The following is a 72,089-nucleotide window of genomic DNA, read 5'->3' on the forward strand; positions in this document are numbered from 1 at the left end:
GAGCCATCAGCCACGGTGCCCCGGCAGCTTGTGCCCGCCTCTTTAGCAGAACTCATTTCACTTTCAAACCGCACCCAGTTCTTTCATCAATGCAGCCTTTTCATTTATTAGGCGTTCAATTTCCCTTCCGTTCATCATTTATTTGCTCCTGCTTTTCATTTTTTAAAAGGAAAAGGAAATGCAAATTAGCAAATAAATGTCAGGCAGGGTGCAGCCGGCCCTGCTACAAACGGCTTGTGTTGGAATAGCTCTTTTCTAGGACAAACGGGTCCACAAGGACCCGATACACCTCTCCGAGGTGTGTCGACAGACTCAGCCTAGAGACCGCTTCTCCTGCTGATGGCCGGTGGGGGCAGGACCATGGCAAAGGCGTGCTTGTGTTTGGTCTGCCTTTCCCAGGGCTAATGGGCTGGGGAAGGCCTTCAGGGACCTCTGGAAGGTGGGTTTGGTGAACCCTCAGGACCACACGGATGCTCCAGCACTGCTCATACAGCTCAGCTCCATGCAGCCCCCTCATTCTTTTGAGGGGGGGAGGAGGATACTGGGGATTGAACCCAGGGGCACTTGACCACTGAGCCACCTCCCCAGCCCTATTTTGGATTTTATTTAGAGACAGGGTCTCACTGAGTTGCTTAGCATCACACCATTGCTGAGGCTGGTTTTGAACTCGCGATCCTCCTGCCTCAGCCTCCCGAGCTGCTGGGATTACAGGCATGGGCCACCGTGCCCAGCATTCCTCTCCTTCTTGGCCTTAGCTCAGGAACTCCCTGACTTGCTGAATTCCCGCACTTGGCTCTTTCTTGGTTCTTCCAACTGGAATTTTACCCTTCTCACACCTTTGCTCAGCATTTTGGGTTTGTTACACGGTTCTTTCCTTCACCTAATCACCTTTCGCTGGGCTACACCGACTCCTGTCCATTTCAACAACGCGCTCCTAGACCACGATGGCCCCTCGGATTTACGGAGGCCTGCCCTACTTTCCACCCTCTGCCTCCCCCAGATTGGATTCCTTCTCCTGGGTGGGATCCAGACACACCTGGGTCCCCAGGAGCAAAATGGAAACACACGTTCATATGTTAAACTCCGACAGAAGTGACAGTTACTCTTTATTACAAGCTGAATGATGGTTAAGCGTGTTATCTCGCAAGACAGTTAGGATATGTTCTCACCTTGCAGTTGAAGGAACCGAGCCTTAGAGAAAGTATATCATTTCCCAAGATGGCACATCTCACAGAGACAGGGCTGGAGTTCAAGTGCAGATTTATAGGCTCACAGCTACATGCAGTCCAGCCTCCCAACCAATCTGACCAGCTTGAGAACTCAGGTCATCCTGGAGGTGGCCCTGGGTTGCCAGATGCATTATGTAGATGGTGGCTTCCATCTGGATCTTTGCCCTGAGGGCACACAGACATATGCAAGCAAGCACACACACACACACACACACACACACACACACACACACCACCCCTCATTTGTACCACTAGAAATTGTCTGAAGCAGACCAGAGTTGAAGATCAGAAATTACTACTCGGTCAGCATTATTAATGCCTCATGGAAAACACTCCACTTCCGAACAATGAGGTTGACGGATTTTCTTTTCTTTTGCCCACTTATGACTACAGATGTTTATAAAAAAGAAACAAGGGTTTCTGCCTCTGCAGCACTGACTGGCACTTGTTGACAGATATGTTCTACCCTGGCTGGCTCAGGCAGCGGGGCCTCAAGGACAAGGTGGAGTGCAGGTTGCGGGGGGGGGGGGGGGGAGGTGAGCAGACCACCTGACCCCAGAGACTCTGGTTTTCATTAAAAGAAGAAGAAAAATGAAGATGGGATTAAAAAACAGGATTTTTAAAGTAAGTGAGACATCTAGTCTGATCTTTCCAGTGTCTTGGATTCCCTAACTGTAACACGTGGGAGGAAGATGGCCCTGTCTCTGGGGATGTCCCAGCTCCAAGATGCTGAAACCATTGGATTGGGGATAATAAGATGAGGAAGCACCCTCCGCCTACCCACAGTCTGTGCAATTAAACCAGCTGCTATATAGATATATATTTACATATTCTATTATATATATATATATATATATATACACACACACACACACACACACACACATATGTGCAAAATATATATTTTTTGTGGTGCTGGGGATTGAACCCAGGGCCTTGTGCATGCGAGGCAAGTGCTCTACCAATGGAGCTATATCCTCAGCCCTGCTGATTCTATTATGATGTGGGTTCCCAGGATCTGGTTTCCCCTGATTTTTTTTTTTTTTTTTTTTTGGATCTCAGGCCACAGAGGGAGGGCAGCTGTAGAACACGTTTCCTAATGCAGGAAACCATTTCTGCCAAACTGTTAGCAGTTCCATGAGCAGGAGCTCTGGGATCTGAGGTGACGTCCCCCCGCTGGGAACACCATTGCTGAGAAGACTCAGGCAACTGTCCTGGAGGTGGCCCTGGGTTGCCAGAGTTAGAGAGCTGGGTGGATTTTCAGAATGTCAGCCTAGAAAGGTCAGGGAATACTGATGCAAGAAACCCTGCCAAAGCCCAGACTCTTTTTCTGCCTTGTCCACCCCTGCTCCACACTGCCACCAGAGTGGTCACCTTAACATGCAGATCTCAATCTTGTGTATACTATCTCCCTTTCCTATCCTGCACGAAATCCTTGAATGGGTCTCCTTGGCCTTCCGGACTACCTCCAAGCCCCTGAATCCAGGTAAAAACCTTCTGTGACCCATCTACCTCCCCTCCCCAAGCCTGGTTGCTGGCAGCCTCCCAGCTCCCACAGGCTTTGATGCCAGGCTTCCTCTGCTCTGGGCCTTTGCCTGTGCTGTCCTTCTATCTGCTTGTATCCTTCTTTCTCCTTCTTTGCTCAGGCACCACCTCCTTCAGGAAGCCTCCCCTGATTGCCTCTCCCACTTTACAGACATGACAAAGCTCACTTAACTTAAACTTCGTTTGAATGATAGTCAAGCTTCATGTTTTATAAGAGCATTTAATATGTATAAATATGTAATAACGAATCCCACTACTATGTACTGCATCAATAAAAAAAAATTAATAAAAAAGGATGTTTAATGCACAGGAATAATGGTCACATTGTAACAATAAAAGTGGAACTCAGCAAAGCATGCACAAATGGCATCATTTCTGTCAACCAAGCCTCACACAGCTCCTGCATGGGTGCCCAGCACAGAGAGCTAAAGAAAACACACTAGAGTGCCAACCGTGGTCACCACGGTGGAGGAGCTGGGAGGGACTTTCATTTCCTTTTGTGTTTATGAATTATCTACATTTTATATGATGGACAGGGTTATCTGGATCAATGAGATAAAGTGTTATTGCTGAATATGTTGTGCAAGTGTAAAGAAATCAGAAAAAATAATAACAGTGTTGGATCTAAATTGCTGATGCGTGATGTCTACGACATGTAAAAAGGGCACACTTCAGACTGATGTGTGGTTTTCTGGTTAAAACCACACAAATGGGTGACTATATGCTTACACACGTAGGCATCAACAGGAGCAAGCTATGGAAATTTTCACAGCAGGCAGAAAATATTGGTTATCCTGGGGGTACAGATGGACAGGGAAAAATGGGCAGTGCAGGCAAATAATTCATTTCCCCCAGATCTTTCCATTGTTTTTCATTTTTATTTTTTGTGGGGGGGGGGGTGGTCCTGGGGATTGAACTCGGGGCACTGACCACTGAGCCACATCCCCAGCCCTATTTTGTATTTTATTTAGAGACAGGGTCTCACTGAGTTGCTCAGTGCCTTGCTGTTGCTGAGGCTGGCTTTGAACTTGTGATCCTCCTGTCTCAGCCTCCCGAATCTCTGGGATTACAGGCATGCGCCACTGCACCTGGTGATCTTTCTACTCTTTAATTTCACTTGTGATCATAAGCATGCACGGCTGTTGTAAACTCGGGGGAAAAAAAAATCCAATAGAGAATAAAAGATCTTAACAGGAATAGACTAAGCTATATATAATTAATAATAGAAGATTTTAAGCAAGTGGCAATGTTATCCCCAAACCTGATTTTTCTGAATGCTTTCTTAATGTGTTAATGCTTTTAATTTGGAAAATATTTTCTATTTAGAGAAATATCACATAAGAACCCAAAGAAGGGTACAAGAACACCTACGTGGCCTTCACCCACGTTTACCTCTTTTAATAATTGATTTCATTTACCTTATTGTTCTCTTGTGTAGTGATATTTAATTCATACGAGGGAAACAATGTATTTCAGGTTTTTTTAAATCACTATTTACATCAGATCAACTGCCATGGATTTGAGTGATCACTTGTAAAAAAATGCATACTATTTCTTAAGCTACGGACAGGTGCATGTGTACAAAACCCCAGACAGAGCTGTTCTTTGTAGTATTGTATGGTATAAAAACCAAATTTTAAAAACCAAAGAGTCTGATCACAGGGATTGGTCAAATAAATGATGTCAAATACATGTTGATATGGAGGGGGCAAAAAGTGGATTTTTGTGAGATGATGTAAAAATATATCTGAGGTACATTAAAAATACAGAACAGAAGTGTGGATTCTAAGCTCCACATGCAAAGGAAAAAAGATGGTCACTAGAAAAAGACACCAGAAATGGTTTATTTCTAGGAAGAAGGTTGGGGTCTTGGTGTGAAGGGTTCTATCATACATTTTTTACACTGTTTGCATTTAAAAACACATGTACGTGCAGGAACCGTTTTCATGATGATTTAAAAAAGAAACTGACATGAGAAAAAATTCATCATCAGGAAAAAGTATCTACCAGTTCCTCCTTGAGCATGGCCTTTGGCTTGGGACTGTGGTAGGAGACATTCCCGGTCCCCAGCGGGCTGGCTGAGCAGGTGATGGGCAGACAGAGCCCTTGAGCAGTCTCCTCTCAGATGCAGATGGGGTGCTGTCAGGCCCCTGGGTCTAATCTAGCCCACAGATGTGCTTCCTGTCACCACCAGAGTGATTTAAAAATTGTATCAATGTTGAAAAATATGGAACATAAAAAATTTAGTCTTCTTGGGCTGCAGACATTGCTCAGTGATAGAGTGCTTGCCTAGCATGTCAAGGCCCTGGGTTCAATCCCTAGCACTGAGGAAAGAAAGAGGGGGGAAAATCAAACTCCCAGCCTATCTGGGGACCTCCGACAACATCAAGTTGCATTTGTGAGTGACAGTGGTCAGCAGCTAGTATAGAGCCCACTGCACAGGATGGGCCCCTCTTCTAAAGCCCCGCTGACCCCTGAAGGCAGGGATTGCAACCTTACCCAGAAGTCTCCCTGTGAGGCAGGCCAGGGGGTGTGGGTGTTGAACACTGCTCCATGTCAACCCTCATCCAAGCACATCCTGAGAGTTCCACACTTGGAGCCGCGTTGCCATCTGGCACTTTCATTATACAGGTGAAGTGACTCCCCCAGGGTCCCATGGCAGGTCAGTCTCAGGGGCAGAACAAGACCTCAGAGCACCAAACTACCCCCCACAGCACCCCCAATGCATATTCTGCTGCTGTCCCAAGTTGCCTCCCGTAGGCCAGTCCCCAGCCAGATGATGGCTGTCAGTCAGAGGCTGAGTTCTCCATGGGCACAGCCCAGCCCTGCACCCTCAGGTACCATCTCCTGAGTAAGACAGGTATGGTGGCCCCAGAATCCTCCTCATTCAGAGGAAACAGCTTCCTCCACAGCTTACACATTCCAAAAGGCAGGGTGGGGCAGGAGCTAGGTGCACAGCTAGGAATGAACTGTGACTTTAGTCCTTACTAGCTGGGTGACCTTGGCTCTCCTAGGATTGTTTTGAGATCAACTGAATCAATATGTACAAAGTTCTTAAATCATGCCTGGCACATAGTAAGTGCTCAAGAAACGTAAGTGGCTGCAATTTGTCTTTGGCAGGAACTATGCTAAGGGTTTGTTTATTTTAGCCTTTTTTTTTTCTTTTTCTCACAATCCTGGGGGTTGAAGCTGGCATGCTAGGTAAGCACTCTTACCACTGAGCCGCATCCTCAACCCTTTTTCTTTTTCGTGGTAAGTGTTCTACATGTTTTCTTTCTGTTAGTCCTCTCAACTGGAATGGGAAAGAGCCACCCCTCATTCACAGCCTTCATTCATTCGGCAATTCTTTCCAGAGGGTCTAGGTGTGCTGGGAGCTATCCTTGGTGCTGAGGATGTGGCCTAAAGGTTTGTGCCTTCCTGTAGATGACATTCTAGGGGTGGGATGGGGAGGACACAGATATTCAATCCATCCACTAAGCACCAGTCCAGGGTGATGCATGCTGTTGAGAAAAATAACACAGAGAATGAAGACGGTGGAAAGTGCCATGAGTGATTTGGGGTAGGCTGGGGAGGGAGGGAGAGGGAGGGGGCTGGCAGATGGACATGGGAAGAGCATTAAGGACAGAAGGGAGGGCAGGCGTGGCGGTGCTGAGCGAAAGACAGATTGGTTGCCAGGGACATACAGGGAGTCAAAGCGAGGTCTTAGTGGCTGGGGCCAGGAGCAAGGTAGGTACAGGCCAGACGCAGGATGGGGACGGTGCCAAAGAGATCCTCTGTTTGTGCACCGTGGTCTCTATTTTGCAGAAGAAGCTAAAGCTCAGAGAAGTTAAATAACTTTCTTGAGGGAACCCAGCTCATCAGTGAGAGAACCAGAAATTGTGATGGTCTGGTCTCAACTGCTCTTGGCCACCAGGATACACTGCCTTGGGTATGGGTAGCTGGCATCGTGTCCAGACTCCTACCTGTCCCTGGTGCTCCTGATCAAACTGTCTGCTTTGAAAATTACGCACAGAGCAGTGAGTTTGGCAGTGAGTGTGTGTGTGTGTGTGTGGTGTGTGTGTGTGTGAGTGTTTAGGGAAGGGAGGTAGAACAGAGAGAAAGGAGTTCCCTGTCTCTCCTGGCACATCCAGATTCATCCTGGCAGGTCCGGCTGGCCTTTCTGCATGACGGTGAGGACTCAGGATTTCCATGAAATGGACCATTTGCCCCAAACTTGTCACTTCTTGAGGCATCTCAGAGATGACAGTTTGAAAACTCCAAAAGCACTTAAAAAATAAATAAAAATCCACGCATTTCTAAATGCAAGGTCCTCTTTGGTAATGATGTATCGGACCTCCACGGCTGGTGGCATTATCTTGTACAGCGATATATTGCACTGTAACAATTCATGCCATCAGTCTGCAAAACCAGGGTCATAAAAACCCTGTAATTTACAACAGACTCTTGCAAACCTATGTGTTATACATGTGTAGATATTATTGCCTGGCATTCTGTAGGCAGTAACCACTTGGTTCAGAAGTCACAAGCCCAAAGCAACTCCCACCACCCAGTCCCCAAACGCAGGTCTTGGCAGGCAGGTGTGTGCATCACCCCAGATTCCCCTGCACTCAGCAGTAAATTAAGGAACAGGCTATGTTTTGTGACAGAGGAAAAATAAGGGCACTAAACTGCAAAATTTGCTGAGAAGAAGAGGGAATGATAGCTTGAAGACTTGGCGATTTATTTTACGATCCTATTTGGCCATATGATCCTATGGTTCCCCCGTTAAGTGTCATGCACTGAGCTGGGGTAAGACACAACTCCAGAGTTGTGTTGGTCCCTATTTCTCAAGTCACCTGGGGAGCCTGTTGGGCCATGGGTGCCGGGCTCCATGCACAGGTTCTGGTTGGTAGATTTGGGGACTTAGAATTTGCATGTAACAACTCTCCCGGGGATGCTGATACTGCTGGTTCTGGGGCCCTTCTTTGAGTCACTCTCTGGAAAGAGACTTTGAGAGGCTACAGGTAAAAAAAAAATGAAGAGGGAGAGAAATGATCTGCCCAAGTGACCACAGCAGACAAAGGCAGATTTGCAGATACACCCTGCTCTCCTGGACCCCAGGCCTGAGTTCCTCCGTCGGCTGTACTGCCTGACTCCTGGCTTTGTGGCCAAGTGTCCTCCAACTGAGGGAGCCGCATCAGCCAGGAGAGATGACAGCCAGACCCATGCAGCCTGCCCACACATTAACTCTGCAGGGGGCTGCTTGGAGCACTTGGCAGAGGCTACTCTGAGCTTCCCGGGGCTCCCTGAAGGTCAGGCAGAATATTCTAATGGATTCTTGAAGGGAAAATTATGTCCTGGAGATTTTTTCCTGCTGACCCTCATCATCTCCAACAACCACAGGATGGATGGCGATCTCCAGGGGGTTACAGAACAGAGGTCTGTGCTGCTCAGCAAAGTTCTGTCAGGAGACGTCTTCAGTGACTTGAGGGATCAGAGGTAGCCAGCAGGGATGCCTAGCCCAGCCATTTCCACTGCTTTCTGCCCTGGTGCTGTCCATCCCAGTTTCCTTGGGGATGGCCCCCATCCCTCGGCGGGGGGTGGGGTGGGGGGGTGACCTCCTCACCACCCCTCCCTGGCTCTTACCCAGTGCAGGTCTTGGCCCCGTGTGTCTGCCTGTCAGTGAGCCCGGCCTACCCAAGGCTGGCCTCCCACCGCCACCAACATGATTGCAAAGATGCTTTATTGCCACCAGACTGCTCTCTGATGGGAGCCGCCTCTTCAGAACCCTTTGAAGCCTCTCCAGAAAACATCCTGATTTCACTCCTCACTGTCCTGATCTGACTGCAGACCCTTGCACTGTTGATTTGGCTGCAGACTTAGAAATAAATACCTCGGTGCACCTGCCCTAATCAAAGGACTATTTATACAAAGTAAAAAATTCCATTCGTGACCCAAATAGTAGCCTCATCTCCCATCACTAATTTCAGGAACAGAGTTTCCAGTATTGCACGGGGGTTCCAGGCTCATGGTTCATTCTTTCTCACGTTGGTGTCTGGGACTATCAACCACCCACGTGAGCAAGAGGGGACCTTCAGAATGGGCACTGTCATCTCCTGTCCTCCCTCACCTCCCCCACCACAGCATCCGCAATTCCAATCCTCCTCTTATTGGTTTATTAACAACTGTTCTCTGAGATGCTGTGATGTACCTGGGGCTGGGGGCTGGGGGGCTGGGTCCCTGTCCTCATGGGGATCCTAGGGTGATAAAGGAAACAGCAAAGGAACAGGGAACCAGGCTTTGTCATGAACCCCTGGTGGCCTAGAGAAAGTCAATTAACAATTAGCAAGCCCCTGAGGAGCCCCCCTCTGAGGGGGGGCAGACTAGTGATCCAATTCACTGCAATAATCATAAAAGCCAAGAGACACACACCACTAACCTCATCCAGGCACTTTATATATGCCAGCTCATTTAGTGCTCACAACCATCCTAGGAGGGATCCATGGGAAATTGGTTCCAGGATGCCCCATGAATACCCAGGTCCACAGATGCTCAAGTTCCTTGTATAAAAGGAGGTAGTGTTTGCATATAACCCACAAACATTCTCCTGTATTTTTTAAGTTTAGGTCATTTGTCACACCTAATACAATGTAAATGCCATGTCAGTAGTTATACCATATTGGTTTGGGAACAATGACAAGAGAAAATGCTGTCCGTGTCCAGTACAAACATGATTTTTTTCTGAAAATATTTTTTCCAGTACCAGGGATTGAACCCAGGGGTGCTTAGCCACTAAGCCACATGCCCAGCCCCCTTTTTTGGATTTTATTTAGAGACATGGTCTAGCTGAGTTGCTGAGAGTCTCCCTAAGTTGCTGAGGCTGGCTTTGAACTCGTGATCCTCCTGCCTCAGCCTTCTAAGCCGCTGGCATTACAGGTATGTGTCACTGGGCCTGGCTTTTTTCTGAATACTTTTAAGGCACAGTTGGTTGAATCTGTGGATGTGGACCCTTAGATCATCACCACGATCATTTGATCCACACTTTATAGATGCAGAAACTGAGGCAGAGAGAAGAGGCTTGTGAGCGGCAGACTCGGGGTTTGCACTCAGGAGGCCAGTCTCCAGAGTCTAGGCTTTCTGCCCAGCCACCCAAGCCAGATGCGGGTATGGGGTGGACAGCTGCCTTCATTCTGGAAGTGTCTCCAATCCTGGAGGAAGCCAGATGGCCGGCCCTGACCGTTCCTCTCTGCACCCATCTAGAGTGCTGGTGGCCTCTCTCTGTCAGTGGATTGTGACTGTCGGGGATGGCAGATGCCTCTGCAGGGCCAGGACCCTCTTCAAGGTGGTGTCTGGAGACACTGAGTAATGAAAGGGAGCTGGAGCGTGACCACATCGTGGTGGGGCTGGGGACTGAAGGGTTCTGCCTGGAAGGACCAGTGGCTCTGCTGAGCCCTAGAAAGAGCTGGATCTCCCAGGGCCTGCTTTGAAAGAGGGCTCCAGGCGATTCCCTAGCCCTGGGCACTGGATTCACAAAAGTCCCCTGCCTGCTCCCAAATTCACCATGACACTTCTCTTTCCCTTTCTTTCTCTTCTTATGCATGGAAGGAAGGGAGGGAGGAGGGAGGAGGGTCTCTTTCTCTTATGCATGGAAGGAAGGGAAGGAGGAGGGAGACAGGAAGAGGGGTACCACGTTTATGGGTGTTCAAGAGCCTACAGCATGAACCTTGCCTTGTCGTCCAAGGTCCCCACATTCTGAGCACCAATCAGTTTTCCAAACTTACCAGAATTTTGAAAAGAGCCATTTCATTCATTTAGAAACCATCCCCGGGTCTAGTGTGGGGCAGATCCTCTGCTAGAGTCTCTGGTTAAACAACCTAACGTGAGCACGACAGATGGTGCCCGCTCTGTGGGGCGGACAGACACTAAGCAACTAAGTACACAAATAAGTATGTCATCACGCACCGCACCACGTGCGCAGGAAAGGATCAGGGGAAGCAGGGTGGGAATGGGGGGAGCGCCCGGAGCGAGAGAGGTAGAGGCTGCCTTGCGTGCAGGGAGCCCGCTGAAGCCAGGGAGGAGGGACGGACCTGCCACCTGCCACACCTCCCTCGCCAAGTGGGTGTTGCTGAGGCTGATGCAAAAAGCCAGGGGTGGCCCTGCAGCGGCTCGGGTGCCCCTCCTGAGCGAGCTGCTTGGAGCAGGTGAGGGGTGGCTGCGCTTCCTTCACTAGCTGGACTCTGCGCTCCCTGAGGGAAGCACGTCTGTTTGTCATTCAGGGGGTGCTTCTGGCTCTGGCTGAGCGCTGGGTGTTTACTCATTCACATACATGCCACCTGGTCAAACAAAGGCGAGCTGAGACCTCCACAGCCACAGGTGCTGAGCCAAGTGTGTTTATTTACTGCCCGGATCCTGAGGATCCTGAGGATGATGCACATCAGGGGGTCCTGTGCCTGCTGGCTCTTGATGGCTGTGGCTGCAAGGTGGGCTTCTGGAGCCCTCCCGGGACCATCCTGGGTGCAGACCCACAGTGTGAAGCCCACAGAAGCAGAGGTGCCAGGGCGGGAGCTGAGCCGGGGGCTAGGAAGGGAGGGCGGGAGCCCTGTCCACAGCCTGGCTGGGGCACGGCTGCTCCTCCTGGCCTAGATGTTCTCCTCCTCTCCCTGGCCTCATAAACACCAGCTGCCAACTGCTCTCACTCTGCCTGGGCCCTGGCAGCAGGGAAGGACCATGTCAGGGTCACTGGCTGAGGACTGACAGGTCCACATGGTTGCGAGATAGGGAGCCTGGGAATGGGTGAGTGGCGGTGAGTGGAGGGAAGGGCAAGAGCTTTCGAGCTAGTATCCCACTCTGCCTCCTGCCAGCTGTGTGACCTTGGCCAGGTGACCAAACCACTCTGGGCCTCTCTTTCAGCATTCCACAATGTTACTGTGACAACTGAATAAGGTAATGTAAGTGGAATCCATCAATAGAGGCCCGAGGCACATGCCAGACAGGGTGACATTTGTAGAACACTTCACAAGCTATGTCACCACTGTGAAGAGATGTGGACAACCCTTGGGATGGGGTCTGGCACCCTGTGGGTGCTGCAGAGGTAGCTCTTACCAAGGCCTGGAGATGAATGCCAGGCCACCGTAGACTGAGCACCTAATTAGACGCACAGCACGGTTCTAAGTGCTTTGCAGGTATCGCCTGGTTGAATCCTCACAACTTGTGAAGCAAGGAGGATTCTCCTCTTTCGTTTATAGAAGAGATAACCAAGGCACAGAGAGGTGAAGTAACTTGCCCAAAGTCTCACAGCTGGCAGATAGTGGAGGACTCCTCCATGCTTGAAAACCATCCTGTTTGGGGTGTGAGTCTAGGAGGGTTCACAGTTACTGGGAAGGGCAACAGCTGGGGAAAAGCAAGAGCCAAGTCAAAATACCTGTATTTGAGAAACCCTATTCCTGGCTCAGCTGGCTGTGAACTCTGCCAGGTCTTCGTACCTGCCTCGCTAAGAATGATTCTGGGGTACCGCACCTCACCAAATGCTCTGACCACCTGACTGTGGTCCCCTTCACTCAGGAAGAATAAAGGAGGTAAAGGTGAGGAACAGCATGCTGTGTGACCCTTCACCGAGTTTCTTGACCTCTCTGGGTCACATGAGTCCAGTCCCACCAGACTCTGTAATCCCCAGATGCGCCATTTTCTTCCAAGGCTCCTATGTCCACATTGTTCCCTCTGCTTTCTACCATATTCTCTGAACTGCTTTATTTACCTAGAGATTCAGCATGGGGGGCTGCCTCTTCTAGAAAGCCTTCCTGAGCTGTGTCCCTCGGCCCGGGTTCCCACAGTCCTGGGCTCACCTGGATTCTAGGATGTGCTTTGCTGTTCTCTCATCTCCCCACCTGGCAGTGAAGCGGAGGAGGTGCTGTCTGTCACTGTTCTCTCCCCCAGCGCCTGGCACCAGGCCTGGCACCAGGAGAAGCTGGGAGAACGAGGTGTGGTTCATTCTTTTAAACAGGAGCCCTGGGTTCAGAGAGCCTCATTCCCTGCTCCATCTCCTCCCGAGCTGGCCCCTCTCACCCACCCCCACTGGCCTTACTTTGTGCCCTGTTGGTACCAGCAGCCCCTCCAGGGGACTTTCCAAGCTCCAGTCTTGGCCATTCAACCTCAGCTCCAAGGCTGAGCCTCCCTGACCAGGTCACTCAACCCAGCCCCGCCTCTGCTCTGCCCTGTTTCCCGACACCCAGGGCAGGGGCGTTTCCATCCCTCTCCCTCTGGAACACACACCTCCTAGGATCAGCAGCCATTCTGTATCCACAGCCCCAGGAGCAATGCCCAGTGGGCAGCCGGCTGTCGTCAAACACCTGTCCTTCCACAGAGCGAAAACCAAGTTCCCTCCCAGCTCCGACGGTTTGTGATGAATGAGAAACAACAGACTCTCAGGTTTTTGTTTGGGTTGAAAAGCAAGTGCACCCCTGACTTGCGCTTAAAGAGGCCAAAGAGACTGAAACCCCTGCTCTCTTCCTTTTCCCGTGGTGGGGCAGGGAGCACTGCAGGGGCCACTACCAGGATGCAGGGGCTCATGTAAGCAGGGGCTGCCACCCGAGGTCTCCAGCGGGACCCAGTTCAGGCTGGGCGCCCATCCGCGCCACCAGGGCTTCTCCTCAACTGTGTTTTCCCTGCATCTGGAACCAGACACTAAGTGGATGATCGCTATGATTAAACTGCCTTTTAATTATTCAATGAGATGTCAATGGCGCACACAGTTGTGACATTATAATGGACTCTGACTCCCTCGCAAATGTCGAGAAAGGCAGGGGACCATTACCTTGTCAAAATGTGCGCTCCCTGTGACTCTATTGCCAGCACGCCAACTAATTTCTCAGGCGGCAGGGAACAGAGGGGTTGAGGTGGCATGGATGGTTTCAAGGGAGCCTGCTCCAAGGGATTTGGGTGACACAAAGATTTGGGAGATTCATAAGGACTCTACAAACAGTCCACTTTTTGAAATTCAGTGGCTCTCCAAAGCAAGGAAGTTTTAGGAGGTCATCAATCAACATTGCTTGGCTGTTCATTGGGGAGATGGGCAGCAGTTTGGGCCTGGACAGAGCAGGAGCAAGGCAAAGAGTATACTGGTGGTGTCCTGGCAGGGCTGTCTTCATTTTATTTTATTTTATTGGCTACTGGGGATTGAACCTAGGGTCACTTAACCACGGAGTCACATTCCCAGCTATTATTTTATTTATTTATTTAAGGACAGAATCTTTCTGAGTTGCTTAGGGTCTCACTAAGTTGCTGAGGTTAGCTTTGAACCCGTGACCCTCTTGCGTCAGCCTCCAGAGCCACTGAGGTTATGGGCATGCACCATAGCACCCGGCTTGTTTAATTAATTAAGCAACCACTGACTATTGACTTTGACGAACATGGTAGTGGGTTGGAGCTTACTAAGAGGGGTGGGACACAGACCTCAAATATATGTGCATGCGCGCGCACGTGCGCGCGCACACACACACACACACACACAAGACAGCACCGGGGTGTAGGTTTGGACGGGGAATGCAAAGGGCTGGCACCTGGGACTAGAATTGCATCTAAATAGTTGTGCCATCTTGGATACGCCAGCTCCTTGGGTCCCAGTTGGTTCAGCTCTCAAAGGGCTGTTAGGTGTGAATCATTTCCAAGGTGCGGTCAGGCGGCTGGTGACGTCAACCACACATGCTCATCGATCCTTGATTGACATGCACTCACTGGTCACCAACTCGGATCCCATGAGGTGTTAGGGCACTGGGGAGTCCGACACCACATTTGACAAGGTTAATCTTTTCAGGAAACTGAGAGCAGAGCCCAGACCTTGAGGTCAAGGCAGCAAGTGGCACTGCACTGCAAGGCAATAGGGGTTGGGGAAGGAGGGATCCCAGCAGGCCTGGGCAGTGCAAAGGCTTCTTGAAGGACATAGGAGGCGACTGTGCTTTGGGGAGAGGCAGAATCCCCTGAAGTGGAATGGAGGGAGAGGGCCGGGAGGGGAGAATGAGGATGAGTAGAGCCAGAGGGAGGTGGCTGGGGCAAAGGCAGCCATGGTCACTGGGGCTGCCTCAAGGGAAATGAGGTTTATCCATTCTCTGTCTGGGGGGCAGTGGTCAGATGCTGAGCACCCCATAGCTATTCCTCCTTCTTTTCTTTTTAGATATACATAACCGTGGAGTGTATTTCGACATATGATGCCTACGTGGAACATGGCTTATTCTACTTAGGATCCCATTCTCGTGGCTGAACATGACGTGGAGTTCCACTGGTCTTGTGTTCGTATATGAACAGAGGAAAGTTACGTCCAACTTATCCTACTCTCTTTCCCATTCCTAACCCCCTCCCTTCCCTTCTTTCCCCTTTGTCTAATCCAATTCTATTCTCTCTTCTGCTGGCCACATGGCCCTAACTTCTTTTTTTGGGAAATTGTCTGTGCCTCACGGAGCAGGCCTAGAGGACTTATCAGTCAAGGGCCGTGTGACCCAAGCTACACCCATTGGATTCTCTTGTGCAGGACTTTGGCTCTTGAATGCAGCTCAGCCGGGCATGCAAAACGCCTGGTGTTCAGCCATTCCGGGGACATTGCCAGACCTGACAGAGAGCTGATTATTGTCACCTTAGGTCCCTGTAGTTGCTCAGCTCCTGCTTTTTTTTCTTTCAGTCTGTTTCCCCTAGCTTTCAACTGATACTGGTATCCTCCCAATGTAACCCCTTTTCCTTATCTTATCAAGGATCAACTTCTACTGTTAACAAACCTACACCTCCCATCCATCCACCCACCAATCAGGCCATCACCCAGCCTTCCACACATCTACCTAGCTTCCAGCTATCCATCCATCCATTCCTAAACCTATCCATCAACTCATCTACCCACCCACCTGTCCATCATCCAGCTATCTATCCATCCATTCACCAACTCATCCACCTACCAGTCTACCTATATTACATCTCCCCACCCACCCATTCACCTACCCACCCATCCAACCATCATCCATTCATTTGTCAACTTATCCATCCGTCCATCCATCCATCCATCTGTTCACTCATCCATCCTATTTATCATCAATCTACTCATCCACCCACCTACCACATAGCTATCCAGCCAGCCATTCACAAATCTACCCATTTACTCATGCTTCTATCCTTTCCTCTACCTACCCACCATAGAGATATTAACACATCCACCCATCCATTCACCCATCTATCCATCCACTTTTCAACATCCACCCATCTATTCACTCTTCCATCTATCCCATCCATCATCCAACTACCCACCCAACCATCCATCTAACCTTCTATCCATGTATCCATCCATTTATCTGTTCACTCATCCATCCATCTATTCCCCAGTCTATCATTGCAGTGCTGAAATCCAGTTGGAAATAAATAGGAAGAGATAAAGAGCACAAAGGTAAAGAGAATTTCAAGAGCCAGGAATTGGAGTTCAGACATTAATTCCATAACAATAAGCAAGTTACTGCAAAGTAGCAGGATACAGGTGGTCCAACAGTTAAAGAAGTGATCAGGCCCAGCTGGAGTGTACTGAGAGGATACTTTTTAAAGAGCAAAATTTAGAGGAAACCAACATACACAGAGCACCTAGCCCCGCACCATGCACTTTTACCAGTGTGATCTCTCTTATATCCTAAACATTCTCCAAAGTAGGTATCAGCAACCCCATTTTGTGGATAGGAAAATTTGATGCCCAGAAAATTTAGGTAGAGTATGGATCTGGACTGTCTCCGAAAGGCTCACGTATTGAAGGATTGGTACCTGATATAGCAGTGTTCATAGGTGAGGCTTTTGGGAATTGACCGGATCGTGAGTGCTCTAACCTCATTAATGGATTAATCCATTGATGGATTCATAGCTGAATGAACTATCGATAAGTAATGGAAACTGCAGGATGTGGGACCTAGTAAAAGGGACTGTGTCCTCAGGGGCATGCCCTTGGCAGCTACATCTTGTCATTGATCCTTTCCACCCCCATCCCTGCTTCCCGGCTGCCATGAAGTGAGTAGCGTGGTCCCACCACACCTTCCCTTCATGATGCACTGTCCCCTCCCCCCACCACCGGTGCAGAATCAATGGAACAGCCTGACAACGGATGGAAATTCCCCAAACATGAGCCCAAATAAGCCCTCTGTTTGCCTCAGGTATTTCATCACAGAGATGGAAATCTGGTGAACACCATCTCGCTCGTATCCCAAAATAGAAGAACTAAGATTCAAACTCAGGTCTTACCACCGCCCACACCCTTGCTCTTGTTACACTAACACATCATATGATATCGGGCATGTCAGTGTTCCTCCCTGGGGCTCAGTTGCCACCTGCACAGGAGGAGGGTGTTGGATGAGACGGGTCTATTGTAGCACTACACCGAGTGAGCAGATGAACAGCCGTGACCTTGCTCATGGCTCTTTCCTACAAGTGCGACATGCCTTGCATTATAAGCAGCCCCCTAAAATAGCAATTCCGGCTCCTGGCTTCTCTTGGGGCGTCACGTCTCTCCAGGTCAGTTTTAATGTTGGCTACTTTCAACCTGAGATTCTTGCACCGCATGGGTAGCATACCTTCAGACCCTACGCCCACATGTGGCTCACACTCGCAGACCGGAGTTCTTGAATATTTGTGGTCAGACCTCCCACCTGGAATCTCCATTAGACCCCAGCTTCCTTGGGGTTCTAGATAGAGGATTTTGCTCTTCCTTCATGAGACCCTTATGCAGGGTCCAACCTCTCAGGTCTCAGGTGCCAATTGCCTTTCCACTTCCCCATTACATGCCTGTCTCCTGGCTTTGGTCTGATGACCTGGTCCTGCAGGCTCCTGGGAAGTCATCAGCTTGATTTCTACCCTGGTTATAAGGTCCTTCATTGATTCTGGAACCTCAGGATCCCTCCCTTCCTCTTGGCCTCTCTTCTTTCTTCCTAGATTGTCTGTGTATTTGAATTCCTTGGGAATTTGAATTCCCAAGGTAGAAACATTTTCTGTCTGGTCAGCTCACTGCCCAAAGTCCAACGACTTATTAAATTTCTAGAGAGTGTGGGGAGAGGCTCAGACCCGAGCCCACTACTGCAGCCGGCTGCCTGGTCCCAGCTGGTTCTGCGGCTCCTCTTCATCTGTGTGGTATGAAACCTTTTTTCCAGCATGGTGAGGGGAGAAGCCTCCTGGGCCCCTTCACTCAGCCTTCGCTCTAACCAGACACTAATCTCATTTACAGCTCTTACCATCCACACGGAGTGATTTTTTTTGGAATCAATAAACTAATTCATTATAGAATCAAATTGGTTAAAAATTAATATCTTACCCTTTCCTCCTCCCAAACCCCCAGGTTGGTAAGTTACTTCCATTAAAAAGAGGGGAAAAAAATCTTTAATCTTATAATCATCTTTACATTTGGAAATAATATGCCTGCATACTGATGGTCGAGCTAATTACGTTATAATGAGCCCATTTCCTCATCCCAGTCCCCCCTCATAGTTTCCTGGCTTCCTTCCTTGCTTTGAACAAGACCTGACCCCCTCCAGGCCTTTCTCTGCACTCCGTCCAAAGCAGTGGCCTTTCTGAAAGGCACATCTGATCCTGTCAATCCCATGCACCTTTCAAGTCTTCCCCCAGTGACCACCACCTAGCAGGGACCTCAAACCCATGTGAATAGCTCTGGGGCTGGGAATGGGCTGAGTTTGGCTAATTTTTAACTCCCGGCCAACAGGAGCACAACAGCAGCATGTGCTCCTGTTGGCCGGGGTCTTACTGCTCTTGCTCACTTCTACCAGGTTCTCTTACATTACATGTCTGAGCCTTGAAGACAACTTCATTCCAACCCTGGATGGATGCTGGATTATTCCAATAAAATCTTCCCTTCATGACTTGGGCTCTCTGATGGATGACGGCTGCACCCTTTTGAGCAGTTCTGGGAAGAATGCAGACAGCGTCTGTTTATTGAGTACCTACTCTATGCCAGTCTCAGGGCTAAGCACTTTACGGACATTATCTTCTTTACACTGAATAATAATGGCAGACAGAGGAGGAAGGGCTTGGTTCAAGGAGGTTAGGGCTTGGCCAAGGTCAGAAAGCCAAGAAACAGCAGCATCAGGACCTGGGTTCAAGAGGTTTCATAACCTCTGCTTAAAACCTCTACACTCTACAGCCTCCCCTTTCTAATAGGGAGATTTCCCTGTGTTAGCTCACTGTTGCCAGCCCTCAGCCCCCAAGAGGCTTCTATGCCAGTGCCCTCTGGTTCTCCCTCTCCCTGCCAGCTCCTCTGCTTCCTCTCTCCTCAGTGTTGGTGAATTCAGGACCCAGTGTTTTTTTTTTTTTGTGTGTGTGTGTGTGTGTGGTGCTGGGGATGGAACCCAGGGCCTTGTGCATGTAAGACCAGCACTCTGCCAACTGAGCTATATCCCCAACCCCCAATGCTTAGTCTGATGCTCTTCTCTGTCTACATATTCAACTTCTGCAATCCCATCCAGTCCCTGTGTCATTTCATGACTTCAGATCCCCCCATTGCATCAATGACTCTCAAGCCCCTATCTCGTGTCTGACCCTCCCTCGGAGTTCCAGCTCAGATGCCCAGCTGATGACTTGGATGCACAGTGGTCATTTAAACCTCAACGTGCCTGGACTATTGAGCTCTATCCCCCTCACTTCTCTCATTTCCAAATACTGTCTCCTAGGTCTCTCTTCTCAGATCATGTCACCAGTAAAAGCCCAGTGGCTCAGGCCCACCCCACCCCACCCCCGGGCATTATCCGTGAGTCCCACTTTGATGTACTCTAGGTTCTTCCTCCTCCTCCTCCTCATCATCATCACCACCTTCCTCGTCACATCCCCATCCCCATCCAGTCACACTGGATTTACTTCCAACAGATCCCGAATTGGATGATGCCTGCCACCTCCACTGTCACAACGCTGGCCCAATCCATCAGCATCTCCTTGCCTGAATATTGCATCTGCTTCCTAACTTGTCTCCTCACCCCCACGCTCATCCACTCTTGCCAATCTCCAAAGCCACAGTGAACTCAAAGGGTCTGTTAATTCATGGGGCTCCTGTACCTGAACCCTCCTGCGGCTTCTCACTGCCCCAGGGGGTAATCCCCAAATTCAGCGCAGCCTGCAAGGCTTGACTTGATTTGGCTTACACCTCTCTCCGAGGTCAGCCCACATCGCTCTCCCCCCTCCACTCGGCCGAGCACTTAGTCCTCCTTCCCATCTCTAGAACAAGGCGAGTTCACTCTCATCTCCGAGCCTTAGCACTGTGGGTCTCCCACCTGCAACGCCCTGCCTCTGGGGCTGCCCCCTAGTTGCATCTCTCTGTCAGTTAGGTCTCAGCTGAAAGGTCATTTCTTCAGGCAGGGCTGCTGAGCACAAGAGCTAAGGCGTCCTGCCAACACATCTCCCCCTTGCCCTCTAACCTAGTGTCCTATTTTATCATCTTCAGAGTCCTGTCACCATCTGAAATTATGTTTATAGTTACCCTCCACCTTTACCCCCTCACCATCTTCTAGACTAGAAGCCTCATGAGGGCAGGGACTGGGTCTATATTGTAGGTTCATTGCGATTCAGTGCTAGGAGGGTCTGGGACATAGTGGGCACTCAATAAATACCTATTGGATGAATGACTAAAATCTCTAAGGGGTAGACTGAGTCCACCTGCTTGTTTTTTGCTGCAGTGCTAGAGTTGGAATCTGGGGCCTTGCACATCTTAGGCAAGTGCTCTACCACTGAGTTACAGCCCCAGCCCTGGACACATTTTTTTTTTTTTAACATAGAGAAGTATAAGGCCCTCAGGAAAATCTTACCACATAAATCCTTCAGCCCTACCCTGTACATGATTGTGTCTCTACCACCATCATCACCCATCAGCATCTGTTATTCCTTGGATCTGGAATGTCCCCAAAGATTCATGGGTGAAGGGCTTGGTCCCCTGTGCTATTGGGAGGTGGTAGAAACTTCCGGACGCAGGGCCTACCTGGAGGAAGGAGGCCATTAGAGGTGTGGCATTGAAGGGAATCCTGGGACCCTTGCCTCTCTATCTACTTACTGGCCACCCTGAGGTGGTCTCTACCACCTGCTCCTGCCATGACGCTCTGCCTCACCACGGACCCAAGCGACTATGGACGGAAATGTCTGAAAGCAGGGTCAAAATAAATCCTTCCCTCTTTAAGTTGATTTTCTTGGGCATTTCATCACAGCAATGAAAGACTGAGTAACACACCATCCTCATCGCCATCCCCATCACCAACCCAACATCATCATCCCTATCATAACCATCATTACCATCAGTGGTCACATGGATCTCCAAGGTGTCGATAGTGCTTTACACAGAACAACAAATGTTTTAGGCTCTATCTCTGGATTTGACGAACACCCCAGTGACAGAGGTTCTGTCACCAATTTGTATCCACTTTTTACAAATGAGGACACTGAGCTCCAAAAGGAAAGTCACTTGCCTGAGATCATTCAGCTTCAAGTTGAATGAGAGGTCCCTCAAACCCTCTCACACTTGGGGGTTTTGTGCACTGTGTCTTCCTTCCCTCCACACCAGCCTCCTCTGCCCCCTGGAGACAGGTGCGGCAAAGAGAGCCCAGGACCTGGGCTCCATGCCTGGTTAAGACATTGCTCCAAGCCTGTAGACTTTTCACGCCAGCAACGTAGGAGAGGGGACAGCTTTTGAATTGTAATCCATGGTCACATTGGGGGGTGGGTGGATAAAAGCTTAAAGTGAGTTTAGGAGGACTTTTTGGTTGGTTAAAGAAAAAAAAAGACAAAATTAAAAGAGTGGAAAAAAAATAAATTACTAGTGACTATTTTTACTGCCTGAGCTTACAAGCTGGAGTGGAGAATTAAAAAGTTATATAGCTCGGGTTCCTAACCATGACTTATCACAGACAAATCCTCCATATTTATGGCTTTTTCCTGTTTGCCATCTTAAGAGAGTAAGCCATGTCCTGATATAGGGTTGCTGCTCTCTGTCCGGGAACCCTGGGGGCTGTGCGTGCTCAGCAGAGCTGTCCTGGCCGAGGACATACAGGGACCGGGAAGGGCTGCTTATTTACTGTCCCTCTGCCTCGGGGATCATTTGCTTGTTCAGTCAACAACCACTGCAGGGGTTCTGGGTAGGGTGCCAGGGACCCACGAGGAGAAGGAACACCCTAAAAAAGCAGATGGCTGGCAGCCGAAGCTCCGGGACCAACCCTGTTCTCTCTCCCCATTGAGCCTTCATAAATATCATCCTTAACCCTGCTTCACAGTCAGGGAAATTGAGGAAGAGAGATTCAGCAACTTGTCCAAGGTCATGCACAGCGAATCCCAGTCCTTGAAGAATTTAAAAACTACCAGGAGAAAGGAAGGGAGGAAGGGAAGACCCGGGAAATGACTGTGGAAGAGAAGGAAGAAGGAGGACGGCTTTGTGAACGGGTCATCTGCTTTGTGCCCATGTCCACGGGGGGTTCTGCCTGGCTATCTTTTATTTTTCTTGTCCTCACAAGCACTCTGTGAAAATGGTTGGTAATTATGCCCCTTTTACGTATAAGGAAACCGAGGCACAGGATGTTGACTAGATGAGTCAAAATGAACTAGGATTTTAGCATTACTGGGATTCGAACTGATGTCTTTCTAGATGCAGTTCTCACTGGCCGGGTGGCCTTGGGTAAGTCACCTGACCAGCTTGAGCCTCTGTCTCTTCATCTATAAGAGAGGAATAGTATTTTCTGCTCTCAGGCCAGGCACCAGTTGGGGAGCACTTTGGACGCTGGACTGTGGTGTAAAACACCTGGTCCCCACACCTGGTGCAGGAAGGCAGGGCCTAGCTTCTTTCTCATGATCTAGGCACAAGGGAAGGGAGGCCCAGGGAGCCAAGTGCATGGCCACAGAGCTAACGCACAAAAGGAAGGTGGACCTCTTGGCTTCCCATGGAGTTCTCCAATGTTCACAGATAAGAGGGACCTCAGTGGGCACAGGGTGAGACTCAGACAGGCATTGATAGGAAAAAATAAAAAAAAAATTAAACCTGGAAACAAGTGACCTTGGATCTCAAGGTTAATGACTTGTTGCCTTTTCCCACAACACAGGCTCCTAGAAAGTCCATCCTGAGAAAGACTGCATAGATGGGTGAATCCAGGGACTCTCAACTCTGGCTACAAAATATATGTCTGGGCTTGACTCCAACGCCAATGAAATGAGATTCTCTGGGGGTGGAATTTGGGACTTTAATAATTTACAAAAAAAAAAAAATTCTTCAGTTGACGTGATGGTGTAGCCAGAGTTGAGAAACACTGATTTACAATCTCCACCTGCAAAATACCATGTGGGCACCAGAAGCCCAGAGAGGGGCAGCTAGAGAGTCCAGGGTGGCCTGCAGTCAGCAGAAGAATGCAATTCTGGGCCTGTGGTCCCCAGCTTGAGACTCTTCCTCTACTCCCTTTGCTCTGCAAGTTGTGGTCACAGGAACAAGACATCTCCCCCCAGGGTTCTCTCATTTCCCCACTCCGCCTCACCAATGCCTCATGCTTGAGAGAGGGCTCTGGGGCACCTGGGAGGGCCAGGCTGAATCATGTCCTACAAGTCTGCACCTAGGATGGTCTCCACACTGCAAAATGAAGCGGAGAACTGAGGCAATTATCTAATGTATTAGCAAGCTGGTCCCTGCGGTACTCCTGCCAGCCAAAGTCATAAATATGGAATGGTAATTTCTCTCTGGAAGCCTGCCTCCCGCCTCCCACTCCATTCCCCTCCCACCCAGAAGTCATCTACCACCGCCTGGTTGTCCTGTCCCGGATGGGGCGGCTGTAATGCTGAGTTATTTAAGCGTCTTAAGCAAAACCTGCTTGTTGAGATCTGAATCATCACACAGTAACCTCAGTTCTCCTCTGCAGTTGATTTGTCCAGACTTCATCAGAGAATAATTACAATATTCATTAACAGTTCCCAGTGGCCAGCATCTTCTTTCTGCATGTTGTAGACCAGCATCAACCCTGGAAAGGGAGTCAGATGAGTTAAACTGGAGCTGAGACTTGTTCTCATACTGGCCGTGTTACCTTGAGCAAGTCACTCCACTTGCCCGAGATCTGCAACCCTTCCAATGTTTCCTCGAGAACTGTGTAAATCCAAAGAGGGCATGGATGTGAGACTGCTTGCACAGAACTGGGGCAAAATCTTTTCAGGGGGAATCTCAACTGTTGAACCAGAGCTCTCCCTCTGACCCACTCCAAGCCAGCGTCTCTCAGGGCATCAGTGACTCTGTGCAGCACAGGGAAGGTGGGGTTGCAGGACATTCCAGGTTGTGGGGACAGTACATTTCAAAGGCTCAGTAGAGCATGGAAGATTCTAGAAACCCCAGAAAGCCTGATGTGGGGGTGAGAATCTGGAGATCATCCGGGTTCTTGGCCTTATCTTGTAGATGATGAGGAACCACATAATACTGCCAAGCAGGACAGATTTTCAAACTAAAGTTACCACCTGGTTATCTGGTCCAGTTTTTCCCAGCACTAAACTAGAGAGGCCACCAAGGGGTCTAGTCTGTTGCCTGGCTACAGGATACTGCAGTGGTGAGGAGATGGAATCGGTGACTTGGAGTGGATTTGCTTTGTTATCCTGAGAGTCTGGCGGAGTGCCTGTCCTATACAAGGTACTCAATAAGTGTGTGCATGAGTAGATGGATCTGTGAATCTGTGAATGAATAAAAGAATGAGTGAAAGAATGAATGACTAAAACAAAAAAAAAAAAAGACAAAAAGAACAAGTGAGGGTACAAATGAGTGAATGGGATGAATGCATGGTTTGCAAGCAGCCATAGCAATTCTGACTAATGGCCTTGTAGCAACAAAAGCACAAGCTTCTAGCTGCATTACCCAGAAAAGCCCTGTTCCTGGCACGGCTCCCTCAAACGAAGGCTTTCTTTCTCTCAATAGCAACACGCTGCTCAAAGACAAAGACTGATTACTGTGATCATGACAGAGGCTCTCCCTGGATTCTCACCTGTCACAGACACGTCCACTGATATCCACAAAATCAGAAAAGGATGCAGAAAACCTGGTGGCTTGTGTTTGCAGGGGATTCATTTTGGAGCTATGTGACTCTGTTGCTCTTTCTCTATTCACCGGTTTCTAAATGACCAGTCATTGCAGTGTCGTATAAAGACAAAGGAAAGAGTTACCCTTAACAGGAACTTAACAAGGGCTGCACAGTCTGCATTTCCAAGCAGCAGCTTCCTAAAAGTCTAGCCTGGGAGACGAAGCTATGCTTCTCATGGCACTATTCAGGTTAAGGCTGGCCCACCTTGAACTGTCCCTGCAAAATGATTCACTGCAACACAGAATACACTGTCAGGATGGATAAGCACCCAGGGCTGTCAGGGTTGCTTCCTCCACTCTTAGCCAGGTTCTACTCTGGCTTTAAAAACTGTTGCAACATGAAACATGGTGCATGCAGCAGCAGCCACTGGAGTCACTAGGGGGCTTGTCAGAAAGGCAGGACTTCAGGCCCCACAGGGTTGAACTAGAATCTGCATTTTTGCAACATCCCCAGTTGAGTCTCACGATATAAAAGTTGTTGAAATTCAAGAATGTCTGCTTATGGACAACCCAGGCACTGTTATAGGCCTCCTCGTCAAAGATTTCAGCTCCCTGGCCAGGTTTCACGATGCCCTCCATTGAGATCAGGGAAGACTTCCCCCAGGAGGTGACACTGACAATGAAGCGTGCTGAAGGGCATCGATTTAGATTCTCAGTAGCAATTCAACACCATGAGCCAGGAAAGTAGCAGAGCAAGAGACAGAACCATCCTGGCTGCGGGGCTAGCTGGGTAACTTTGGACAGGTCAGTTCCCTCCTCCAAGCCTTAGCTGCTCCATCTGTGAAATGGAAGCACTGCTGTCTGCTTTTCAAGGTTACCAGGAAGGTGAACAGAAATGAAAGACTTGCAAATTCCCTGCAAAATACCAAACCAGGGAAGCGTCTGTTTTCACAGTGGGCAACCAGCTACCCTGACCTAACAATTTTTTAGGCCTAAGACCTTTGGTCTCATGAAGATTCACCAGCAGAGGAACCTGGTGCTAAATATCCAGGATATGGTATTCCTGGCTAAGTCAGTCCCCCCTTGAGCTGCCCCTGGGGATCTGAAGTTGGATTCTCCAGGCAGCAGGTATTTTTTTTTTTTAGTTGTTGATTTAATTTATTTATTTATATGCAGTGCTGAGAATCGAACCCAGTGCCTCACACATGCCAGGCAAGTGCACTACCACGGAGCCCCAGCCCCAGCCCCAGCCCCTGGGGAGGCAGCAGTTTTTTTTCCACTCCCTTGGAGTTATTTTTCCAGAGGAGAGTTCAGCCGAAGGACCTAAGGCTCCATCCCATTAGCATTCTTTGGGTCAATATTTCCAGAACTGCTAGATTCATGTTGTTCTCTCTCGCTGTGTGGGTGAGCTCCGTTTTGGAAGGAGCAGATGTACCCACAGGACAAAGAACAAGGGACTGAGCCACTGAGCTGAGGTTTCCAGGGCTGGGAGGAAGCAGCAGCTGTTCCCCACACGGGGCTTTCCCTCTGCCATTCCCCGGTTGGAAGGCTTTCCCCAGATCCCCGTGTGGCTTCCCCTTCTCATCTCACAGGAGTCAGGGAAGACATCACTTCCCCTGAGAAGGGCATGTCTCCCTTCTCCTGGTATCCACACTGTACCCTGCCACTGTCTATCCCACGCCTTCAGAGATTATTAATATTGGAAACATCCTTGCTCATTTCTTTGTTTACTTGCATAATTTGAGCCTCATCCACTCCCCTGTATGCAGTTTAAAAAAAAAAAATCCTCAATCACGGGGTGGGAGGGGTGCCTGTTGAAAATAAATGGCTGGGTCAGGTGTGGTGGCTCAGGAGGCTGAGACCAGAGGCTTGAGAGTTCAAAGCCAGCCTCAGCAATAGCAAGACACTAAGCAACTCAGGGAGACTCTGTCTCTAAATCAATTACAAAATAGGGCTGGGATGTGGCTCAGTGGTCAAGTACCCCTAAGTTCAACCCCCAGTACCTTCCCCCCACACCAAAAAAGAAAAAAAATGACTGGGTCTCTCCCTTATAATTCTGACTCAGTAGTTCTGGGTTGGGGCTGGATATTTTTAACAAGTCCTCTCAATGATTCTGATCTTCAGAGAGACTTGGAAAGCCCATCTCTGCTATGTGAGTTCTGGCAGGAAGGGCTCAACTCATCCTCCTGAATTCTATATCCGCCCAAAAGCCCCAGGCTCATGAGGGAGCTCTGTAACACTTTGTGGAATGAGTTGATGAACCACTGAGTGAGCTCCCACTGAGTGAATCCACTATTATTCTGTTGGTACCAATCCTTTTACCTGGTTCAACAATATGTTATGCAGACAGGGAAACCATGACCTCCAAAGTACAGCATTAGGGGCTGGGGCCACCAGAGGACAGAGCCAGACATTGTCTTCAGCCTCAAGGACATATTAGTTGACAAGGGGGCACTGACCACAATAAGTGACCAGGAGAGAAGAGGAGCCTAGGTGGGGCAGAGACACGGCCATGTGGTCCAAAGGCTGGAGAACTTGTCTTTGCTTTACACATGATTCTGGGGAGGAGAGGCCTGAGATGACCCAGAAGATATGGGATTCTTTAAAGCAACGTTTTTGTTTTGTTTTCTGTGTTTATTTGTTGTAAGTCATACACACACGTGGTTTTAAGAAGCTGGAAGCATAGATAAGGGTGCAAAAAGGCAAGACTCCCTCCCACCACCCCAGTTCCTCCAGGCCCTGTCTCAGGCAGCCTCTTATCAACCTGCATGTGGCCTTCTGGGCATATACTGAGCCTGTCTCAGGACCCAGCACCTAAAACAGAGTGGAAGAGGCAGATGGAGGATCAGGGCATCCAGGGGAAGGCAGCAGCCCGAGCAAGGGCATGGAAGTTGGAAAATTCCCCGAAAAGAGACCAGGGGCTCCTAAGTGACTTGGCTGTAGCTCAGGGCCATGAACCCTTGATTCTAGGAGGGTGGGAGGAAGGAGGTCGGCCAAGGTAAGAGGCACTTTCCTGTCTCATGGGCTGCTCATGAGTCTGCGAACATGATGAAGTGGGCAAGGGTGTCAAAATAAGGAGCAAAGATGCCTTGATTTCCTCATCTGTAAAATGGATATAACAGGAATTAGTTCCAGCATGTGTTCTGAAGAATAAAGAGGTTAATGAATGTGCACCACAGATCCGGGTGCATAGTAGGTCTTCCTCTCTCTTCTCTCTCCCCATCCCACCTCCTGGAATCCATCATTTCCACCTAAATAGCCAGAATTACCATTTTAGAGCCCACAGCCCACCCCACAGACACTATCTGTATCAAGGATGTCACTTTGGGCACGTGGACACCATCAGTCCTAGCACACTAGGGGGCCTCTCGACTCCTGAACCATTTCCTTCTCCCCTGGGCCTCACAAGCTCACCCAGATGAGTCCCTCTGTTGCAGAAGAGGGACATCTCACTCCTGCCCTTCCAAAGACGTGCTGAAAGATGAAAGCCCGAGATGCCGTCCTCAGCCAGAATTCTAAAAATGAAACTACTTGGATGTGAAAAATGGAGTCCTGTTTCCGTGGCTGGTTAAAATATTTGATGCTCATGGAATATTCAGCAACAAAAAAGGCTCTCACTCCATGTACCGTCAAAAAAATGTAATGTAATTATTGCGATGTTAAATATCCCCAGCTGCTCGGAGATATTTGAATCTTAAATCAAGCCGCCTGCTCGCAGCCTGGGGTTGCAGCTGGTTGCGCATCACGCAAATACGGAGTTGGGGACGTGCAGGCGGAGCCGGGCCAGCGCCTCTGGCCTTCTCTGCACCGGCCGGGCTTTCCCCCTAACACCGGCACCAGGATCCCCCAACTGCAGTTCTCGGCTACCTAGCCAAAGACGGCCACGTGCCTCGACGGGGCCGTGCCATGTGGCAGTCCGCAAGCATCTATCCAAATAGTCTTTCCAATCCATGTGCAGGGAGCATAAAGAGATAGTATAAAATAAATGGTAATAAAGTGAATAAACACACGTCTCACTCCAGAGAATTTGAGGTGCTTCTATAAATCAAATTCTTTCCATAATTTGCTCGGTGAGACTGTGCTGAGGAGCAGAATCAAACCTCATCTGCTTTCCTGAGCCGTCGCCGCAGATTTATGGATGTGAGTTCACAGTGGATGCCCGTGCCATTTCAAAGTGGGAAAATAATTTTCCTTGGGAGGGGTTCCAAGAGAAGATTAAACCCTTCACTTCCAGAGATCAGAGTATCAACAACTTTCAGATCAGATATGCCATCAGAATCAGAAGGGGATGGCCAGAATACATATATTGGCAGAAGAGAGTTCAGAGAGATTGATTCTGCGGTGAAAAGTAATGATCATCGAGAGGCTTAAACACAAGTACACCCACAGCCTACCTCCAGCTCTCCAGTGACTCACAGTGTGACCTTGGGCAACCGGGATTTTTCCTCTCTGATTTTTAATTTTGGCCAGAGTGCTAAAGGGGAAGAAAAGTCAAAAGGCTCCCACCCACCCAGAGAAGAGCAATGGGAAAACCTCTGGATGCTTCCGGCTAGCATTGTGGGACAGCATGTGCAAGCCCTTTCCCCCCAGGGCCTTGCTGATGAGGACATGAGTGATAGATCCTAGTTATCTAGTACCTGTACATTTACACAGTGCTTTTATGTGCTGGAGAGTAGGAACACTTTCTGTATTTATACTTAACTTTTATCTGCTGACATTAGCCCATGGCTGGCTCTCCATAAATAATCTTTCAAAAGATTAATATACTATACTTAAATTTCACAACAATCCCGCAAGGAAGGTACCATCTATGTTTTACAAATGAGGAGTCGGTGTCTTGATGATGGTAAGCTCCCCCCCACCACCAGCTCTCCCTTATTAATACCTGGCAGAGCTAGAATTTGAATATGAGTCTGTCTGACTCCTGAGAAATCTTTGTGCCCCCTCCTGGTGGTCTTTTTTTTCCAAATTTCAGGGGTCCAAATTCTCAAGCTTGCATCAGTGTGTGGTCAAAATATTCCCGTGTTTTTTTTTTTTTTTTAAACTAGATTTATGTTTGTTACCAATCCTTTTATTTCCCCAATTTTTAGGCAGACTCTGCTCCAAAACCACCTAGCCTGATTCATTATGTGGATTCAGGTCTGTAACGGAAAATATTTCATACATCAGAAACAAGAGAAGCATGTTTGTTTGTTTGTTTCCTAGTGCTGCTATAACAAATCACCAGGAATCTTAGTAGCTTCAGACAACACAAATTTACTATCCTGTTGGCTGGAGTCAAAATGAATTTTACTGGCTCTGACCAAAGGATGGGCAGGGATGTGTTGTTTCTGGAGCCTTCAGGGCAGAACCTATTTCCTTGTCTTTCCAGCTTCTAGGGACAGCCCCCACTCTTTGACTCATGGCCACCTCCTCCATTTCCAAAGCCATCATCAGCTCGGTGTCTTCAAATCTCTCTCTGATTCTCTGACTTCTACTTCCATGGTTACATCTCTTCTCCTTCTGACTCTACTGTGTCCCTTTCTCAGTTAGAAGGAACTTTGGTTGTATTGGGTCCACCAAGATAATCCAGAATAATCTCCCCAGCTCAAAAGTCCTTCATTGAATCCCATCTGCAAAGGTGACATATTCACCGGCCTCATCTAGGGCTGAGGACATGGCCATCTGTAAGGGGCCATTATTCAGCCTACCACAGGGGCCTTTGTACTTTGATTTGGTTCACATCCTCTGTTGGCCCTGCTCTGGGGAAGCAGGGGCTGCCTTGGAACAATGATGCATCTGCTATTGCACATCTTGCTGGGTTCCCTGGGGAGCGCAGTGTCCCTCCCAGGGCTCCCCTACTTCCCTTCCTATAGGATGCATCCCCATAGCTCTTACAGACACAGTGAATTTGACATGATTGACAGCTGTGCAAGTCCCTCATTCTCAGGTTTCAAGGGGCTTTCAGGAACCCACAGCCTATCTGCCAAAGTGTGATCCATAGAACAGCAGCATCAGCCTCACCCAGGAGCTTGTTAGAAATGCAAATGGCAGGTCCCGCCCATACTAGGAATCAGGGCCTAGGCATCTGGCATGCTGAAAGTGGAGAAGCATGTCCACCCTGCAGGGCTCCCCAGTCACCCCCCAGCCCTTTGGATTGCACCGGAACAGACCTGCCTAAGGGGAAGGGAAAGATGATGGGGTCCTGGACAGATTCAGGAAGGTGCCACAACACCAGCTCTCAGCAGTTCCTTTTCTTTCAGTGCTGAAGGAGTTGCTCACACATCTGTCCCTTTTTCCCCCTAAGAAAATCTTTCAGCATAGGTAAAATCCCCTCAAGCCTATTCCCCACAAGAATAGAGGAGCTAGGGGTATATGGTGCCTTAGGCAAGCCGATTTCAAATTCTGGCTCTTCTTCCATTCCTGTGCTATGTGACCCTAGGCAAGTCACTCCCCTCCCTGGAGTCAGGCAGCCAGCAGAGTGCAATAAGCACCTTCCATTGCCACCAGAATGAAAGGAGACAGGAACGTGTATTGCAACTTCCACTCCAGGTGGAATAAATCGAGGCTAAGGATGAGAAAGCAGGTTTGTCTGGCTAAAGCTGCAACTTCAATGTGGCGGGTGCAAACAACCTTGACTTTGGGACCCTGAGACCAGCACTTCTCTCTATGATCTTGGGTGAGGTACCACCCTGCTCTGTGCCTTGGTTTCCTGACCTATGCCGGAGGGAAAGGGAGACTTTCCTCTGCCGTCCAGCAGTGTCAGGCTGAAATAAAATAATAGATGTAAAAGTGCCGGGCAGAGAGTAGGAGCTCAATAAATGTGTGTGGAATCCGAGAAAACAATTTACTAAGCAAATTAATAGTATAAACAATGGTGTCAGGGGAGATATTTGACATGCTCAGGAGAACAAACTTCCCCAGTAATGTTAGCAGCCTCCTATTTGTTTTACCAACAATTCATGTTCCAATTACGAGTGAGTCATCTGTTAGCACGGGCCTGAGCTGGATCTCAATGTGGTAACATTGCCTTCTCGAGGTCTTCAAGTTATCAGTGTCCTTGAAAGACTGAAGACGGTCATTTGCTTCAGAGGGTGGCATGATTTAAAGTTTTTCTCAGCTCCCCCGGTAGATTCCCTGCCGTAGATCTACAAACAAGTTTGGCTGTCGGGAGCAGGAAAATGCAAGTTCATTATTGATCCCGTGCTCTTAAGAACTGCTTTTCCTTCTCAGGTTTGCGGGCCTTGGAACTCAGGATGAGTCTTGGAGTTCAAAAGCCACAGGCAGCCAAAGAAGATCCAGGCAAAGGCTTGGGAGGCTGTGAGCAACACTCTTAGTTGGAGGGTTTGTCCTTATGAGCAGGTCTGAGGGTTGTCAGAGTGGAGTCATAGGAAAAAACATCAGGTGTGGAGTGTATGCAGTTTTGGCTGAACCCCGACTGTGCTGTTGCTCGGCTGTGTGACCTTGTGTCTCCCCTGAGCCTCGGTTTCCTCATCTGTATAGTGGCTTCCAAAACACTGACTTGATTCTGGTACAGATGAATGCGAATGTGGTGAAACAGTGTCCAACACAAACCCCAACCCCACTCGTTGTATGATAGACAGCTCCTTTTCGCCCTACCCACCTTGATGGAGCACACTGACCTTTGGGGGCCTCTTGGCCAGAAACAGATGGGATTTATGGTCATCTTTGTGGGTCAGGGCCTGGCTCACATAGTAGGCACTTAATGAGCATTGGTTGATTGAATCTGAGTAACTGATCCAAGCAAATCACTTAGGAGAATGAAAGCAACCGTCACACAAAGCTAATAGCCTGGTTAATCCACCAGTCCTTTTCAATTGGGCCGACATCTGATTGATGACTTTCTGACTGGCCACAGTGGCCCCCAAAGAGCCACTATCAGAATAAGCTTGACATTGGTCAATTTGGATATCTACAGACCTGAGCAGGGTTTACATTTGATTCCCTAAACTAATTTCCCTCAAGTCAAATAACTGGTAGAGGTCTTTTCATGTCCCTTATATAAATGTCTATTTAATCACCGTCCTGTCGCCAGCACTTCAATAACTTGTACATTTCCCCCTTAATCACTGTTTCAGCTCTGGAAAGAAAAGAAATGGGTTGGCTGAGAAGCCCAAGTCATCTGCAGTCTTTAAGCCCTCTTCTCCTCTGACAGCCCACTTGAGTGCAGAACTTTTCTGCCCAGTCTCATTGGTCATTTGGCTCCTGCTCTGTCATTGCAAAGGCCAAAGTCACACAGCTGGCCAGGGCCAAGTTGAAGCTGGCCTGGACTGGCCAGGATACCCCCTGCTCCCCCCCGGGCATGGCTCCTTCCTCATCTGGCTGCATGAAGGGCACGCACCCTCTCAGTCCTGGGGACTTGGGTTTGATTCCCAGGCTTGCCACCTGCTGCTCTGTGATTTAAGCAGTTTCTAGCTCTTACAGCGGCAGCTCCTCCAGCTGTGAAATATGGCTTATCACGCAACCTTGGAGGGTTGTGGGATGGAGATAAAGTGAAACATCTCCAGACAGGGTCTGGCACGTTGCAGCTGCCCACTGCAGTATGCCTTGGACCTTCGCTCACAGTGTTCACTGCAGGTAACAAGAATGGAAAACAGCTCAGACCACTGAGTTTCCACTTGGTGCCAGAAACAACGTGCCTAAACACTTTCCTTGTATTAGCTCACTTGTTCTTTCTCTGAAAGCAATAAATAAATAAATAAATAAATAAATAGATTTTTTTTTTTTTGGACTCCCTATAGCTATCCATCCTCACAACCACTAGACTTGCCTGGCCTAGCCTCATTTCAACAGAATTTGCTGATTTTAAACAATATGTTACTGAAATGATTTCTTGTTTTCTGTGGCTGGCTCCTAGCAGCCAGCTTGCATGATATGACAAAATGTGATAAAACCAAATGCTATTTTCTTGGCTTTTAGTATATGGGAAGAGGCCAAAATCAGAATTCAAGGTTAACTCCTGCAAAGAGGGGTAGGAAACGGGGAGGGGTGCAGGCAGGATGGTCCCTGATGGAGCTAGGAATGGCGTAGTGACTGGCGGGTTGGGACACAGATGAAGTGCCCGTTTACACCCTACCAGCCAGTATTGAAAAAAGTCAGAACGCTGCTGCAAAGTTCAAAACTTCAGTTGGGTCACCAGGTACCCCATCACACCACTGTGTCACAACCCCTCAACTGTGCCCCCACACGGCACATCCAGCCCCTCCCTCCAGCTACTCTGAACTAGTATCAGGGCCTAGAAGGCATATGTTCAATCTCATCGTTTCAAGCTGCTGTACTCTCTCATTTGCATATATTGTCCCTTCCTTCCCTCGGAAGTCCCTTTGTCCCCTTTCTCTCCCTTGGAACTCCTACTCATCTTTCCAGATTCAGCTCAGATGTCATCTCTCCAGGAAGCCATCCGAGGTCCCCAATCTGATGTGAATACTGTTCTGAGCCATGCAGCATCTCTGCACACTCCTGGCTTCTGCGTACCTGGCTCGTTCCTCCACGACCCTGAAGCCTCCTGGAGGACACGTACCAAGCCTTATACAATGTTATATCCCCAGGAGCAAGTTACAGAGCTTAGTGTATGACTGGCACTCAAAATGGGTACTGGTTAATGCAATGACCAAACTAGGAAATGAGCACATAGCCCCTCTCAGGTCATGGAAAGATAGGATAACTCTATTGGTGATTAACAACTGCTGCTACCACATGCCAAGACACTGTGCCGCCGAGCTCTTTATTCATGCTGTGACAATGGCTCTTGAATATCCAGCACCCCACAGCTGTCCAGACATGTGCCAGTCACTGCGCATGTTATCTTCATCCCAGTGCTCGGGACTTATTAGCAGAGGCTCAGAAAGCAAACTATCTGCCCAAGGTACACACCTAGGAAGGAGCAGAGTCAACACCCCAAACCAACATGTGACTGACACTTTCCCTGAAGCATGCCATCGTCCAGAGAGGGCCTCTGCTCCTTGGGCTTGCAGAGGATCTTGGACTGGCCTCGGTTCCTCTTTTGAGGCCTCAGTGCCCAGAGCGCTCAGCCTCACAGCTCTGCTTCTTGCCCAGTTTACAGGGAAGGCTGCTTTCCTCCACCTCCAGGAAACCCAGAAGGACAAGAGTATGCAGAGCCCAAGTCCACAGCTGAAGCTAGGGAAACAACACGGGCATTCAGAAGCAGGAACTGGTTTAGCTGACTGCTGAGGGATTAACCCTTGCCCGGCTGCAATGAACACCTGCTGACAAGAATACCCAGCAGACACCCCTCGGCTATCCACTTCTCTGCTCGGCAGGGTATATTTCCAGACCATGGGACTGACTTGGGAACAGAACGATCATCTCCCAAAGGTACCACCAGGGAACCCCACCCCTCACCTGTTGCACTAGTCAGTCCTCTTAGGACTTGGGGATCACAGGTATCTGGCAAGTGCTTGGCACCCTGCTCCCCACTCCTCCATCCCTAAAAGGATTAGAAGCCCCCAATCCCTAAGTGGAATAGAAGTCCATTCCTAAAAGGAAAAGAAGCCCACAAAATATAAGCCTCATTTCCAATGAGAATCAGGGATTTCCAGGTATACCCTAGAGCAATTAAGCTGAGTCTTGGCTCAGGGAACTAGGACAACAGGAAATCTTGGAGGGTACTGGGTGAAAGTATTAATTCCCCAGGGCCTTCCTTGCACGAAATATGTGTAAGGCTGTGTGGTGGGTGGGTGCTGGAGACAACAGGGAAATCAGATCCGATTCCAGCCCTGGTTTGACGGGGGGGGGGGGGGGGGGGGGGGGCGGGGGGGGGACAAACACAGTTCAATAGGAATGATGGCCTGCACATATGTGAGACCCACATCCAATTAGAGAAGGAGAGGGTCCAACATGGGGAAGGAAACAGGTGCTTGATTGATGTGGTGTAGGGGTGGGGGGTGGTCAGGAAAAGCTCCAAAGCAAAAGAAGCCACAGAGTTTGGTATATACTTATTGTTATCACCACTAGATGGATTAGGAAGCTAAAGAACAGAGAGATGAAGTCACTAGCCTAAGGCCACACAGTAAGGGTAGAATTGGGATTTGAGGGCAGTCAGCACAGCCTGAGAGTTCATGCTCTCAGCCACTGTGCTACTGCGTCACTCCATCAAAGGTGGCAAAGGTTTGAGGCAGAGCAGTGAGCTTAGAGAAAAATATTTTCTGATGGGCCTACTCTGAATCTCAAGGGCTCTCCTGATAAAGCCTCTGGTGAAATCTTTCATTTTGGACCCACAAGAAAACCTACAGCAAGACTTGTTCAGGGGCCAGGAACTCCCAGGGCAGGGCCATCATGGGAAGCTGCTCCAGGCTGTAGGCACACAATCCTTTGGGGATGAAAGTAATACTTTTCCTTGGGTGGGTGTGGCTGACAAACTCTTCAGATGCAGGGAGGCAGGGCACAGGGAGGAAAAAGAAGGGTATATCCCAAAGGACCCTATTCTCCTCAACTCCTTTACTACTGACCTAAAACAATTCAAGGCCACACCTGCTTCAGAGGAGGCTCCTGAAGGTACTGTGTCCTCAGCATGCAGAGATGGGTTAGGTCCCAGGAACATGTGGCCAAGGTTCTGATCACCTGGACTACCTGGGGTGTCCCCATTTTCTACTCTCCCAGCTCCTAGGAGGGACAGGACTTGGAGTGAGGATGGAACAAGAGTCCTAACAGGGGTCCTCAGATAGAAGATAGGCCCAGGATGAGAGAGGAAGGGTTACATGTGGCTTCTGTGTGATGCATTTAGTGGAATGCAAAGTTAGACTTTGAACTTGCAGGATCTAGGCCCTGGACAGCTCTGCCGATCTTCATTTCTCTCATTTTAAAAATGGGACCAAAACTCCTTGCTAACTCAGGACAGTGGTAATATCAAAAGTGAATACTGCTGTTCAATTTCACACACTTCCTAAAGCAATCGTCAGATGTTACAGTTACATTCGATAGGCTCTGTTGTACCACTTGGAGCTGATGATACTTGAATGTAACCTTGAACTTCAATCTAAGTCTAATGGCTGCTAAGTAGAGGTCAGTCGAAGAACAACAGGCAACAAGGGATTGCTACTCTGATTTCTTCACCTTTATGGAACTCAGAATTGTACTTGAAGTTCTGGATGAAGTCCCTTAGAAGCATATGTTAACAGCATTTCCTGCTTGCCAAGGCCGGCAGCCACCAGGTAGATAACCTTTAAAGGCCAGCTAAAAAGCCCAGAAAACAAGGACTGTTTCAGGAATGAATAATTGGGGGTTACTTTATACGCTGGTTTAAAGCAAAGCCAACAGGGCAAGACTAAAAAGACAGGGGTATCATCCTAGACAAGGAATAAACCAATCAGCCAATCAGAGACCCGGCCTGGCCAGCATCATGTCAACACCTGTTGAAACCATGGCATCTCTTTGCCATCCCAGAAAAAAAAGCTTTGTCAGAGATGAGACCATCAGGAGTAATGAATCCGAGCCAGCAAAATCACCTCCAGAGCACTGTGAATAGACACACACCAAACTTCCCCGTGCTGTACAAAAGCCCAAGCCCACCTAAGGGGCATTTACACATGAATGGCTGGACGGCTTGCGCCACACTGGGGCCTGGCACCAGAACTCCTCCAAGGCAGATTGTGCACGGCAGATACCTTCTGTCCAACAGCTGCGTTATCCAGACCACAGCATGGGGGAACCAGCACAGCAAATGGCTTACAAACCTTGAGCACAGCTTCTCCTGGCCCTGGCTGTTTGCATGCACATCCCTGTCACTCTGCCTCCCCAACTGCAGGGCATGCCTCCAGACTGGAAGACCCACATTTACACAGCCTGGGAGAAGGAGTGCAAGTGTAAGGTTGGGCCCATCAAGACTGCAGCCCTCTTACAAATAAGCAAAAGGGTGCCGCTGCTTCCCACACCAAACTGGCTATAGCGTTGGTGTTGGTTAATATTCTGGGAGTTTCCTCCTAGATTCTGAGTGTTTTGTTAAGTATGAAACCATAAGCTGCTTAGGATCCTAAGCTTGCTTAGGAACTCTTATGTATTCTCCTGATGGCCCATTTTTGAAGAGATTCCGATTGGTTTTCCCAAAGACAACAAGTCCGTATTTAAGACATCCCTACACCCCCCAAACACAGCAGTGGTTGGAGAGTCCTGTGGACCAGGAGGTGAGGCCAGGGAGAAGGGGGACCAGTATCCACAGATCGGACCATAACTAGTACAGGGAGGAGTTTGAGGGCAGATACTGGAAGGAGAGGTGCCAGGGTAGAGGAGTTGTGACTGGGGTGAGGTGACTCCTACAGTTAAGTCAAGTTCCCACAACCTGGAGGGAAAGACTCAGGCAACACAAGAGTGGGCAGTACACTGGCTTCCTGCAGTGAGGACACCAAAAGGAGCCTGGTGTCCAGGCTCTCCGGAGTCCCACTAGCGGGCATCGGGACCACCAGGAAACTGGGCTTGGGGAGAGGGGAGTTTCGCGCGCAGGGCAACTCACGGAGGAGAAGTTGTGCGGGCCGCAGAGCTCGCCTCGGTACTTGCAGGAAAGCAGCATGTCCTCGAGCTGGTGGCCCAGGCGGTCCATGAAGGCGGCGCTGATGCCCTCGAAGTGGCGCGGCGGCAGGAAGAGGCGGAAGTCGGCCAGCTTGCGGAACCACTGGCGGCGCGGCTCGTCGCCCCTCAGCAGCTCGCTGACCAGCGGGCGCGCGGTGCGGTTGGGCAGCAGCAGCCCAAGCCAGTGACCGGCGTAGTAGAGGTCCCCCTTGGAGAGGCGCGGGAAGCGCAGCGGGTTGTTGTTGCACACAGTGACGGCGGGGAAGGGCAGCTGGCGGCTCCACTCGCGGTGCACCCGCGTGTGTGACGGGAAGCTGAGCCAGTAGAGAAGGCGGTTCGAGGACCAGGACAGCAGCAAGCCGAGGGACGTACAGAAGGCCAGCACCCAGAGCGCCCGCCGCTGGAAAGAGCCCCCCGCTGCCGTGCGCCCGGCGCACATGTGCCGCAGCCCGTGCAGTTTAGCGCGGCTCAGAGACGGCCGCCCCCTGCGGGCGACCCCTGGCCCCTGCAGCGCCCGCTCGCTGCCCCTACCACCCCCGGGCTGCCCGGCCGCCGCCACCGCCGCGGGCGCCGGCTGCTCGCGGGCCATGCGGAAGCGTCCCGGGCCGGGGAGCGCGGCCGCGGGCAGCCCGGCTCCGCCGCTCCGGCTCATTCATTCAGCCCGCGGCTGGCGGCAGCGGCGGCCCCGGCCGGGCGGAGCCGCCATGGGAGTCCGCAGCAGCAGTGGAAGCAGGAGCAGCCGCGCGCAGCCCGCGCCAGGGAAGCGTGCGCCCGAAAGGAGCTCCGGTGGCGCGGCATGCCCGCCCGGCGCCGCCGCCGCCGCCTCCGCGGGCGCCCGCCCGGGACTGAGCGCCGCCTCGGCTCGCCGCCCCTGGCACTGGCCTCTCCCGAGCGCCTCCCAGGCTTTCCTGGCCCCTTGTCTTCCTGAAGGATGTCAGACACCGGGCACTACCTCTGGAGGGGCCCCACTGGGAGCCGCCTCTCCTGTTCCTGGGCGCTGCTTCCGCCTCCACTCGTTCTGGACCTCGGGGGACCCTTCGCTGAGTCCCCCCTGCCCCACTTAACCCCAGCTTTTACGCTGGTCCTGGGAGAGGGGCCACTCGGCAACCATGCCTGATTTGGACATCCCCAAGGACCCCACTAGCCTGGCCCGTAGCCCAGCGGTGCTGGGACAAGCGAGAGAAGGCGCCAAGGAACGAGCGCCCCCAGAGGCGCACCGCAGCTCTCTGGCTGGGCGGGTGGGGTGGGTGTGTACTGGGGTGAGTGGTCGTCCAGCCGCTGTTTCCTCGCTCCCTTTTCTCCAGGACCCTTCCTTCTCACTGTTGCCGGGCTGCGTTCGGCCGGAACCCGCGAAGGCTTCCCCAAGTCCTGCGCCTGAGCTCTGCGATGTGCCCGCCCTCGCCTGGGGCTGGGGGCTTCTTCTTAAGGAAGAGGCTTCTGCGGGAAGCTGCTCGATGCCGAGTCCCTTCAAGGCTGCCGGCCAGGGGAAAGTGTCGTTTCTCCCCTTGGCGCCACTCTCAGGGATGCCTCGTGTCTCCAGAAAAGCCCAGCTTCGCTGTTCCCTGTCTCTTCTCTTCCCTGCCCCAGCGGCGCCGGGAGCCAGGAACTGCGGAGCCCCGACAACACCTCCCGGGAGTGACCCGGACTCCTTGGTCCGTGAGCCCTTCTCCTCTCCAGACTCCAAGCTCGCGGTGACGATGGCTGAGCTCCTCTCCCTGTTGCCCGGCCCTGCTTGGGCCCCGGGCGAACTTGGGCAGCGGCCGCGCGACGCTGGCGCGGCTGGGCTCCGAGCACCTGCTTCTCCGCTCGCTGGCCCCGTGGCTCGCGCGGGCGGGGTGCGGCGGTGGCGAGCGCGGTGCGCTCCTGGAGACGCGGTGCTGACGCGCCCCGGCTCCTCCTCACTGCATTTTAATTCCTGGCCACTGTGGCCGCTGCACACCGAGCGGGATGCCTCTTGCAGGAGTTGGCCGCGTGGGGGATGCACTGCACCGATGGGCCCCGGGTGTGAGGGCTTGTAGAAGAGATGTAGAGTAGTGTCAACGCGTGTTTATGCGCAGCCTTGTGCAAATAAGTGTGAGATGAGCTGGAGAGAGAGTGGCTGTGCAGAGAGGGCATTTGAGCAGTGGTATCATGCAGTGAGTGTGGGTAGGATGTGCGTTGTGTATGAGTGAAATGCCTATTTCTGTGAAACCATTGAATGTGAAAATCATGTTTGCAGGCCATGTAGTGTGGCTACTAGAGAGAGTGTGTGTGTGTGTGTAGGATAGTCTACGATGGGATGCATGTACTGAGTGTGTTGTGTATGAGTGCATACACTTTGTGATGGGTGTGAGTTTCACTTCTGCATGTGATGCCTAGTTGGTGTGTTCTGTGTATGCCATGTGTTGGGAGACATGTAAAAGAGTATGTATGTTGCGGTGCAGGGAGTAGTTAGTTACTGGGCAGGTTGGCCTTGCTGGGTTAACCTGCCCCTTTGAGAAGTTCCCAGGAACTCTGCCTGGGCATCCTTGCCCCGCCTCTAGTCCTAACCTAGTCAGTAAAGCACAAATCTACCAGGAGGGAAGGCAATGGGAGACTCCATCTCATCTCAGTGGCTGGGATCTTGGAGCCCACTGGTTAACTGATGGTGGGGCTTAGGGGATTCCACTCACCCCTGGACACGTTTGGATCTTTAATTTGGTCTTTTTAATATTCTGCTTTAACTTGTTTGGGACTCTGAATGAGGTATGTAGTTTAATGCTGGCTTCATTTCACAGGTGAGATCAGGGAGGCCAAGCACCTGCCCAAGGTCACTGGATTCAGCACCCAGGTTTCAGCACTTTCTAGTGTCCCAAAGAGCCTTATAGCTTTCATTCTCTGGGCCAGGACCTTGAGGGCAGGGTTGGGATCTTACTCCTGTGGCTGGCTGGCTGTGGAGAGTGAATGGTAGGATCCTACCTACATTGCCTGTTAAGGACTCACTGAGGCTTGTGGAGACAGGTAACCCGTTGAGCCCCACTTCTCCCTGGGAGTTTCCCAGACATTTCCCAGAGATTCAATTTGACAAGTGAGACACCTAGGAGGGATTCTGAGTGGGAGAGCACTCTGGTGCAAGAAGGGCCAAAGTTTTGTCCTTTGGTGCAAGAGACTTGAGGAATGAAATATTTGGACACAGAGAAGATTTTCACTCACTTTATGATCATTATCATTAGGAGTAGTTCAGCCAGATCTGTCAAATGAGCAGCAGGTTTCCAAGCAGGAGGGCTGAAGTACTAGGGTGGGCTTCAGAGCCTCTCTCCTGGTGGCAACTCTGAATCCTGACTCTGCAGAAGAGGACTTCCAAGCCCCTCATCTCTCACTCACATACATCCACACAGTCACACACATGAACAGACATGTACACACAGTGCATGTATACACAAACCACATTCCACACACATGCATGTATGCCTGCTACATGCACTACACAAAATGCACACAATACACACATGACATGCACACAAACATATGTGCATATACCACTATCTATGCCACTACATATAAACACATTTACATTTATACAACCATGCATTACAAATAACGCATACACAAGCCCACATGTACACACAATTCATATATACGCATACAAACACACATGCACTGTGCGCGCGCACACACACACACACACACACACACTACATACGATCACACACACCTGGGGGCCTTGCTCATTCTCCTGAGGAAAAAGTTACTAGTGCAGTTTTGGATTTGAATCCTTGAGGACATCTGTACTGGCTGTGGCAAGAAGGGTCTGAGGCTGCCAACAGTGTGAGGGCTTCTGACGAAAGCTCATACTCCAGTGCCCCTAGCTGGGACTCAGAGTTCCAGCCCAGGTACGCCAGAGTGACCCATGCTCTGGCCAAGGTGGGGTGACTATGGAGTGGCATGAAGCTCCAATTTATTAAAAGCATTTAAAACACACCACGTTTCTGACTTGTCCATCTGGGGTTCACTTTAACTTTCCTGGCAGTGTCCCCCTTGAAGTGTATGCATGCTACTTTGGATTTGAGTGTCTTCTATGCCAGGGGTTTTCCTATGAATTCTCCACATGAGCAGCTTGTTCAGGGTGGGGAGGATATACTGCTTAGACCCCAAGGGGTTTGGCACAGAAATCAGAGATGCAGGGTGGCTAGTGATCCCAACAAAGTCTTGTGGCTCTCTTCATGGCCCATCCTCTGTGCTGCCTGAAATGTCCCCACTCCTCTCCCACCAATACTCGGACCAGCGCAGCATCCTGGTCTTTCTCAAACCTCAGCCCAAGTACTGCCTCCCAGGCAACGATTTCCTCTATTCTCCCAGATGAACTTTGTTTGAATCTTTTCCCCTATATCCTGGAACCCTTTGTATTGGTACTTCCATGAGAGTCCTTGTCACATCACTTTGTCATCGTGTGCATCCAGGTCTTTCTTATGGACCAAGAGCCCTTTGAGGATAGGGACTACGTCTCGTTCACATGTGGGTACTTGTCTCCTAGCAGTGTTTGGGCACTGACAAGAAACACTGGCCAGGGGAAGAGGGAAATAGAAAGTTTCTTGAACAGATACTATATGCCAGGCATAGAAATGGGTGCATATTATTTCTCATTTCTCATTCCAACCCTGCAGAGGAAGGATTTTGACCGTTTTTCTAGCTATTGTTGAACAAAGTACTTAGGGTGCAGAATAGGAATCCAGTTGTAAGTCATTTCAAAGCCCAAGATTTCCCCTTTCCATCATGCCTCTTCCAACAGTACTTTAAGAAATAATAATAGTAATAGTAATAATATTATAACAAATGTAGGTCTTCCTAAGTGCTAGGGTTCCTTCTAAGTGTTTTATATTGAAAAAACGAATGTCATCAATGTTCAAACTGCTTACTCCTCAAAAAAATCGTAATAGATAAATACTAATGTTTTCTCTAAAGAAGAGAAATCCTTGCCACAGAGAAGTAAAGTAACTCCTGGAAGCCACACAGCTTCTTAGCAGGAGAGCAGGATTTGAATCCATGCAGCCGGGCTCCCTCCCTCTGCGCTCAAACAATGGCTCATGTGAATTAGCTTTCACATCCTAGCCAATGTCCCTGGCCAGAAAAAAATGAATTCACAAGGCAGGACAGAAGCTGACCCATGTAACCTCTCTTCCAAGAAACTGGAATTTAGCATTGTGATTTCCGAACAATAAGCTTTTAAGAAACATTTCCTTTGCTTGTGTATCTATACAGCATGCGCTGCCCTGCACCTGGCACCAGGTATTCTGTGTGATGTGGGTGGGCAATGGCAGAAAGATCTTCCAGGCAGCCAGGGCATATTCTGGGCTGTGACCGCTGCCACAACTGATTAGCTCTTTTCTCCCATAAAATGTGGGTTTGCAGAAAGGGGAAGATCAGATCAAGTTAATGTGGTTTTTCTGTTTTAATAATGCAATTTTAGGAACTGGCACCTTTGTTGGCTTGATGAGGTTTTACTGAAGCCTTCAGGGTTCCTGTTTATCCCCAGTTGAGAACTGGACAGTATCTGAGGGGTCACTTAACCCTGCTCTCTGCCTGCTTCAGAAAGCCCTTCAGCACCTCCTCTCAGCAACCAACATCTTGCCTTGTTTAAAGCTTCTTCCTTCCACCCAGTTGAAACCTCTCTCCTTATGCATTTCTCCCCTTCCTCCTACTTTATTTCTGGGGAGCCCCACAAAATAAGCTTGGTGTCTCTTTTGTTATAGGAACTCTTCAGATGCTTTGTAGACTCCAAGTCTTTCTGTGCTGATGGGGCTTCCAAAGTCTGTCTACCCAGCAAGGTCTGCAAGCCAGTGTTTTCTTCTCCAGGTTAAATGTCACCAGTTCCTAACAGTTGTTTCCCCTGTAAGTTCCGCTCTTGGGATGGGATCACTCATGCCAACATCCTTAGACTGAGGTCCTCCATGCCTGCAGAGTGGGAGTCTATGGATCCAGCATCTTGGTCTGACCCTTCTAGTCTACTGGCCTTGTATTCTATTGGTAATAGGCTCTTACTTCTTGCCTTTGGGATTTTGTGGGGGCTGTGGGTGGCAAGATGGGTCAGTAGGACAGGTTCTAACCTTCCCTGCTTAGAAGGTTGTGTGCACTGTCCTTTGAGATCATGTTGCTAATAGTGATGACACCTACCTTTGTGTGTGTGTGTGTGTGTGTGTGTGTGTTGGTGCTGAGGATTGAACCCTGGTCCTCATGCCTGCCAGGCAAGCTCTATACCAAGGAGCCACATCCCCAGCCCCCAGTGAGCACTACTTTCAGTATTAGAGTTTATTAGTAATATGAGTAGTCACGATGGAGGTTCTCATGCTGGTGGAAAGAGACCAGGGAGGACTCCTCACTCATTTCCCCACTCTCTTCCTGCCCCTAGCCCCATGGAGCTCCCTGCAGTTGCTGCTAAACTTTCCTTCCTTCTCCCCTCCATGGTTTTCTTCACACTTGGCCTCTTCTGGTTCTCTCTTCTTCGGCACTTTCCTTTTTCTTCTTCTTCTTTTTTTTTGGTACCAAGGAGTGAACCCAGAGGTGCTTAACCACTGAGCCATATCCCCAGCCCTTTTTTGTGGTTTATTTTTAAGGCAAGTATCAATAAGTTGCTCAGGGCCTCACTAAGTCGCTGAGGCTGGCTTTGAACTCGTGATCCTCCTGCCTCAGCCCCTTGAATGGCTGGGATTACAGGTGTGCACCCCTGCATGAGGCTTTTCTGGGCTTTTTCTTACACTCATAGGATATATTTATATATAGTTGCCCTTTCAGTCATCCTTATTGTACTTGATTTCAAGCTTTCAGACGCCACCTTTCCCTCACCAGCAAGTTGCAGGCTTCAGAGGTCAAACCAAAGTCCATGGCCAGCAGAAGGGGGATTCCAGGATGAAAGGACCAGGTCTGGAGAAGAGCGGTTGGCAGGCTTATGGGACATGGGGCTGGAAGCAGCTTGGCTGAAACACCTGGTCCCTGTTGAAGGAGAAGCCTGCAAAGCGGAAGCTGAATATAAAACCTAATTTAATCCCTCCATTTCGGGCTAGGAAGTCCAGGGCCAGAGAGAAAAGAAGTTTGCTATCCATCACACTGATTGATCCTGATCAAGGCAGGACCAGCACTCAGGTCCTACTTCATTCTCTGCTCACCTTATGAAATTATTATTATTATTATTATTATTATTATTATTATTATTATTATTATTTTAATATTTATTTTTTAGTATTTGGCGGACACAACATCTTTGTCTGTATGTGGTGCTGAGGATCGAACCTGGGCCGCACGCATGCCAGGCGAGCACGCTACCGCTTGAGCCACATACCCAGCCCCTGAAATTATTATTTTTAAAATTATCTAGAAATCTGTAACACATTCACACGGTTCAAAAAGACAAAGTAATTTCCAGTAAAAAGTCCACATACACATCCCCAGCCACCCATTTTGTTTTTCCTCCCTGAAGGCAAATGAAGTCATCTATTTCTTGTGTGATCTTTTAGAGAACGTTTATGAATATTCATATGTATACATAATCTTCACATGACCCCCATTTTTTACATACAATGTTGCATTCGGTGACTACCATTGACTAGAGTAATTACAGTATCATGTTCTCCAATCTTTTTTTTCCCCCTGTGATTTTATGGTTTCCTTCTTCTGGCACCTCATTCCAACTTCTGTTATCCTCCTCAACTTCTCATTTCACATTATCCTGCTCTCCCATCCAAAAAGGACAGTAGGTTCTTTGACAAGGTGGTACACAGAGCTTGCCATTTTATTATTAGATTTTTCCTTTAACTCTGTGCTAGATACGCTAATGGATAAAAGCTCTCATGTGGATAATCTCCAACAGCAGGTAATTCGAAGATATATCTGTTTGCTTCTGAGTTGCACAATGTGATGTATTTACATGAACCTAATTTTGAACTCATGTTTTCCTTTGGCTAATCATGACAGATACATGAATGCATTCATACACACACACACACACACACACACACACACACACACCCTAAGTTCCCTGAGCACACAGCTCTTATTGGTCAAGGAAGGTGTCCAAACATGGTTTGGCGGAGAAAACTAGCTTGGGACTTAGATGTTTCTGAAATTAATATGCAGAGTGGCTGAAACATACCATGGAGAGACCCAGAAGGCACCAAGGCCAAACGTGACCTTCACGATCATGCAGTTGAACTGAGAAGAGGAAACACAGGCCCAGAGGTTAGTGGGTGTCACCTGGTTTCTGAGAAGTTGATCTAACAGTAATGATGATGATAAGGATATTAGGTAGCTGACATTGTCAGACCAGGTGTCAGGTACTGTGCTCAATGGATAAGAATTAACTCAGTTAATTCTCACAGAAACCTCTGAGGTATGTACCACCATTATAGTTCTTTTTCTTTTTCTTTTTTTAAACAGGAGGAAACTGTATAAAAATTATCCAGTCAGTGGCTAGGATAAAAACCCAAGTAGTTTGGCTGTACAGTGCAAGGTCCTAATTAACTTGGTTGTAATTAGCTGAAAGTAATGTCTGTAGTGAATATTTATCGAGCACCCAAAGGATGTTGGGCCTTGTCTTTGGCACTGAGAACACAGCATCTGCTCAGATGTCCCTGCTGTAGGTTTCAGTCTAGTAACTGAAGAGAACAGTAAATTCTAATATTAAATACTAATGAAATATTTACAGGTAGTTCTTATAAAAATTGATGAATGCTCTACCAGCCATGAACTTAATGAGAGGGTCCCTATGAAGGGACCTCCCTTGATTGGTTTGAGAAACTTTGCCATATAATTTCTCTGTTTCCCACTGAATTTTTCCATTTGTTCTCATTTTCTTACCCCCACTCTTTGAGCATTGATCTCTGTCCCCAGTGATCACTCTTTGAGTCAGGACCTGAGTTAAGCAGAGGCAACACACCAGCGTCACCCCACATTCCCCACGTGGAATACGTCGGATTCTATTTGTCCACAACATCCACATTTACAAAGTCCTGCTCCTCCTCCTCCTGACACGGGCTTTTGAGTTCCCAGTGACGTCTTTTCAATCTGTGACTTTTAGCTTCTAAGTTCAGGCCACTTCGACAATTACTAGGTCTCCTCCCACCAGCATCCCATGTCTAGCAGGACTTTATTCTGCATTTGAACTTAAATACCTGAGACTTGGTTGTAACCTTGGCCGTGGCCATAAAGTTAGCCGAGAAATGGAGCCTCGCACACTTTTCTACCCAATTTGTTCCTCTATACACATAACAAAGCTCTCGTTAAAATAGTTAAGCATAATAACCCTCTCCAGCAGTAACCACCCACTCATATTATGAAAAGGCAGGCAGTGAAAATAGAATTTAATGAAATATAAAACCCCAGGTACAATTAGGCATTTTATTCACCATTGCTTGACTGTCCCCTCGCTCTTTTCCATCATGACAATCTTGCCCTGGCCCTCACCTCCGCCTTGGGGAGCACTAACTCACCGATCCCGAATCTGTCTTGCCGACAGACCCTCTGCCTTGGCTTGGAGATTTAAGGCCAGTCAATTTGTCAAAAGTTCTATTCAAGCTACTTTTCCTCCTCGCCACAGCTTGCCCGGGTCTCAGGCATCAGAGTGGGTTTCCTCTTCTCGCTTAGAGAAGACCTGGCCAAGCCATTGTCCCAGGGGTCTCTGCTCCTAGTTTATCTCCCTGTGCACCCAGGAAGAGCAGAAAGGGAGGGATTCAGTGGTGTGGACCGTGCGATTATCCAAACAGAAGAAAAGATGAGTTGGGGAGGGCAGGAAAATAACGGAGTATCCCCCAGAGCACCCCCTATTCTGTGCACCATGGAAGGATTCCGCACAGCAACCCCTCAGGTGGCGGACAGCACCCCCTTTTTACGGATGATGCTGTAGGAGGTTTGTCTTACCCATTTTCTTCTCTGTCACTCGATGCTGAAACCATGACGGCGTGATCACGTAACTCAACCATATACTGAGTGCTTAACCAGAGTCAGGCATGGAGTTAAGCCTCCTTTTCCAGGGGAAGGAAAGAAGGCCCAGAGAGGTGAAGTCACTTTGCCAGGGCCACACAGAGTGTTGGAAAAGCACAAACCCAGGAGTTAAGAAAAGAGAAAAGACAGAGTGGCAGGATAATTCTGAGTTTCATAGAAATCCTTAAGGGAGGGTCAGTTGGAGGAACCGGAAGCAGATTTGCTGGGGCCAGATCTTGGGCTCTGGGGCTCTGTGATGGATGTAAAGCTACACTCTTCCCAGTGTTGGTATGAGGCTGTTGGTGTAGATAAATCCATGTTAGGAGGGGTTTAGGGAGGCCCCCAAGGTTCCAGGCTGATGTCAGTAAGCTAGAAAAGGCCAGACAAGATATTCTGTCTCTGGACATGAAGGTGACATTGCTCACCAAGAGCCACCATGTGGCCCCTGGGTAGGGATTCATCTTTGTAAACCAAGGGGTTCCAAGCCAGCTTCCTTTGTCTCCTGCTCTCCCTCCCTCCTTTCCTCTCTTCCTCCCTCCTCCCCTCCCTCCTCCTCTCCCTCCCTGGCTCAGCCTTGCTCTCCTTTCTAATCAATATTTCCTTAGCCCGACAGTGCTTAAGTTTCCCCACTCAATATTTCTCGGCAGCCTACAGCACTAACACATAACGTTAGATTCAAAACAGTTTTCTGAAATTTCTTGGAGTTCTGAAGGCAAGTTCATAAACTTGGTGAGTCACAAGAGCCACGAAGCAGCTCGTGCCCTTCAAACTGGCAATTCCACACACCCTGCAAGATTCCCTGAGGAAATAACCCAAAAGTAAAGAGAAACTGCCGAGGGTGTTCACAGTGGGGCGTTTTGTTGTAGTTCACGTGTACAACAACAGGGAGAGAGTCAGACAAATGAGATGGTGGTGCTCTGTCATGAAAAAACTGTGCCATTGTTGCAAAACAACACTATGAGGGGGCTGGGGGTTGTAGCTCAGTGGTACAGCGCTCGCTAAGCACGTGTGAGGCCCTGGGTTCCATCCTCAGCACCACATAAAAATAAATAAATAAAATAAAGGCATTGTGTCCATCCAGAGCTTAAAAAAAAATGATGAGGATGCCAGTGTTTTGCTTTGGATAGAAAAATACTGAGTAAGAAAGATCTGAGTCCAAAAAGTACACACCCCTTGACCACAACTGCAGAGAGACATTGCTTCAAACATGAACATTGGTCAGAAAGAGATTCTTTTGGTAAAGTTATCTGAATTTCATGCAAACTAACAAAAAAACCCAAGCAAGGCTACCGGCACCAAGCTTGGGAAGGTTAACTGCAGCCAGAAAGGGGTCCCTGTCTCTGTAGAGGGACACCATGGAACTTTGGGGCATCAGCACCCCTGACCATCTTCCCAGTCCTGCACTGCCCACCAACCAGAGGAAGCAAGCTGGTCAACATGACTCATGTGTGTTCCAGTGTGTTCCCTTCTGGCTTCTAGCTTCTTTCTAGGTGCCCCTTTATTATCAGGTTGCACCAGGACTGCCACCTGCCTCAATCTACTCAAATCCCAGGGAGTCCCTGTAACCACAGAGTGACCCACAACCAAGACCAACTCAGAACTCTCCCCAACAAGGGAGAGGTATTTGGGTGAGAGTGAGTTCTGGGGCCCTGGTTTTCTGGTCCTTTCTGCTTACTGTGTCTCTGTCCTGTGTTCCCAGTCTCTGCCTGGAGACCTTAGTGACTTATAAATGAATCTTGGCTGGGTGACCTGATTTTGAGCCCTTGACCCTGGCTGGACCTCAACCAACAGGGAGGGCCTGAGCCTTTTCCCCAACTACAACTACCCTTCCATCTTGAACTCTGGTTTAATTTCTCTGTGGCCTTAATTTGCGTAATATTCTTCTTTCCTGCTTCAAGGCAGTGCAAGGAGATGAGGAAAAGAAGCTCCAGAGCAGTCGAGATGTACATCACGAAATCCATAATAATTAATAATAGCTTTGATGCACAGAGGACAGCGTTGTGGCAGGCCTGGTGCTGGGAACTTTGCACAAATTACCTCAAGCCCCACAGTAACACTAATGAAGCTGCTGTTATTATTTCTGTTTCCATCCAGGAGGAGTCTGAGCTGGAGAGATAGAAAGTGATTTATTAAGGTCAAACTCAGGTTTCCCTGATGTCAAATCCTCCCCCAACCCTCGCATCACATGACACTGAAGCTACCACAGTGTGGCAGACCCTTGTCTATTCCTGGAGCCTACTTACTCTTGCTTTATGTACAACCCTGATAACATGCTTGGTTATTTGCTTTTCGGTAACTCAGTAGACTAGGAATAATATGAATTACGAAAAGGAAAAGGTAGGCTTAAGATTCAAGAGGACTGATAGTGTGCAGGGCCCGCCAAAGCCTGACTACAAAGGAGAGGAAAATCCACTACAGAAACAGATAAAAGGACTAAAAAAATGGATGCCATTAAACATTATGGCAAACTCTACACCTTTCAAATAATCCTGAGTCTTTTAGCCCAGAACAATAGCTGGAACTCACAAGGATGACCTTGAGCCATTAAGATTATATTTTGTTCTCTCTAATCCACACATGGAGTCAGGAGAGGATGGGATGTATTTCAGAAGGAGTTTTCATTGGAGGGTTCCATTAAAAAGAAAAAAAAACTTGTGCTTAAAGGAAGACATAAATCCTTAACACTTGGAAACCTTGGCTCCTCCGAAAAATGACATTTTTTTCATGGGGGAAGAAACAAAGGTTTCTCTGTCTCATTGTTCCGTTGTTTCAGCCATCAGGGTGGATTTAAGTTTCCCGATGGTCATATTTTTTAATGTTTTTATTAGTGCAGTCTATTTTCAGATAATTGTGGGGTTCATTTCGACATATTCATGAATGCATATAACATAATTTGCTCCATTCCAGTCCCCAGTACTACCTCCCTCCTCCTCCTCCCTCCCCCAACCCCCTACCTCGACTCTGTCTTCTATTAATTTTTAAAAATTGGTGCATTGTAGTTATACTTGCAAGTGGAATTCATTGTGATACAGTCATACGTGCACGTAGCATAATTTGATCACTTTCATTCCACGGTTCCTCTCTTTCCCATCCCTCCCCCTCCTCCTCGGCCCCCTTCCTCTATCTACAGTCATTATTTTTGATGGCTAAGCAGTTATTCAATTCATGGCTTAAAATCCAGAATGCTCACATCGTTGTCAGTTGGGTTATGCTTTGAACACAGTCGCTGTAAAATAGGGAGCTTTGTGACATTTAAATGCTTCTATCTCTTTTCTGTTTCTTAAACTCAAAACAATGAAAGACCAGTTTTACCACATTTTTTTTTCCTCTGCCGGAAGAAACAATAAAGGAGAAATGGAATTCTATTTGAAAAATCAGTTCTACCTTTCCTAACTGTATCAGAGACATTTGGGGGTTTTATTCTGTAGGACTTGGAAGTCTTGTTGCAGCAAGTGATAGCGGGCTTCTGACTTATGGAGGTTGTCAGATATCAGAAGGTCCCAGTAAACAGCTTATCTGTGACCTCCTGGACGAAGACTTCCCTTGCAGGTTTGTTTGTTTGTTTGTTTGTTTTTCCTTTTGCATACCCACATGTTGATTGATAGAGTGAAATGTCTGCACTGCTTTGGGAAATATTGACAAAAAAATAGTCTTTTACATTTGGAACTGGAATTTTACCTATGGGAGGAGGTATTTTGCTCATGAATTCTAAGTTCCTTTTTTTATCTAGAAGCCTTGGAATTAGCCTCAGCTAAGCCCTCACCGGCCACCATTCGGGTCGATGCTACCTCCTAAATCACTCTCCGGCACAGGCCTGAGATGAGTTCTCATGGCCGCCTCCTGGGTCCTTTGGTCTACAGCTTATTTCTTACCCTGCTATTACAGTCCCGCACAGGTTCCTTGCCTTAGATTTCCTCTCTCTCAGCCCCAATCTCCCTCTGGCATTCCAGTGATGTTGATGCCATTGCTTTGCTTGAGACCCTTTGATGGCTCTTCACTACTTGCTGCATATCACTATGGCCTGCACATTGTGTCACACAATGTGTGACAGGGAGTAAAGTTGTCAATACTCACAGCTTTGGGGATGGCAGGGTAGGCTTGGGACAGCAGGAGCTGCAGGGACTGTAAAGATCTGCGCCTTGCCATTTGCCCCAGTGTGCTGTGTGTGTATATATATATCTACATTCTACTTGAAAAAATTCCAGAAGGTTCTACAAAAGTCTAGCTTATAAGGAAGGCCCTGCTGGCTCTTGTCCCATCTGCCTCACTGACCTCTTGGGCAACTTCCAACCCCACAAACCCTTCATCCAGTTATGGAAGCCTCTTGTTTTCCCAGCTTAAATACACATCACATGTTTTTCAACTTCTTGACTTTTAACTTGAGGCCCAGATGGGATCCTCTTTCTTTTTAGCTCAATGAACTTCCATTCATTTTTTTTTTTGAGACCCTGCTCAATGTGCCCCTCTTGAAATCTCTCCCTTGTTTCCGCAAACAGGATTAATCATTTCCTTTACTTGGCTCCAACACAAACCAGCCGGAGGAACTGGAGAAGGTTATTGAAACTCTCTGAGTCTTAATTTCCTCACTTGAAAAATGGAGATAATAATACCTGCCTTGCAGGGTTAGCATAAAGATTAAATAAAACAACATATGTAACACATTAAGCATGGAGCTTGGCATATAGTAAGCACTCAGTAAATATTTGTTGAATAATAAATGGTGGTGGTTATTAACTATCAAACTTTTGCCAGTGCACTTCTCCTGTATCTGTGCAATGGTTGTGAACTCCTCTTTTGTTGAAGATTTTCCTACTTATCTCAGCACAACAGGTTCTGCTCTGCTGGGCTTCCAGATCCACAAAGGAGATGCCCTTGAGTATACTAAATCCACGATGGAGATGTCCACTTGTGTATACTAAACACCTTGAACGGTGCCTGGAATTTAGTGGACCTTCTTATTTGCTGATGTTTGCTTTCCTCATTTGGCTCTTGTGAGGGTCCAATATAATGTATGTGATATTTTAAAAATATGCGCATTTTACAAATATCTTGTGAACTTATGCATTTCCCCTTCATTTAAGCTTTTGGTCTCAAGGCAGATGCATGGGATGAGCTGCCAATACACACACCTGCTTGTGGACTCGTGTTCCCTGATGTAACAGTGTGAAGCCCACAGAGAATACTACCCCTGTTGTTTGATAGACAGGGGTAACCAAGGCAGGCATTCCAATTTGTATCATGATCTTCTGATATAGGTGTCTGAGTCATTTCTCCATCTTTTGTTTCCAATACAGACATAGTTTGGGATATTTTGAAAACTGAGTCCAGTTACCCTCCATCTCTATACCAGGGTGTGACCATCATGTCAAAGAAGGGGAATTCACCTTGGGATAGGCAGGTGAGGAAGACTCTTGGGTGAATTTCATTTTAGATGAGAGGTAGGGTCATCTTAGAGATCAACTTGTCCCATCTCATATAGACAAGGAAATTGAAGCCCAGAGACACTCAGCATCTTGTCCAGGGGCATTCATCCAGCTCCAGGACTCCTTATTTAGCATTCCTCCCTCCTGATAAACTACAGTGTCTGTACCACAGCGGAGCAAAAGGCCTTCCAGCAGAGGAAATGACAACACCCGAGAAATATCAGCTGCATGTGATCTATGGAGAGCTCCATTCATGCGTGTTTGGCAGTCCAGGCCTGTGCACATGAAGGCGAGTGAACATAGACATGTATGAAGGTGGCTCAAGGCCAGGTTGGTGCGTGTTTGTGCATGTGCATGCAAATGTGTGAGCGTGTGCACATGAGTGTGCACGAGCGTATATGTTTGTGCATGCATGTGCACAAGTGCTCGCGCTTTATCATTTAGAAAATTGAGAGGGTTTCTTTATTTTGTTTCATCTGTAGGAAGTCTGGCTGGGGGAATATAAGGATGAGGAAGCTTTTAGAAAATTAGTTCTCAACCGGTAGCCGAATGGATTGGAGAAAGTGAGAAAAAGAGGAGGCAGGAGACAATACAGTTTCCTCAGCTTGAATTGATGAGGGCCTGAGCATGGTGGCAACTGTGGGCCTGGAAAGGAAGGGGGGGATATGTGAGAGCCACAGGGAAGCTGCTTAGTGAGGTGGTAGGAAGGGTGAATCAGGGGGTGGGGTGAAACTCAGGCAGGCAAACCAGATGGATGCACACACCCCTTAAGATGCTAAGGAGGCCAAAAAGACAAGGAGCCGCATTTAAGTAAACAAGTTTCAACTTGAATAAGGGGGATTTCTTGCCTGGGAGCGAGCATGAAGCTAATTAAGGAGAGTGACTCATTGGCCTCCAGATTATTACTTAAGAAATCTCTAAATGTATGTGTTTTATCATTGAGATGGTATTGACTCAAACCAGGCAGGGTTCCTTTAAGCCACGATGTTTACCTCTTCCCCCGTCCTTGAGAGGAAGCTGACCTTCTCCAAGGTTTGAGGCCCAGGTTCTGTGCAGGGGGATTGCTTTATCCTACCTCCAGGACTTCCTGCTTTGTGTTCCTCGATCTTCCTTCTTTAAAAAAACAACAACAACCTGGGAATGAACCTAGGGACATTCTATCACTGAGCTGCACCCCCAGCCTTTTTATTTTTTATTTTGACACAGGGTCTTGCTAAGTTGCCCCGGCTGGCCTTGAACTTGTGATCCTCCTGCCTCAGCCTCCCCAGTAGCTGGGATCACAGGTGTGCCTCACCACACCACTGGATGCTCCTGCCTCTTTCTTCTACGTCTTCTCTCATCTTAAGCAAGTCATTTGGACTTGATCTAGAAATTTCCTTCCTTTCTGATTCCTAAACCTCTGGGTCAGCTTATTTCAACACCTCTCCTGGTATTGTTAGTAGCAGCCCAGTGAGAAATCAAGCTCTAGTTATAGCGAGACTTGCTGAATGGCTGGCATATTGCAGATACTCAGTGGCTTTGTGTTGTTGTTGAATGAATGAGCAAGTGAGTGGTGAATGATAAAAGAAAGGAAAGTGGGGAGGCAGAAGAAATAAAGGGAACGATTTTATTTATTTGATTAATAGATTTAACCTAGATGATACCAAAATAATTGAGTTGGTTTATTTTGGGTCAAAGCAGTACCACTTGCATAGCAACAACATTACGGATCACTTACATAATGTAGGTAGGGAGCATGTTTAGTGGGAAAAAAAGATTGAATAGGTAGCTTCACTGAACTAGTCGACCCATTCAGTGATAACGATCCCATCTCCTTTGTCAAGCTAATGTGGCCTGAGTTGACTGGTGGAAGTCTGGCATCGAGGGAGCCCATGATCTATATAAAGATTTCCCGGATTTGGGGCAGGTAAATTCTGACCACATTGCAGCCGTGGATAATGATGTGGCAACTGGCTGATTCTGGGTGATTGATTTGCTTTCTGCTGTTCCCAGCCTCTCGGACCTTTTCTCTGTTCTTTCCTCTGCCCCTGCCTCCTTCCTCTCCTTTCTCACCTCTTCCTCCTCTCTTCCTACTCCTTGTCCTTGTCTGACTGCTCAGATACTGACTATTGAAACTCCTGGGAGGACACGTTTGGTTGGTCTTTGCAGACACGTTCTCTTTTCTCTCCCTAAACCCCATGGAAATGATAGTAAAGGAAGAAAAAAAAAAGGATCATGTTAAAGACAGAGGGGAAACATCAGTGGATTCCATATTTTAGTCCATGTTTGAAAAGCAGGACATAAGTGGTTGAAGACAGTAGTCACCAGCTGGCAAGCCTGCAGGGGGCGGGTCCCATCAAAAGGGAGATGGAGCTGCTTCACCCCACTGAATCCCTCTACTGAGGCGATTCTGGGCTGTTGAGCATCATGTGTCCCAAACTGGATTCACCATCCTCCCCTTCTCCTGTATCATCCCTACCACCTCACTGTCACGGGGGGTCCCTGTCCTCCTCTGTCCCCCCCCCCCCGTGTGTCTTCTCCTCTTGTGGCCCTTATCCCAAAGGGTGGCAACATCATTCACCAAAAACTGAAGTCCATCCCTCCCTGTCCATCCCTCAGGAACCATTGTGGGGACTTCTGATGTGACACAAGTCATTTTACAAGGACAATGTGCGCTTCTGTATCTGTACTTCCACTGGACCGTGAGATCTTAGAGACCATTTCATTCTTGGTGGTAACCACAATGCCTAGCACATGGTAGACATTCAATAAAGATTGGGTGGGAAGTTTCTGGTCTCTGGAGAGTATTTTTGCATCACTTCTCTCTGCCCCATGGAGTCAAGCAAGATGATGCTTATCCATCAAAAGTTCTTTCAAAATTGAGCAAGAGGATAATTTTACTATAGTATTACACTATGCTATTAGAGTACAGTATATTGGCCTGATATTAATACTCTATATTATTGTAACACTGTTGTTGGTTTGTCCGTTGATGCCAGGATGTTTCGATGTCCCTGTGATGTCTCTTAGTCCTTTTTCTGTCCATTGGCATGCCCAGTCTGTGGGAGTTAGAGATGACATTTGTGCTTGGGGGTTGGGGGCTAAGTGGCACTTAGAATACCATCCATCCTGGTGTCAGGATCTCTGGGTTTATGTCCTAGCTCAGCCACTAACTTCTGAAAACCTCTTTCCCTCCTTGAGAATAGTTCTCTGGTCTTTTAGATGATGTGGTGGAACTAGATAACCTCCAGGATTGGTAAACACCTGAGATGATTATTAACCTCAAACTACAGCAGCCACGGTCTTGTCTTCGGAGAGGTCTAGAGTGCCAACATAGCCTCCTTAATTCAGACAGAGAATGAGCATCAACAGGCACGGGGGTTAGGTACTGTGGTGCCTATCTGAGGGAACAGCCTGGACTTTGATTCTCAGGCTCAGAACCTATGTAAAAAATGCCTCTGAAGAAGTTGGATACTGGCTGTGCGTGGGTTTGATCCTTACCTTGTATCCTCTGCTGTTCTCTCTTTTCATGTTTTTCTAGAAGAGAAAAATTACTTAAATAGAGTCCAGGGATAGCATCTTCTCTTGGAACATACACCTGCTGATTTCAGTGATGTTTGTGGTACGTGAGATTGCTTGGGGGCTGGGAGGAAAAAAATTCCCTTTCCCCTTTAGATATGAAAAAGAAAGGTGGGGCACTTTTGTTCTAGCATCACTAATCTGGTTCAAGGGCTGGAGCTTTCTTAGGGAACCACGGAGCCTGATTCTGCAGCCTTCAGTTAGAGAGGCAGACTTAGGAAAACACTGACCTGTCAGAACTCCCTCTGGGCTCCAACAATTTGTGAGGAGTGTCACAAAGACCGGACTCTCTGCACATCTCTAGCTCCATCCCAGTCTGGGGAGGGGAAGAGGAGGAAGGCAGGGCTCCCTTTGTCGAATAACTGTTACGTGCAAGGTAACAAGCTACTTTGCATCTCTCCTGAGATTTCTAGTCATGCTTTTAGGTCTCCAGGTATTAGCCCATTCATAAACAGAGGAAATGTAGAAAATTGGATTAAGTTGCTGGATGTTCCAGATTAAACCTGGGATTTGAATCCAGGTCTATCTGACTTAAAGACAGTGCTTTTTTTTTTTTTTTTTTGTAGCAGGGATTGAACCCAGGGGTGCTTAACCACTGAGCCACATCCCTAGCCCTATTTTGTATTTTATTTAGAGACAGGGTCTCTCTGAGTTGCTTAGGGCCTTGCTAAGTTGCTGAGACTGGCTTTGAACTTGTAATCTTCCTGCCCCAGCCTCCGGAGCCACTGGAATTACAGGTGTGTGCCATGGGGACTAGCAAGACAGTGCTCTTTCTGTTAAGGGTACATGGGGTAATGTCTTACCACACACTCATTCTGGATGCTCCTAGCAAGTGTGTGTGTGTGTATGTGTGTGTGTGTGTGTGTGTGTGTGTGTGTATGTAGATATGGCAGTGGTAATAGGATAGGGAAATGCAGGGCTGCTCAGTCTCCCCTGAACATACATTTATCTCACAGGCAGGAAACTTCTAATTTCTCATGTCCCTGTTTGCCCTGCTAGGGGCAGAACATCAAGGAATTTGGGAGATGGAGACAGAATTTCTTCTTACCCAGGCTTGCAGAATTCAACCCTATTAACATCCTGAGAAGTGTAGGGTGGCAGGTAGCCCTGGGTGCAGGAGGAAAGCTGAAGATTTTCTTTTGAACCCAGAAAGGACATGCTTTCCTATCATCAGCCACATCTCTGAGTCTCTCTCTTCATCCCACTTCTTATTCTATATATTTTCTTTGGAGCATCTTCTGTCTCCCTGGTTTTAACTTTCATGGATAAAGTAATGACTCCCAAACCTACAATTTCTGCCAAATCTCCCTTCTGAGTGTAGGCCTGCCTATGTGACTCTTTCCGTATGCTCCACTGAATGCTTGTCAGGCATTTGAACCTCAGCAAGGCAGCATAGGCCCCCTCATCTTTTTCTCCCCAGTACCCTCCTCTTAAGTGTCTCACCTCACCAGTCTGTTCCATCATTCATCAATCTGCCCACCTAAGAAACCCAGGTGTCATCTGGACTCCTTCCCCTGCCTACCCCCAGATATTGTTGCTCCCAACTCTTCATCTCCCAAATCCATTCTCCTTTCTCTCGCTGTATCCACTCACTGATTCTGTCAAGACCATCATTATCTGGAATATTGCCATCGTCTCCATCTCCACTCCTATTTGCCCATTCTCCATGCTGCTTCCAAATTGAATCACTTGGCTGCTCCTTGTTCGGATCCTGTAGGGCTCCCCTTGTCCTTCAGAATAAAAATCAGACTCCACAGTCACCTTTGGGATCACTGTCAAGCACACAAGGACCTAATTTGAATATCAACGCTATAACCTATTCCACATGAATGAGCCATGCAATCTCCCCAACTCTGTCTCCTTATGTGGAGTTAATGGTGCTGAGATTTAATTTTTTGTGTGTGTGTGAACATTGAATCAAATGAAAGTAGCAAAAGTTATTAAAAAACCAGTACCTGGTGTGTGATAAACAACTGTTACTCATTCTTAAATGGCAGAACCCAATAGTTATTGAGACATCACTTGGTGTGACACAAGAAGCGTCATAATGTCCAACCTTCTACTTAATGAGAATTCCATTGTATAATGGACCTCAATTTAGGAAGTGATTTTTTTTTTTTTGCTAAGTAGAGTATATTGTGCTTTTCCCAGTGCATTGTAGAGAAGCATCATGGAACCCTCTTATGGAACCAATATGGCAGACCTCACCCAGCCATCCTATGAAGAAGAGCAGCCACAGCAATGGCGGCACATACTTAAGATTTTGGAGAGAAGTAAATATATCCATAGCGATCACTGAGAAAGACTCAGTGGAAAATGGATATGTGGAGGCAAAAACTCAGGATTTCTATCATTGGTAGACAAAGACCTAGGGTGGAAAGTGAATCTCTCAACACGAGCAGTGTGGGTTAGGAGCAGCCCTCATACTCAACGAAGCATCCTGACATCATTCAAAATGTCCCCTTAACCACGGTGGCTAAGAGCTATTCTTGACAGTTATCACTTATTCTATCAACCGGTATCCTAAGCCATTGTATGGTTTATTGTCGACAATTATGCCAATGAATGTGTATATTTTTCATTACAGGAGTGTGGACTTTGTCATTTTCTACACATTTCTGTATTTTCTTTACCAAATGCAGAGATAAAAACCCTTCAAGTTACTATGGCACACAGATATCTGGTGCTGGGAGAGATGCTACGCGACATTTGTTAAGAAATCCCTTCTCTGTGAAGCTGATTGACTCTCAGTTCTCATATCTTCTGTCTTGTGCTTGCCCATTATATATGCTGTTTGAAGTATTCCGATTGTTTCCTGGCTGAATCTAGGAAGAAAGAGACTCTTTTCTACCTGGACTAGAATAAGCAGAGCGAGAAAAGGCCATCCTGAGAAGCCACAGGGGGTAGGGACAGACAGGGCTGCTGCCCAGGAGTCTCCCCTGAGGGATTGATGGTGCACTTGGGCTAGTTAAACAGGGGTAGTTCAGGCAAGGAGAGAAGACGGGGATAGTTGTCATGGGTGACACCTTCCTTCTAGAGTTCTCTCACAGATGGCGTGCTGTTCTTTGTGGATCTCGAGATGTGGTTTTTATCTGGGTTATGTGGGGGTGGCCATAGGGTCGGAGCTAGAGAGAGATGGGTTGCCTCTGTGGCTTCACTCTTTGAGAGCTGTCAGGTTCTTACCACTCAGACCCTTAGTTTTCTCATTGGAACTCTGAGGAAAGGCTGCTGGAAGGATTAGATTAGAGAGAGCTGGCCTAGGGAGCTCTCAACACTGGACACAGTAATGTCAGTCTCTCTCTCTCTTCTTCTTTTCTCTTCCCTTTCATCCCAGCCCATGAGGAGGGGACTCTCTGAATACCATTAGCTAAGTTTGCTGAGATTTCCTAGGGACACAATTTCTTCTAGGCTGAGTATTGTGTTTTCAGGAAGGTGGACATTCTGAGAGGTGGATTTCAGCACAAGAACCCACCATTCTGCCCCCAGGTGGACAGGGAGGAAGTGAGATTGCCAACACTGTACAGAAGAATTTCTAGCACTTCAGTTCTGAAACATTCTCACTGAAATCTGTTCTGGAGAGAGCTGGAAAGGCAGGGGTTTATTATGCAACATGGATTTGATGTTAGGATTTGCACATTGAGTTTTCATTACCAGTCTTCATAAAAAAGCAGAAGAGCTATGTGGAAAAGGTTGATTTTTTTTTTTTTACAACCATAGACAAGTCAGGGGGTCTGACACATTCTTCACTCTGTGGTTCTTAAGAACAAAGATAAATGGAAAAGAAAGATTCTATTTTTATGCTTTGAAAGCACTTGCTTTCCATCAGAAAAAAAATAGCCAGTAAGGATGTTTAGTCTTGCCAATAAAGCTTGGACCAAGCTCTTCGTCTTCTTTCCCCCCCTTTTAAAAATTTAATTGGGGAGTTGACAGGGTAGAGAGAGAGGAGGTTGCACGAGACATAAACTTGCCCCATCACAAAGCGGGTAAGAAAATTGGAGCTCCTTTAGCCGAGGGAAAGCAAGCTAACTTTGGGACCAGAGGAATCTCAATTCAAATCTCATCTCCACTTCTTACCACCTGTGTGACTCTGGACAAGTCATTTAAGTGCTCTGAGCTTTGGTTTTCTCATCTGTACAATGGGGTGGGTAACACAGCATGGTAGAGCAATTCAGTGTGGTCAGGCACATAACATCAAAACCAAGCATCAGGTACCTCAAAGGCACAAATGCATGATTGAAAGAATACCTGGGGCACGTGGAAAATGTACCAAGGCAGAACAATGCTGCTATCTAAGAGTGCATCTCAATTAGAACCCACCCAGGAGTGAGAAGCCTCGTGCCTGCCCACTGTTGCAATTATTCTGAGATTTGCTCAGAAAAATGATGGAAAAAAGAACTAGGTAAGGAGAAAGTACATTTTGTATTGTTATTCTTAAACATCCTCTATTTATATATCAAAAAGCTTTGAGTTATCTATATCTCTATCTATATGGATACAACAAAATGAGAGACTTAAAAAATCTGTAAAGGGTTAGGAGAGCATATATTGTAATTACTTGGATGAAGGTGGTTACTGTGTTTAAAGACAGAATTTGGAGCTTCCTGGTAAACAAGCCAAGAGCGGGAAATATGCAAAATAATTCTGCTCATCTGAGAGCACATAATTCTGCTGTTGAAGGAAAAGAAATGTTTCCTGAGCATTACATTTCCAAAGGAATTTATCACAAACCACTAAGGAATTTATGACATTGCATCTAATGACCCGTTCACAACTGCATACATGTCTTGCACTTGCCCATTAGTGTTTTGGCCCATGATGAAGGAAGCCAAGGACTTTGACACCAATTAGACCTGCGCTTGAATTCTGGTTGGGCGAACTGTGTGACCCTTATGAGTCAAAACACCCTCACTGAGTCCCTTTCCTTCCTCCTCTGCAAGATAGAGCTCATAATTCCCCTACCCCACCCTGTGGTATCATCCTGAGCAACGAGTGAGTGGAAAGGCAGAACCATCCAGCTTGGATACTGGTACCAAGTAGCACATTAATAAGTTGGATCAACTTCTTTCCTCCTTCCTTGATGAGTAGGTAATTTCATGTGGGATTTCCTGGGAGTGTCTCAGCTAATGAGATGATTCATTTTCAAGCCTTCCTGCATTTAGTTTCATTCTCTCTTATCCTCCGAGGGCACCAAAGGGAGTTCTAGAATATAGACAAGGACGTGTCCATCCCCCACTTAACAGTCCCCAGTGGATCTCAACTGTCTTCAAACTAAAGTGACATTCCTTGGCTGGGCATTCTGAGCTCCTCACCCTGGAACTTCTGCTATATTGAGCCACTGCTGTCCAACAGGTACTTCCAAGTCTTTAAATCATTGATCTTTCCCTGGATACATAATGGCATTGCACAGTCTTTCCCCTCTGCCTAGAACTTCCCTTCCCTCACCTTCCATGTCAGCTAGGCGCATGAGCTCATTCATTTCTCAATTATATAAATGGCACCTTTTCTGTTAAGGCATCCCTGGCTACACAGAGGTGTTGTCCCTCTTCCTAGAGATGCCTGGAGACCCTTACATTCTCTTGCAATAGGCTCTCTTTCTCTGGCTTGACAATGGTCTCTTTGAGGCCTAAGTGGGCTCATGGTCATGTCTGCCTTTGCTTTGATGCTTAACTTGGTGCTAGTTGGTGCTGCGGCCGTACCTTGGAAAATGCTTCCGCTTTTAATCTCCTCTGCCCTCTGAGCCCCGAATTGCTCCTATGGTAACATTTCCTGCTGCACTGTGGTTCCTTGAGAGCACAGATGCAGGGACATGGCCTATTTCACTTTGGCATCCCCAGCGCTAACCAACCTGCCCATCCATTGTGGTAAATGAATCTTATTAAAGAATCAATTGATGCATTATGAGTGAATAAATAAGTGGAAACCTCTGAACCCAATCCCACCTCCCTTTCACCCAAGAAGTGGAGACTGAGATTCTGCTTGAAATTTTTATCTATTTCCATCATAGTTGCATCTCATTCCCTGGAATTACATCTTAGGTGGGGTTAGGTTCTAATAATGGGGTATAAGGTAAAATTTGAGCAAATAAAAACCATGCCGACAATTTCTTAGGAAGACACGCAATCGAGAAGGCTATTTATCAACAAGCAGAACCTATTTTATTTCTCTTCTGCACTAGGAAGTTTGATTTATATTTAGTGGACCCTAGAAATAAGTAATTGGCTTAGTTTATGGTTGGTATTGAATCATGCTAAGTGAAATAACCCAATCCCAAATAACCAAAGGCAGAATGTTCTCTCTGATATGTGGATGCTAATTCATAATAGCTGGGGTAGGGAGGAATAGGCGTACTTTGGGTTAGACAGGGGGGAATGAAGGGAGGGTAGGGTGTATGGCAGTGGGAAAGACAGTGGAATAAATCGTACATTATTACTCTATGATTTTGTTACACGACCAGTGTCATTCTACATCACGTACAACCAGAAGAATGAAAAGTTAGACTCCATTTATGTATGATATGTGAAAATGCATTCTACCGTTATGTATAAGTAATTAAAACAAGTTCAAAAAATAATTGGGAACCTCTCAAGGTCCCTTATAATCACAGTAAAACTACTGCCCACACATAACTTCTGAATGTTTTACCCGTGATCTAAGCTTCCAACTTCAGTGTGACTTTATAGTTTTGAAAAGGTTAAAACGTTTGTCTAATGTTTTCTGTTTGTCACCTTATAAAAATATATATGTATCATTAAACAGGGTCTGGGAGCTCAGAGGGAGGAGCCTTAGGCGGGCAGGTGGGATGGCATGGAGAGAGGGTACTGAGATCAGAAAAGGTGCAAGGTGGAAGAGTAAAGGTGGGCACCACGATAGAATCCAAAGACGAAGAAAGAGATGGTCTGGGGTCAATGTAGGGACACAGGAGGGGTCCCAAGAAAAGTGGAGAAGTTAAGAAAGAGTTGCAAGATCTAGGGGCAGTTTCTCAGGGCAGAATCCAGGGAAGCAAGCAGAGAGGTCCAGGTTCCACCAGATGTCTCTGGGAGAATAATAAAAGGTGCCCTGAGACCATGGATGCTCTGCTGCCCTGTGTGCAAGACTCCCCAGGAAGAGCTTTGGTGCTGCAATTACCTTTGTTGTTTCAAAGAGTATTCATTTTCAGATTTTTTTTAAAAAAAGCTTTACTTGCAAAAGTAACACTTCTGTAATACAATTCAAGCTTCGATCTTGTAATATTTAAAATGGAAGCAAAGAATCCCTCTTCACCACCCTGCTGATCCCAGACCCGCCCTCCAAGGGCAGCTAATCGGTGTGAACAGTTCTGAACATACCCTCCCACGTGTTTTGAGCACACAAACACTTTCATGGTAGCTTTCTAAAAATTATTTTTTAAAAATGTTGCTGTCACCTATGTTCTGTTCTGCCTCATTTTTTTCACACTCAGTAATATATCATGGCATCCATTTCCATCTTTAGCTTTATCGCTGGGTATTTCTCAAAGCGGAGACGACTCATTAAAGTATTAGATGACAGGTGACGGGTGAGACCACATCTTTGTGTTTGAAGAAAGCTTTTGCAACATCCTACTCTCTGTCTCTTAGCCCCGGCGGACCAGAAATTAAAGATTTATGTTACTAATTACTATTTTTTAAATAAAATTTTAAGGACAAAGCTTTGCAGGAAATATTCTACATGGTAATTGTATTTACTGATCGTCACTGCTCCCGAACGGCCATGCATGGTACCAAACTCAAGTAATTAGAACAATAAGCCCAGGTTAATTAAAATACTGGGTAACATTCGGGCAAGAATAAAATCCACTTTGGAGATTCTCCCGACGCACATTCATTTTGTAGGCTCTTCATTCACCCCAGGAACTGGTGCTGACAGGGTGCGACACTGGGCGCTAATCAGCCCTGGTCCACCTTTGATCACACCCTCCCTGCACATTCCTCTTTCCTGGGTCCTGGTCCAGCCTCAGAGACAGGTTCCAGTCACCAGGAGAGCAGCATCGCCATTTTAGGGGCCTAATCTTGGGTACCATTCTCGTGTTATTACCTTCCATGCCACTTGCCTTAATGGTTACAGGCTGGCTAATTAAAGCAATTAATCAAGCCCCCAAGAAGTTTGGATGCTGTCTGGAATTTCTTCTGCCTCTGCTTTCCCTCTATCCAGGAGGCTGCTTCCCCTGGAGTGCCGTGGTCCCCAAGCTTGGTGGATGTATTGGGCAAGCTTCTTTCCTCTCATGGCAATCAAGGGCTCATGTGAGTTTGGAGAGTGGACATAAAGGTCACTCCCCCAACAGTGCTTTCTGGGGGTGGGGGGTCTTCCGACCCCAGGATGGGTCAGCAGCCCCTCTGTCATTCTTCATCTGTCACACTTGCATTGTCAGTAGCCCTATACTGTTGTCCCTCAGTGTCTGTGAAATTGATTCCAGGACCCCGCAGATATACCAAAGCCCACAGACGCTCAAGTTCCTTACATAACGTGGATATAACATTTGCATGTGACCTCGCACATCCTCCTGTAGGCTTTAAAATATTTCTAAAGTGTTTGCAATGCCTAATGCCATTAAAAATGCCATGCAAACCGTTGCTATTGTATGTTGTTTGGAGAATAATGACAAGAAAGAAGTCTGTCTGTGCTCAGTATAATGCAGTTTTTTTTCTCCCAAATATTTTCAATCCACAGCTGGTTGATCGAGTCTGTGGAAGAGGAATCCATGGATATAGAAGACCAACTGCATATGTCCTTGAGCTTCATGAGGACCGACCTGTGCTTTTTCATTCTATATTTTCAGAGCTGTGTCCAAGGCCAATGTATAGGAGGCACTCAAAAAAAAAATTCCCTCATCTCTTCTACCATTCCTTTCCACCTGATGCATATTGGCTTAGGAGAATAATTACATCAACAAATATATTTGGAGGACCCCTTTGGGGGTCAGCTGCTATGCTGGGCACCGTTAGGAAGCAGAGAGGATGAACACACAGCTTTCACATGCAGTCTAGTGGGAGGTGAAACACATTTGGGAATGGCTGTAAGTCATGAATCTCATAAAGGAAGGTCAAAGACAGTGCCATGCGCTCTCTGAGCAAGAGAAGAACGCTCTGACTGGAGAGATCCGAAGAGCTTCATGGAGGAGGTGACATTTCAGCTGGGGTTTTGAGTTTCATGAAACAGATTTGGATAGGTGTGTTTGTGTGTGTGTGGGGGGATGCAGATTTATAGGTAGGGCAAAGAGAAGAGATTGAGATGCTTCCAAGAAATAAAACCTCCTACGCAAACAAAGACACTGTCTATGGAAAAGACCCAACGGTTGCATGTTTGCAGAGCATCTTGTTTGTCACAGAGATAAAACATTGTGAAGGCAACAGCTGGCAGCCTTCAGTGACATGGTGGGGTGGGTGCATTTGGAATTCACCTTCCCTTCTTTCCTTCTGGGGGTACACCTTTCTCCCTGCCCACCTGCTCTCTGGGTTTCCAGGAACTCTCTGCTTTCTCCTCCCTTAACAATGCCCATCCTTTGGAAGAGACCTAAGAGTCTCCAATTCTGTGTGAGTTTGGATTCCAGCTGCCTGCTCACTTCATCAGCCCTTACTGGGGGATGGATTTTACCTGCTGTAGAGAAGGGAGGAGGAGGAGGAGGATTGGGTGCCAAAACAAGGCTCAGTTCTGTACTCAGCCTGCTCCTGCTCTTAAGAATTGATGGCAGGCAGTGGGTCCCCCCTCCCTGCTGCCCGCCTCATTTGGGCTACACATCATACTTGCACAGCCAAACAGTTTTCCAGAGGAGAAGCACCCTCAGCTCCTGCCCCCTGAGCAAACAGGTTTTGTTTCTCATTACTTTAATTAATGGAGTAAATAAATATAGCAGGATGCCTGGCTGAAGTTCTAATTTGCTTTTATTCCCGACTTTACTCTAGTGAGAGTCTCTTTGCTCATCCTTAGGAAGGTAAATCACCTCTGGGGCTCTGGTGGAGCCTGTGCAGACAGTACCTGGAGAGAAACAGGACAGCTTCCATCTCACAGGAGGGTGGAGGGACAGCGGCACTGAGCAGGAAGGGACCCAGGAAGAACTTTTTGTTCTGGTTTTGAAATTTTTTTGGGGAAAGATGTTCGTTTTAGGATCCTCATGAAAGGAAAGTGATTCTAGATCCTCAAAGAATGGTCACCAGGAACAACTCTGGGGCCAACAGAAATTTAGAGGAAATCTATGAGAAGGACCAAATTGGCTGGCCATCAAAAAAGACAATTTCATGCACCCCGTGGATAGTTTTGGACATGCTTAGCACGGATGCAGTAGTTTTTCTGGCTTCAAAAGTCCACCTTGTCCAACATCAGGGGGTGGACAAACTGTGGCTCAGGAATACATATTGGATCATAAGGGATCACCTGATCACAATCACACTGATTGGCAGCCAGAAGTGGATTCCAGGCTTCCCTGTGTTTCACATAGAATTCAGACCATCCCCTTTTGGGGTCTACATAAACCCTTGAATTTGGGGAAAATCTTACAGAGGAGAAATTGAGAACAACCAAGACAAACCAGGAAGCTCCTAACAAAAGAATTCCTGGCCCTGGAGGAGTTCCTGGGTTTTAATAAGCAGCTCTCTGAGCACAGGAGCTAATAGAGATGGAGGTGGTCTCATGGAGTCAGGGTGCCCGTCACAGCCCACATTTGTGAAAATGTTTTGGCAAAATCAGAAGCCAAACATCTTCAAAGCAGACATCCCCTCCCTTCTCAGATGAGTTCCTGAAACAATTCTCTCATAAATTTTTGAGCCTGTTTTTTTTTTTTTTTCCAAAGGAGGAGCTCTGTGTCTGCATCTTTTTATACAAATGTTATTTGTTGCAAGATTCTTATTTCAGTCATTGGGTTTAGAGAAGCTTGAGTCTCTCAAGCTTTCAAAAGCCTCATTTTTGAAATTTGTGACAGCCCTGGGTGTGTGATCATTACTGCCTTAGAGGTGATCAGAGTAGCAAGAGGCTTTCCCAATCATCGCAGCCTACCCTCTCATCTTAGAGGCGGAGTAGCTGAGACCTAGGGAAGGTAATAGAGTATTGTAAACTCAGTGGCCAGTTGGAGGCATACCTGGAGCCAGGGCTGGGTCAGTATGGAACTGACATGGACAGTAGCCCACCTGAGGACTATCGCTGTCAGTATTAATTGCAACACATGACATTGTTGGCTCGTTCTCAGTTTGGAGTTGACTAAATTCCATAAGAAATTTGCCTTTATAATGGGGAACCCTTAAGTGGCGAGGTATGCATTCTCTATTTGGACTACAAGTGCCCATGTTCTCTTTCCCTTTCTCTTCCTAACAATGCACCCCTTCATGGCAACTTGAGTTCCCACCTCTGAAAAGCCTTTCTGTTGCCCCATGTTTGTGGCTGCTATTTGTACCCACTTATTCTTGCACCTGTGTTTTTCTTTAGGGGATGTCATAAGGTGCCTGCATCTTCAAAAGGCACGGTTTGTGCTTGCATGTCTATGGCTCAGGACATAGTAGGCACAGAGTAAATATTAGTTGAAGGAATACCCATGCCTTTATTTCTTAAGGCCTGAGTGCAATACTTTACATTTAACAGATGGATGCTAGTTGCCGTTAACAGAGCAACAGAAACTTTATCTTACTCATTCTCAGCATATCAGTTGAAGGGGGCCATTTGAATTCACACATTCATTTTTACAAATGTAAAACCTGAGGCCCCAAAAAAGGAATCAACTTATCCAGGCAGGGATGTGCAGCATTTTTGTGTCAGAATTAAAACTGAAACAAAGCCTTGATAAAAAACACAAAACTTCACTTATTGCTCCTGCGCCACAGTTTGGAATATTGATTATCTAATTGTATTAAAATATAAGTTCCTATCGGATTCCTTTGAGCACCAATTACTGTTTCTCCATGTATTTTCTGTTGCTATAACAAAATACCTGAGACTAGATAACTGATCAAGAAAATAAGTCTAATTCTGTTCACAGTTCTGGAGGTCAAGAGCATGGTGCTACAGCTGCTTGGCTTCTGGTGAGGGCCTCATGCTGCTTCAACTTCTGGCAGAGAGCAGAAGGCAAGTGAGGGCATGAGGAAGAGCATGTGTGGAAGAGAGGGAGCGAGAGAAAGCGGAAGCAACTGAACTTGATTTTTTTAAAAGAGAGAGAGAGAGAATTTTTTAATATTTATTTTTCAGTTTCGGTGGCCACAACATCTTTATTTTATTTTTATGTGGTGCTGAGGATCAAACCCAGTGCCCTGCGCATGCCAGGAGAGCGCGCTACCACTTGAGCCACATCCCCAGCCCTGAACTTGATTTTTTAACAATCCACTCTCCTGGTAATTAATCCAGTCCTATGAGATGTGAGAATGAGAACTCACAGTAGCACTATGTTTCTAGTTATTATTATTATTATTATTATTACTTCATCCTAGAAGGGACCATTTGCTTCTCGCTGGAGGTAAGGATCAGAAACAGCCCTTTCTCAGTCTTCAGGGGAAACAGGTTGTGAAGACTCCAGTTTTGGGTAGCAAAGATTCTTTCTTACATGGGGGGGAGAGACGGATCCCGAACTTTCATTAGACATTTTCTCTTTTGCTGAGTTTACAGCCTCCCTAATGAGAAGCCAGATGCCAGCTTAACTAGAGCATTGAGAATGGACTGCTCTCCGGCCGTCGGGCAGAGCAGGCTCTTCTCAGCATCGGAAACAATAGAAAAGTGGTAGCAGCACCGGGCTGTAGTCTAACTTGGGACAGTGCGACTTCCCTGTCACCTGTTAGGAGCTCAGGAGGGACCACCATGGATCCACAGCTCTGACTTCCCAGCTCTGGCCAGGGACACATGCGGAGGAGGAACGGGTCACACTCAGCCCACGGCGATTTGAACCAGCCCTGTCTTGAGAGCCTGCTCTGGAGGGCTCGTGGGCGGAGGAGGTGGGTTTGTCTTCATTTCCGTCGCCACCACCCCAGCTCTGATCTTCAGATCTTGGGAGATCAGAGTCTGCAGCAGGCGGAAAGTGGGGCAAAGCCAGCTCTGTGCGTGGGTGAGAAATGCATCTGAATCACCCCACTTTGCCTCCCAAGTGGCGGTGGAAAATGCCAGTGGGAAGTAAATTCCAAAATATTACCAAAACCCAGCGAGCATGAGAGCCTTGTCTTCCCGGCTCTGCTCCCTCTGGTGATTTGTAGGAAGGTTCTTCCCTTAAAGAGCTGGAGGTGTTGGTTGGTGATTCAAGCCAACTTGTTGCAACCAGCCTCTATTAAGTGCCTACTGTGTGCCCAATGCATCTACTAGGGTGATCCAAGAGTACTACAAGGATTGACTCTGCCTTCAGTGAACTTGCCAACTAAGAAGAAGATTCCTTCATGCATTACCATTTTCTGAGCTCTATAGAGTGCTAAGTGCCAAAGGTAGAGATGGCTAGGACACAGAACCTCCCTTCAGGAACGTTGCTATCTGATAGATGACAGGGACTATAGATGCCTATGAAGCAAGAGGTAGCTCCACAGAGGAGTGTGTGGTGGGGCCAAAGAGTAGGTCCAGGAATAGGCTCTAGGGAGCTTCTCAAAGGAGGAGAAACTTGCATAACATCATGGAGGATGAGCCAGAGTTCACAAGGAAATTACACCGCGTGTGGACGGTGCACTTTCAGGAGTCAGAGGTAACTGGACTCTTATAATTTGGAGGATGGTTTGAGGATTCATGAGAGCGAAGGCCTGGGGTATTTGAAAGCGACTCTCTCTTATACTTCCTGAATATACCAACAGTCACTAGAGAACGATATGATAAACAAGACGCAGCTGAACTCTTGCATGCTGGCTCGTAGGAGTGCAAGTTAGTGCAACTATTTTTTGGAAAACAGGCATTTTTGCTAAAGCTAAACTTATGGCTGTCCTGGAACAGAGTTACTCTGCAACTAGGTGTGTCTGTCCAGTGGAAATGCGTGCACATGTCCATCAAAAGACTTGTGCAGGAATATCTGCAGCAGCACTATTCCCAGTCATCACGGCCTGGAAATGGCCAACAAGACCACCAACGTACGGCAAAGAAAGAGATGGTGGTATATTCACACAGTAAAATGATCCCCTATAGCAAGCAATCAGTATGGATGAATCTCATAAAGCCAACTTCGAGGGAAGGAATCCAGACACACATATACCTACTATATGACTCTATATAAAGTACAAAATCAGCAAAATAAATATATGCGATTATAAGTTGGGATAGTAGTTGTATTTTGGGGATAGTTATTGGAAAGAAAATGAGAGGGTGCTGCTAGTGATGTTCTTGGTTTGGGCATTGGGGACAGAAGCTACTCATTTTGTGAGAATTCAGTGATTTGCCTGTATATTAATTCATCCTCAACAAAAAAAAGAATGTGGAAAAACCCAGAACTAGGGGAAAAAATGTGGAAAACTCTCTATAATCCAGGGTGAAACCAGAGGTCAAAGGCAGATTGCAGGAATTAGGAATAGGGAACAGATCTTAGTGGTAAACTGGGTCCTCTTGAGTACCTTAGGGTTCCCAATATTGTACCTGTGGAGTGAGTGAGAGGCAGAGCCACAGGGGAGTGTGGCTACCCAGAGAGGAATGGGGACTCCAGCAAGGTTGGGTCATTGTGTCGTTAAATCAAGCATTTCATTTTCCCTTCTCCATAGCCCTATCCCATTGCTTTGGCTATGGCAACAGGTATTGCTGTTTCAGGAGGCGGAATGGGGCCGTGGGCAAGGCCAGCTTCATTTCTTTCCTTGGTTAAGGCTGCATTGTCAATGGGCAGCTTCACTCTGCCCCACCCCATTCCATCCCTGGTGAAGGGGTGAGGAGGATAGCAGTCCAGGGCTGTTCCAAGGGAGCTATTGCCATGATAATTGCCTTCTTTCTGGATTCTGGCAGGAAAAGATG

The 72,089-nt window shown here is 47.8% G+C and overlaps 1 protein-coding gene across 1 annotated transcript; it reads right to left on the bottom strand.

The window, feature by feature from the left end:
- Positions 1-37,563: 37,563 nt before the first annotated feature.
- Positions 37,564-38,944, bottom strand: LOC114083047 (acid-sensing ion channel 2). The gene is made up of 2 exons (XM_071603838.1): positions 38,237-38,944; positions 37,564-37,572 (listed from the first exon to the last, which is right to left on the bottom strand). The coding sequence occupies exons 1-2, from the start codon at positions 38,942-38,944 to the stop codon at positions 37,564-37,566; spliced, it is 717 nt and encodes a 238-aa protein (XP_071459939.1).
- Positions 38,945-72,089: the final 33,145 nt, after the last annotated feature.

Source organism: Marmota flaviventris, chromosome 17, assembly GCF_047511675.1.
Source record: "Marmota flaviventris isolate mMarFla1 chromosome 17, mMarFla1.hap1, whole genome shotgun sequence".
NCBI lineage: Eukaryota > Metazoa > Chordata > Mammalia > Rodentia > Sciuridae > Marmota > Marmota flaviventris.

What these genes read in the sequence shown, in the direction of transcription:
- LOC114083047 (XM_071603838.1), bottom strand. Translation starts at nt 38,944, where the DNA reads ATGAGCCGGAGCGGCGGAGCCGGGCTGCCCGCGGCCGCGCTCCCCGGC.